At 43.6% G+C, this 63,067-nt stretch overlaps 1 protein-coding gene across 2 annotated transcripts; it reads right to left on the bottom strand.

Annotated features, from left to right (window-relative positions):
• Positions 1 to 27,004: 27,004 nt before the first annotated feature.
• Positions 27,005 to 47,760, bottom strand: LOC115110572 (ral guanine nucleotide dissociation stimulator-like 1). Of its 2 annotated transcripts, none has more exons than XM_029636340.2 (17): positions 47,359 to 47,760; positions 41,853 to 42,142; positions 41,137 to 41,181; positions 40,884 to 41,050; positions 40,626 to 40,783; positions 40,280 to 40,516; positions 40,026 to 40,129; positions 39,556 to 39,640; positions 35,947 to 36,018; positions 34,420 to 34,506; positions 34,226 to 34,258; positions 33,778 to 33,899; positions 33,284 to 33,373; positions 31,320 to 31,446; positions 30,604 to 30,885; positions 30,096 to 30,210; positions 27,005 to 29,843 (listed from the first exon to the last, which is right to left on the bottom strand). In XM_029636340.2, the coding sequence occupies exons 1-17, from the start codon at positions 47,380 to 47,382 to the stop codon at positions 29,704 to 29,706; spliced, it is 2,178 nt and encodes a 725-aa protein (XP_029492200.2). In that variant the 5' UTR covers positions 47,383 to 47,760; the 3' UTR covers positions 27,005 to 29,703. The 2 variants fall into 2 exon arrangements, with proteins under 2 accessions (XP_029492200.2, XP_029492201.2); XM_029636341.2 differs by having other exon boundaries at positions 30,625 to 30,885; positions 47,359 to 47,759.
• Between the last annotated feature and the right edge of the window lie 15,307 nt (positions 47,761 to 63,067).

Below are 63,067 nucleotides of genomic sequence, written 5' to 3' on the forward strand. Positions count from 1 at the left end.
GTGCAAGGAGGAGCAGGAGGAGCACTGCCAGAGCCCTGCAAAATGACCTCCAGCAGGCCACAAAACGGTCAGAAACAGACTCCATGAGGGTGGTGTGAGGGCCCGACGTCCACAGGTGGGGGTTGTGCTTACAGCCCAACACCGTGCAGGACGTTTGGCATTTGCCAGAGAACACCAAGATTGGCAAATTCGCCACTGGCGCCCTGTGCTCTTCACAGATGAAAGCAGGTTCACACTGAGCACATGTGACAGACGTGACAGAGTCTGGAGACGCCGTGGAGAACGTTCTGCTGCCTGCAACATCCTCCAGCATGACCGGTTTGGCAGTGGGTCAGTCATGGTGTGGGGTGGCATTTCTTTGGGGGGCCGCACAGCCCTCCATGTGCTCGCCAGAGGTAGCCTGACTGCCATTAGATACCGAGATGAGATCCTCAGACCCCTTGTGAGACCATATGCTGGTGCGGTTGGCCCTGGGTTCCTCCTAATGCAAGACAATGCTAGACCTCATGTGGCTGGAGTGTGTCAGCAGTTCCTGCAAGAGGAAGGCATTGATGCTATGGACTGGCCCGCCCGTTCCCCAGACCTGAATCCAATTGAGCACATCTGGGACATCATGTCTCGCTCCATCTGCACCACAGACTGTCCAGGAGTTGGCGAATGCTTTAGTCCAGGTCTGGGAGGAGATCCCTCAGGAGACCATCCGCCACCTCATCAGGAGCATGCCCAGGCGTTGTAGGGAGGTCATACAGGCACGTGGAGGCCACACACACCACTGAGCCTCATTTAGACTTGTTTTAAGGACATTACATCAAAGTTGGATCAGCCTGTAGTGTGGTTTTCCACTTTAATTTTGAGTGTGACTCCAAATCCAGACCTCCATGGGTTGATACATTTGATTTCCGTTGATCATTTTTGTGTAATTTTGTTGTCAGCACATTCAACTATGTAAAGAAAAAAGTATTTAATAAGAATATTTCATTCATTCAGATCTAGGATGTGTTATTTTAGTGTTCCCTTTATTTTTTTGAGCAGTGTATATAATTTTTTTATGTGAGGAAAATACAGGTATTGAACTTGAGACCAAACCACTACTTAACCCCTGCTCAGCTGTGGTAAGTGACAACTTCAACCCGGATTCAAAACCACCCACTGCCATCAGATCCTACCATGCACACACACAGCACAAAAATGGCATGCATAGTCAAGCCTCTCCGCTGTTGACAAGACCACATTTTTCCACAAAGCATGATCTAAAGGGGCAATTCCTTGCGGTTCCTTATTTGAAAAAAGACTCTAGCGTGGCTGTTATCATTCACATTGCTGACAGTGATGGAATAAACATAACTATTAAATTAACATATGAGTATACAAATCTCTGTTTTGAAAACAGTACTCAAAAAGGTTACATGGCTCATGCTTCAATATCCTGGTATTGTTTGCCTCTATGCATCAAATCAAAATAGCATTGGAATTGAATGGAAAGACTCAAAACATTCCTAGCAATAGACATACATTTAACTGTGCAAAAAACGTGAGTAGGTGGAAGGCAGGGGGAGGGAATGAGGGGCTGTGTGTCCCAACTATGTTACATAATGGTTACGCAATATAACAGCACTCAAACTGGTCCAGAGCGGCTCAGTGAATAGACCTGGGGAGTGACCCATCTCAAGGTCTACTTCTAACCCCTCCATCCCTGCATTCAGACCAATTCCTCTCCAGTCACAACCCAACCTCCAATCACAAGCTTCACTTACATAGGTGTGTCTATTGACGTGATATAAGGAGGAGTGTCGTAATGTAAATAAGATAAACGATATGGTTTATACACCGAGTATACAAAGCATTAAGATCTGTTCTTTCCAAGATGTAGGCTGACCAGGTGAATCCAGGTGAAAGCATTGGTGTCAACATGGGCCAGCATCCCTGTGGAATGCTTTCGACACCTTGTGTAGATGCCCCACGAATTGAGGCTGTTCTGGGGGCAAAAGTATTTCATTTAATTTCACTTTAGTTGACTGCCAGAGTCCTGGAATTGAATGGTAGGCAGGTGAGGGCTGGAGATTTTACAAAGGAATAAGAGCTCACACTCACACTCATAATTTCTCACTAAGGACTTACGTGCTCCCAAATCTGTAGCCTCAGGCACTATGGTGCTGGGAGTCTTCTAGTGCCAGCACCCCCTCTGTGAGACAGAACACACAGCAGAGCTGGACTGAATCAGGGTATCAACTGCAGAGACAGTCGTGCTCTTATGTAACTAGATAATGTAGCTCTTATTAGAAAGTAGGTCAGAATATATAACAGAGAGAGGGGAACATGTGGAAGACTGAGGCCTACATGGGGAATTAGGGGATGAGAGAGAGCAAGAGAGAGAGAGAGAGAGAGAGAGAGAGAGAGAGAGGGAGAGAGAGAGGGAGAGAGAGAGAGAGTGAGAGAGCGAGAGAGAGCGAGAGAGAGAGAGAGAGAGAGGGGGAGAGAGAGAGAGAGAGAGAGAGAGCGAGAGAGAGCGAGAGAGAGAGAGCGAGAGAGAGAGAGAGAGAGAGAGAGAGAGAGAGAGAGAGAGAGAGAGAGAGAGAGAGAGAGAGCGAGAGAGAGAGAGAGAGAGAGAGAGAGAGAGAGAGCGAGAGAGAGAGAGAGAGAGAGGGGAGAGAGAGAGAGAGAGCGAGAGAGAGAGAGGAGAGAGAGAGAGAGAGAGCGAGAGAGAGCGAGAGAGAGAGAGGGAGAGAGAGAGAGCGAGAGAGAGAGAGAGAGAGAGAGATCAATGTGGAAAGGAGGGTCAGTAATGGAGCGGAGCATAAGTCTGAGTAATAAAGAGCTGGCTGTGTTGTCTTCCAGTTGGAACCTAGGAGAGCTTCATGAGCTCAGAGCCCATGCGTCACCTAACAGGTGGTGGTGCCCCACCCAAACAACCCTCCCTCTCAGCCAGGTGATCTCTGCTGTTTGGGTTGCCCACAGCAGGGGGACAATGGAGAGATTGTGGGCCTCGTGACTTCTCTCCTCCATGGCCTCATTTTATACTGGGAAGGAAGTCCCCTACAGAGGAGATGTGCTTATCAGTGCAAACAAACACTTTCAATGTGATAAAATCACAGATTAAAATGATAGCTAGCTCTGTAACACTTGGCTACATAAACTAGTATAGCATTGTCAATATGACACAACTTGTTATGCACAACAAAAACAAATGTGATGTTGAATACCTTCAAAAGTTATCTTGAAAAGCACTAATAGATACAATTAGTACATTAGTAGACATTTCCGAGACAATATTAAAACTGTCACAATCACGTTCTAGTCTAAAGTCGCAATTGTAAATGAGAACTTGTTCTCAACTTGCCTACCTGGTTAAATAAAGGTGAAATAAATAAAAATAAAATAAAGTGTGATCATTTGCAACTGACAAAAACAAAAGCAGGCAAGCAGCACTATAAAAGTAGTCAAAGTCATAAACAGGACAATCTCATTCAAACATATACTTTATGGTCATCATAATAGTTTATAATACACATTAAAATGTCAGGAATAACCGGTAATGTAGAATGGTTTATTATGCAACCAGACACAACAACAACCGACAATCAACCAGATATGAAGTCACTGAGATCAGGGCATACGCCAGACCTGGTTTCGGTGGGGCCTTGGCAATCCTCCAAAAATGTGTGCAATATGGCCTGTGAACAGGCAATTTATGAAGGGATTACTGATCTGGTGTAGAAAACATTACGGGAGTATTAAACAACCTGCTACTGTGTGTTGAGTAACACAAGGCCCTGTGTTTCAGTGTGAAGTGTTACGTAGTGTTGTTTTCCATTCATATGGCTCAGTTTGGGAGCCCAGAACAAAGTTCCTCAGCCTGTTGATGGTTGTGTGCATGTGCATGTGTGCAGCGTGTGTGTGCATGTGTGCATAGGGGTCATGCCCATAGGGGGCCCAGGGGCACGTGCTCCATTAAGATTTGTCACATTTGGCTTTTTTCTCTCTGTAATACTAGGCTACTAGCCACTTAGCAATTTTAGGAAGTTTAGCTAGCCCAGATAGCTTCCCAATTTCCAACCTCATAACTAGCTACCAGGAAACAATTTCCGGCTATCAATCAAGTTACAGTAGCTAGCTTGTCTAATTATCTTAGCTAGCATGCTTGCTGGCAAGGTTGGTAGATTTTAGAACATGGGTATTCAACTGGAGGTCCGGTTATATTAGGAACACCTTCCTAATATTGAGTTGCCCTCAGAACAGCCTCAATTTGTCTGATCTGGTAGAAAGAGTTCCTTAGGGATGCTGGACCATGTAGATTCCAACACAGTTGTGTCAAGTTGACTGGATGTCCTTTGGGTGGTGGACCATTCTTGATACACACAGAACACTGTTGTGTGAAAAACTCAGCAGCACTTAAATATGTTGTCTTGCCCATTTACCTGCTGAATGGCACACATACACAATCCATGTCTCAATTGTCTCAAGGCTTAAAAATCCTTCTTTAACCTGTCTTCTCCCCTTCATCTACACTGATTGAAGTGGATTTAACAGGTGACATCAATAAGCTTTCACCTGGATTCACCTGGTCAGTCTATGCCATGGAAAGAGTCCCTAATGTTTTGTACACACAGAGTGTGGGTGTGTTTGTGTACACACACACAGTCTTGTAGAGTTAACCTTGTGGGTACACACAATTCAGTCCCATTCAAAATCCTATTTTCCCTAACTCCTAACCCTAACCCGAAACCTAACCCGTACTCTTACCCTAACCTTAACCCAAAAACCTAACCTTAACCCTAAACCTAACCCTAACCTGTACTCTTACTCTTACTCTTACTCTTACCCTAACCTTAACCTAAAAACCTAACCTTAACCCTAAACCTAACCCTAAAACTAAACCTAGCTCCTAACCCTTAACGTAATTCTAACCCTAACACTAATTCCAACCCCCATAGAAATAGCATTTGACCAACTGGGGACCATCGAAAATGTCCCCAGTTGGTCAGATTTTTGTTTGTTTACTATTCTTTTGGGGACTTCTGGTCCTGGCCGGACCCGAGGAAGAGTAGCTGATGCCTTGGCAGCAGCTAATGGAGATCCATAATAAATACAAATATAACAGACTAGTAGAAAATAAGTGCAAAACTTCTAATATTGAGCAAATTACACTAATTGGAGATAATTACACTTGCTGTAACAGCGAGTAACCTGGCTGATGACCTGGACATTAACATTTGTCAAATAATTTTTTTTGTCACGTGCTGAATACAACAGGTATACAACCTTACAGTGAAATGCTTACGTAACTGCACTTCTAAGGGCTTCTAAGAAAAATACCTTTAAAAATAAGAAATAAAAGTAACAAATCATTAAAGAATAGCAGTAAAATAACAATAGCGAGGCTATATACATGGGGTACCGGTACAGAGTCAATGTGCGGGACCGGTTAGTCGAGGTAATTAAGTTAATATGTACATGTAGGTTGAGTTATTAAAGTAACTACTCATAGATAATAACAGATAGTAGCAGCAGCTTAAAAGGGGGGCAATGCAAATAGTCTGGGTAGCCATTTGATTAGATGTTCATGAGTCTTATGGCTTGGGGGTAGAAGCTGTTTAGAACCCTCTTGGACCTAGACTTGGCACTCCGGTACCGCTTGCAGTGTGGTAGCAGAGAGAACAGTTTATAATAGGGTGGCTGGAGTCTTTGACTATTTTTAGGGCATTCCTCTGACACCACCTGGTATAGAGGTCCTGGATGGCAGGAAGCTTGGCCCCAGTGATGTACTGGGCCGTACGTACTACCCTCTGTAGTGACTTGCGTTCGGAGGTCGAGCAGTTGCCATAACAGGCAGTGATGCAACACGTCAGGATGATCTCGATGGTGCAGCTGTAGAACCTTTTGAGGATCTGAGAACCCATGCCAAATCTTTTCAGTCTCCTGAGGGGGAATAGGTTTTGTCGTACCCACTTCACGACTGTGTTGGTGTGCATGGACCACGTTAGTTTGTTGGTGATGTGGACGCCAAGGAACTTGAAGCTCTCAACCTGCTCCACTATAGCCCCGTTGATGAGAATGGGGAGTGCTCGGTCCTCCTTTTCCTGTAGTCCACAATCATCTCCTTTGTCTTGATCACATTGAGGGAGAGGTTATTGTCCTGGCATCACATGGCCAGGTCTCAAATCAAATCAAATTTATTTATATCGCCCTTCGTACATCAGCTGATATCTCAAAGTGCTGTACAGAAACCCAGCCTAAAACCCCACACAGCAAGCAATGCAGGTGTAGAAGCACGGTAGCTAGGAAAAACTCCCTAGAAAGGCCAAAACCTAGGAAGAAACCTAGAGGAACCAGGCTATGAGGGGTGGCCAGTCCTCTAGTAGTGTTGATGTGAGCCATGATCAGCCTTTCAAAGCACTTCATGGCTACAGACATGAGTGCTACGGGTTGGTAGTCATTTAGGCAGGTTACCTTAGTGTTCTTGGGCACAGGGACTATGGTGGTCTGCTTGAAACATCTAGGTATTACAGAGTCGGACAGGGAGAGGTTGAAAATGTCAGTGAAGACACTTGCCAGTTAGTCAACGCATGCTCGGAGTACACGTCCTGCTAATCTGTCTGGCCCTGCGGCCTTGTGAATGTTGACCTGTTTAAAGTTCTTACTCACATCGGCTGTGGAAAGCATGATCACACAGTCTTCTGGAACAGCTGGTGGTCTCATGCATGTTTCAGTGTTATTTACCTCGAAGTGAGCATAGAAGTAGTTTAGCTCATCTGGTAGGCTTGTGTCACTGGGCAGCTCTCGGCTGTGCTTCCCTTTGTAGTCTGTAATAGTTTGCAAGCCCTGCCACATCCGACAAGCGTCAGAGCCGGTGTAGTATGATTCGATCGTAATCCTGTATTGACGCTTTGCCTGTTTGATGGTTCATCGGAGGGCATAGCGGGATTTCTTAGTCCCGCTCCTTGAAAGCGTCAGCTCTGCCCTTTAGCTCAGTAAGGATGTTGCCTGTACTCCATGGCTTCTGGTTGGGGTATGTACGTATAGTCACTGTGGGGACAACGTCATCGATGCACTTATTGATGAAGCCAGTGACTGATGTGGTGTACTCCTCAAAGCCATTGGAGGAAGCCCAGAACATATTCCAGTCTGTGCTAGCAAAACAGTCCGGTAGCTTAGCATCTGCGTCATCTGACCACGTTTTTTTTACCGAGTCACTGGTGCTTCCTGCTTTCATTTTTGCTTTTAAGCAGGAATCAGGAGGATAGAATTATGATCAGATTTGCCAAATGGAGGGCGAGGGGAGCTTTGTACGAGTCTTTGTGTGTGGAATAAAGGTGATCTAGAGTTTACAGTCCCCGGCCACTAGGAGAGCCACCTCTGGATGAACGTTTTCCTGTTTGCTTATGGCCGTATACAGCTCATTGAGTGCGGTCTTAGTGCCAGCATCGATTTGTGGTGGTAAATAGACTATAGATGAAAACTCCCTAGGTAGATAGTGCGGTCTACAACTTATCATATGATACTCTACCTCAGGCATGCAAAAACTTGAGACTTCCTTAAATATCGTGGACCAGCTGTTGTTTAGAAATATTAGTAGACGCCCACCCCTTGTCTTACCAGAGGTTGCTGTTCTCTCCTACCGATACAGTGTATAACCCGCCAGCTGTATGTTATTCATGTCATCGTTCAGCCACAACTTGGTGAAACATAGGATATTACAGTTTTTAATGTCCAGTTGGTAGGATATTCATGCTTTTAGTTTGTCCACTTTATTAGCCAACGATTGTACATTGGCCAATAGTATCGATTGCAAAGGCAGATTAGCCACTCATTGCCGGATCCTCACAAGGCACCCTGATCTCCTTCTGCAATACCTCAATCTCCTTCTGCAGATGATGGGGATGAGGGCCTGTTCAGGTGTTTGGAGTAAATCCCTCTCGTATTGCTGTTCTGATGTCCAGAAGCTCTTTTCGGTATAAGAGATGGTAGCAGCAACATTATGTACAAAATAAGTTACAAACAATGCGGAAAAAAACGAGCCCATAAAACGGCAGCCATCCCCTCCGTCGCAAATCTTTCCACAACACATTGCTAAACTTTGTTTAACCAGTAAAACAGCAGCTATTAGCAAACGGCAAGATTATCATATATATCATATACAGGGGTGTCACTAAAGCTGTATTGTATGCATTAGGTATGTTGTAGCTACAATAAAAGTTTGAAGACCCCTGCTTTAGAAAAGCAAGCAATAACTACATGTGCTGAATACGACTCAAATTCCTTTGTCTTTTACCCAGACTGTAGCTGAGATGTAGAGAAGCATATTTCATTTATAATTTTAAAAAAACACCAGTCAAGAGGCTACAGACAGCTCAAGAGGTATGCTTAGATACGCAGAAAACTTTACAGCGTTTTTTACGTAGAATTAAGCATAATGATTATGACTACAGGAATTAGGAATTGCAGGAAAAAAGCTGTTTCATGTGTTTGAAAAATGCTACATTCCTGGGGGGCCTGCCCCCGTTGGGGCCATCCCACATCCATCCTCACATGCTTTGTGCCCCCTAATATTTTTCGGGGTGCATGATGCCTCTTGCATGTGTGAAAGGGGGGGGGTGTAAAGCAAATTATCCTCCCTTCCCTTTGTTTTCATTTCCTCATCTGTGGTACAAAAATTGTGTCAGCCGTCACATGTAATGTGTATATGAGAGAGAGAGAGAGAGAGAGAGAGAGAGAGAGAGAGAGAGAGAGAGAGAGAGAGAGAGAGAGAGAGAGAGAGAGAGAGAGACCCAAACCCCACTCTTACACTAGCCCAAGCCAATGGCATGTACCAGATGCTCAGCAGGCTCTGCTCACACTTACTGGCCTGAAGCCAAACCACATGACCAACAACATTGGACACTTTATGGAACACAAAGCCCTCACTATATCATCCTGGAATATCCAAGGCCTGAGATCATCTGCCTTTGGCCTAAAGAGCAGGAACTCGGACTTCACCAAAGAAATCGGTAATACAGACATTGTCATCCTGCAAGAAACCTGGTATAGAGGAGACGGACCCACTGGTTGCCCTCTAGGTCACAGAGCTGGTAGTCCCATCCACCAAACTACCAGGTGTGAAACAGGGAAGGGACTCAGGGGGTATGCTAATTTGGTATAGAGCAGACCTAACTCACTCCATTAAATTAATCAAAACAGGAACATTTTACATTTGGCTAGAAATTCAAAAGGAAATTATCTTAACAGAGAAAAATGTCCTCCTGTGTGCTACCTACAGTGAGGCAACAAAGTATTTAGTCAGCCACCAATTGTGCAAGTTCTCCCACTTAAAAAGATGAGAGGCCTGTAATTTTAATCATAGATACACTTCAACTATGACAGACAAAATGAGGAAATGAAATCCAGAAAATCACATTGTAGGATTTTTAATGAATTTATTTGCAAATTATGGTGGAAATAAGTATTTGGTCAATAACAAAAGTTTATCTCAACACATTGTTATATACCCTTTGTTAGCAATGACAGAGGTCAAACGTTTTCTGTAAGTCTTCACAAGGTTTTCACACACTGTTGCTGGTATTTTGGCCCATTCCTCCATGCAGATCTCCTCTAGAGCAGTGATGTTTTGGGGCTGTATGAGGCGTGGTAAGTGTCCATGGTTCTTTTAATACGAGAAATGTACACATGAACAAACCGTAAAAACCCAAACAGCCCTATATTGTGCAACAAACACAGAGACAGGAAAAAACACCCACAAACACACAGTGAAACCCAGGCTACCTAAGTATGATTCTCAATCAGAGACAACTAATGACACCTGCCTCTGATTGAGAACCACACTAGGCCGAAACATAGAAATACCCAAATCATAGAAAAACAAACATAGACTGCCCACCCCAACTCACACCCTGACCATACTAAATAATGACAAAACAAAGGAAATAAAGGTTGCAAGTAATTTGTGGTTTATTTTGATACATTGATCTTTATGGTATTCTGTATTTTGTCATTGTATTTTGTCATTTTTGCCCATCCCTGGCTCTGACAGTGTTGACATTTACATTTACATTTAAGTCATTTAGCAGACGCTCTTATCCAGAGCGACTTACTGGACACAGACGTCAAGTCCACATCTATTCCACGTTGGTTCAAACAACATTGATTCAACCAGTTTGCCCAGTGGGGACTTTGGAAATGGCCCAGCCATCTGCCCTTTCACTGTGGCAACAGGTGTTATGTGTCCGCATTGAATATAGCCCTGATGAGTGTATTTAGTGGGTGGAACAGGGAGAGACAGTGAGCCTTTTTGAGGGACACAGAGACAAGTTCAACAACTTAACATTCAATACTAAAGAGATTTTTATCGTCCCTCAGACCAGCTGTTATTTTAGAGGTTCCAGGGTGTGTGGAATGACTGGGAATGTGTGTGTGTTGGAGTTCCAGTGAGTCCTGGCTGTTCTTCAGTCTGAGAGACTTTCAGTTAAGGGGAACCCTGTTCTTTCTGTGGTTTTCCTGAGGATCTGCTACAGTACAGTGCTGCTGCAGGCCCAGGCAGAATGTAGGTCAGCTCCACCCTCCCTGTCTATGGCCACGCCTCTCATACCACCACAAAACAAGTTTTCACCAGCAGAACCTTGAGTGAACCCGCTCCATGGCAACGCAGCTGTGGCCTGTCTGGCTGGGGGTAAAAAGGGGGGTTCCCGGCAAAATAGGCCATGGCAGACACTACTCACAATCCCTTCACCCCCTCCAATTTGTCTTCTTCACTTCTGAGGAACTGGTCTCTGGTCTCCCTTATCCAGGAATCCTGTCCATATACAGCTCCTGGATTACAGGCTTAACGATATTGTCACGTTCTGACCTTAGTTCCTTTGTGATGTCTTTGTTTTAGTATGGTCAGGGCGTGAGTTGGGTGGGCAGTCTATGTTCTTTTTTTCTATGATTTGGTATTTCTGTGTTTGGCCTGGTATGGTTCTCAATCAGAGGCAGCTGTCAATCGTTGTCCCTGATTGAGAACCATACTTAGGCAGCCTGTTTTCACCCTTGAGTTGTGGGTGATTATACTTTCTGTTTAGTGTGTGGTGCACCTGACGGAGCTGTTTCGGTTGGGCTTTTTGTTTCTTTGTTAGATGTTGTTCAGTTTTAAATAAATAACATGAACAAGTACCACGCTGCGCTTTGGTCCTCACCTTCTTCCACCGACGACCGTTACAGATATGCATGTTCTGTTCTGTGTACTAGAAGAATGTGTTGTTGTGGCCCCTCTCAGGCGAGGCACCCATTATCTCTCAACTGTGTTTTATTTTTCCGTCGTGTTGATACTGTGCCATAACTGTTTGTCTTTTGGGAAATGCGAAAGTGGTAAAACAAGGCAACCTTTTAAGGAGATAAAAACAAAGGGGGCGTTTGAGTCTGGTTTATTGAAGGGGAGGGGTGAGTCAGAAGAGGAGAAAATCAAACTCCCTCACCAAGGGTGGAATGTGAGCAGGCCACTTGGGTTGTCAGGGAGTAGGTGAATGACTTCCACTATGAGGCCAGGTCAAACAGTTTCATATTCAGACACAGACCATCATAGGTTCTGGGAAAACACACCATCATATAAATGGCAGGCTGCAAGAAATGCTGTATGACATCACACTGGTCAACGGTTGTCTTTGTCTTACTGATAAAATACACAAACACACACACACAGTCTTGTACATCTAACCTTGTGGGGACACACAATTCAGTCCCATTCCAAATCCTATTTTCCCTAACCTACTCTTACCCTAACCCAAAAACGTAACATTAGCCCTAACACTAGCTCCCAATCCTAACCCTAAAACCTATCCTAGCTCCTAAACCTAATTCTAACCTTAACCCTAAACCCCCTAGAAATAGATTTCTGACCTTGTGGGGACCAACAAAATATCTCCAGTTGGTCAAATTTTTGGTCCCCACAAGAATAGCTAAAATTGTCCACACACACACACGAAATCAGGAAAGCAACACATTGCTGATCGTATGCTTCACCAGATATTATTTAAATATTTACAGTTGAGGAAGTGTGCAAAATGACTTGTGCGTCACGAGTGTGATTCTAAAAATCTAAATAATTCTTGCAATTCAAGAATGACAAGGATAAAGCAAAGGCAGAGGCATAGGAGATACAAAACAACAGAAGGGTGCAACAAAAGGTCGATTTGATGATTCAGTCACGTGTGGGTGATTTAGGACCCGTCTTTGCGAACCTGCAGTAGTTCCCACTTGTTGGGTAACAAGGCCAAGCTGGTACCCGAGCTCATCGATGTACTGCTCCCACTGTTCATCAACACTCATAACAAAGTGTCTAATTTCAGCCCGGAACTTGAGCCAAATGGCAATAAAAACAAGCATTAATCATATTGAAGTGATGACAGAAGTGCCATACAAAGCAGCAGACACCAGCACAGCCGTGGTTTACAGATGGAATACGATACCCTGGGAGGAAGGAGGATCTCAAGATAGGCCTACCTCAATGGAGAATATAATCCCATAGTGAGATACCAGTATGAAACTCGAGAGGCTTGACTGAAAGTCAATCTCATGTTATGTAATATATATATATATATATATATTTTTTTTTAAATGTTTTGGGTGTGAAAGAGGAAGCCTACACTGATCCAGCAGATGGTCTTTAAAGTAGAGCTTGGTGCTGTATCACCACCAAATCAACCAGGCATTGTACATCTAGTTAGTGTGATCAGTCCACTACTTCTGCTGGTGGAGAGACCGGTTATAACTAGTACAACTTGTACATCTCTAAATGAATAGCAAAGGGTTCTCCGTAATGCCGCTGTGCATGCACATTTATAAATGCCTGCAGGTGAATGAGACCTGAGAAAAAAATTGAGAAATTCCAGAGCACTCAACCTTGTGTTAGTCTGATTACAGGGGTCAGATGTCAGGACAAACCCACACAGACCTTTTCCATTTCCTCTAAAGGATAGAGGTCACTGCACCTTCAAATATCTCTGTCCGAAGCAGAGCAGCTCCTCCACCGGACCACTGTCTATTCTCCTCCCTAACAGTCACACAACACTGACTAGAGTTTGCTTCCCTGTGCACATACAAGATTTGACAAGTTATAGCTAGCCTGATTCACAGAGAGACCCTTCACTGTGCTGTATAGTGAAATATCAGTTCCTCTCAACAGATTACAGCCCAAACCACCTGTGAGTGCAGGTGCAACGAACATCATGCTGATTGACATCTTGCAGGATATCTCATCCAGGATATCTTATCTCATCCAGAGGCTGGCTCTCTGACCAACACAAAGGCCTGGGCTGGGGGCCTGAATTCCTGGGGAGCCTCCATGTGGATCTGTGCTATTGTGCCACTGGCAGGCAGTCTCTGGGTCTCACACAAAGCTGTCTCTGTGTGAGACAGTGTCCCTAGTCTCTCTCCTTCTCGCTGACCTACATTCCCTCTCACCAGCCACACAGTCATGTTATCTGCATTAGCTCTCCTCACAGCTTTCAGCCTGTGGTTATATGAAAGGAAAAACATTGAAGAAACCCGCTCTGGAAATTAGAGGAGTTAATTACATAATTAGCTTTTCTTTCAGTCTTCTTTGTCTTTAATGTGGTTGCCGGGAGCCATGCGTGGTAGCAGTGGAGGAAATGTAACTTGTTAAAGTTAACTATTTTTATTTCTCAATCTAGCCTACAGTCACAGACTACACACAGCAGACTGAATCTAACCTTTGGACGAGACCCTCGATTCTAAAAAATAAAACATCTAAATTATTTCTTTATGCTTGCGTAATGGGCATTATTGTATCAATCAGTCTCTTCATCTTATACCATAAATATTTATGATAACTTAAATGCTGTGTACTACTGTGGCTAATGAGGCATACTACTCAGTCTGTAATTGTTTGCAAGCAGCATTAGTTCAGCCATGCCGGTCTGTCCCTGTGCTGCCCAGTGGGCAGGGTGTAGTGTGAGTAGAGCGGCTGGATGTGCACATGCCCATGTGGGTCAGGGAGGGAGTCCCCACAGGCCTCCAGAGTGTCAGCAGCACTAGGCCCACCTGCCAGGGGCACTCAAGAGACAATCCACTGACCTTTACCACTGAGCTCCTGCTCTTACCACCAATACTGCACTGGCTCCTCTATTACATACCCGCTCACACAACAGGGTAGGTAGGCTTGTAGTAGCTTCCAACCTCTGAATCATTAATGAGTAGCCCAGAACTTTATCTTTGTTTGACAACAAAGTGGCGTGGTGAAATCAGTGCTCTTCTCATAAAGCCATACATAGAGTAGCTTCTGGCATTAGAGCACGGAAGGTTTCACACTGAGTGTGTGTTTCAATATGGGCCATGCCACGTGAATTAAGTCGGACAGACAGTTAGGAGTGACGCCACAAAGTCACTGACTCCATTACCTCATACAGTAGATTAGTGTCAACAGGTCCATTCATCTGTTTACAGACACAGATCAAATGACTGAGACGAGATCACTGTTCTCCTGGACATCCTCCACAGAGTAAGACACACACAGAGTCGGGGTGGATTACATGATATTACTGGTTGTAGAATGAGACTGAACAGCCCCAGGACAAAGGGAGCTCTTTCTGTTTGGTTAGCTTACATAGAATGTCAAAGGGTGGAATGACACTAAGACATACGTGAGGTGCCTGTTGATCTGTTGACAGATCGTCAGTAGGACTCGGCAGCTGTCTCACCTTGCATTAAGAGAGACAGCAGCCCCAAGTGCAAACAGCCACTCTCATCGCTGGACAGAGGAGAAAAAGTGATGACAGTAGCATTAACAAAAACAGACCAATAAAGTGTGAGGACCTTTGAGTAGTGAGGGAGCAGGGGCCTATAAAATGGACAAACGGACAGGAGAAGAGCCAGTTTACAGGCCAGCCCTCCTCCCTTTTCACTATTATTCTCTTACCTTACTCCACTAATCCAAACACCTGGAGGGCAGGGAGAAGGGTGAAGGGTGAAGACATGGCCCATGTGACTGGGAGCTCACATGCAGCGTTACGCAACGTGTTACTGTAACACCTTGACTGGAGCCAGGGAGGTTAAGTAAAGCAGGGCCTGCTCGGCACAATCTGCCAAGGGCACGGGAGGGGGCGGCGAGCCAGCTGGTGGGTTGACATCAAGTCAAAGAAGTCATGCATCAGCTGGTGTGTGCCACCATATGGGTTGTAAGAATCAAACTAATTGCTTTGTGTTCTCAAAAATAGAAGTACTGTACATTAGCTGAACTTTGTAATAATTTTGTTAGTGACATTGCTGACAGATCACCATCATAAGTTGCATCAATCATTAACTTGTAATATTCACAAATCATATTTATACAAATGAAATGCAAGACTAGGAAAATGTTACATTACTTAGGGGGATTCCATGGTAACAGAGTGATTGATGGTGAGTCTCAAATGTTCACTTTAAAAAACAGTCATTGTAAACTTTTTCTGTGGAAATTGTTAAAAGTAGTCCTTGTGCATAGAGTTGTATGGTTTGTTTAACTTTGTATCATTGTTTTTTGTTCGGCATACATTTTAAAGTGAAAAAGAATCAGTCTCAGCATGTCACATCTGCTCCTGCTACACCCCCTAGTGGACATCCGGTGTCTCCTTGACCTGTAGCCATTCCCCCAGTTCTCTCTCTCTCCCTCTTCTCTCTCTCTGTGTGTGTGTGATTGTGTGGTTGGAGACAGGTGTGCTGGAGTCAGAGCAGTTCCCCACCAGCTGCAATCTGTTCCATAATCAAGACCTCTACAAATACTCAGTCCTGCCACTTCCACTCTACCAGATCGGAATCTCAGTTCAGTCAGTCATGCTGCTAGCTATTTGTTGTGATTTAAGATCCTGTATCCTGCTGTGCCTATTTCCTTGCCTGACGCTGTTCCTCCTCTCACTGCAGTTTTGCTGCTCTGACTCTGGTTCCTGTCTCCTGTTCCACATCTCACCACCCTGCTCCCTTGAATTCCCCTCCGGACCTATTCACCCTGTCCCAACCAAGCTCACTCCAACCTTAACCTCCACATCTGGCTTCCTACAACTCATCCAAGCTTCCCTGGATCTGCACTTCATCTCTCCCTGTGTTGCAATAAATATCTTGGTTCATTCATCCCTGTTTCCTGGTCTGAGTCTGCTCTTGGGTTCCCCTGTGCTGCTCCGCATAACACAGCATCACTCTGTTACTGTGGAATTGTCTGTAGGTAGGTAAGAGTCCAAGGTAACTATAAAGGAATAACTTATGTAACATTCCTAAACAATGTTGTTTGGCAAGAAAATACTATGGTTTAAGCTTAAGTAGGAAGTACTGCATGACTGCCAGTCTTTACTATATTTCACTGGTTGTTACTGTGGTACAACATAAGGCCAAGATATTGTGCGACTTTACAAGCCAATAAACAACCATAACAGATAAGGCAAAATAAGACCTTTGAAACCATTCAACTTCACCGGTCTCCAGAGTGTGAACATTTCTATTTTTAGAAAAGACTGTCCTCTAGCTCCAGTGGCATGGGTTCAGTGGTGTGTGTGTGTGTGTGGGGGGGGGGGGCTGGATAAAGTTCAAAGTTGCACAGAAGGGCAGACATTCAACAGTACAAGGGAAACACACAACAAGTTTCTGGGGGGCATTTCACAAGTCAGGGAGAGGGGTGAAGCAGGAGTTAAGGCAGAGAGTAATGAGGTCCACTAAACCTGTAAACCCAGGTGCTCCAGATGATAATCTAAACACCAAGTAAACAAAACTAGAGATTATCTTGTGAAAGCTTGGGAGCGTATCAGGCCCAACTCTGTGGCGAGAGGATGTGTCCTCACCATTAGAGTGAAAGAGGAAAGAGAGCATGGCTTCTGAGGTTCAGGTTGACATCTTGGCTTTAACATGGTCTGTAGTAAACAGATCTGTGTTATGTAGCTGTGCTTCCGAGTTGCTATTGGATTGAGTTGAGTACACTCACTGCACTGTAGATGTATTTTAGCCTCCAAGCCCGTCCTCATACTCATTCATTTCCAACAATAACTTGATATTCATCTTTCCACTAATAGGCCTATCTCATCTGGTTTATTCCTCTGGGACGAAGTTAATGCATCCTAATCCACACCATCATACTATCTTTTTAGTTCCATTATATTATCTTTACTGTTTCATTCAAATTGATTTCATCTTTGATATCTAAGCATTTTTACTGAAAATCTTGATGCAAAAAAAGTAAGGAATTCCAAGGGAAAGTATCTCAACCACAACGCAAACTATAAAACATTTTCCTCTGTACTGTAAATACTTCCAATGTTTATATGTGAGAGAGATACACAATATGTGACAGAAAGAAGACAGAAGGGAACTTTAAAGTAATCCTGCTCTTTGTTCACTGTTTCAGCAAATATGGGTTATGAACTAATAACTTCCAGGAAAAAAATACTGCTATTGTCCTTAAACCAACCGAGAGAAAGAAAAGGGGACATATGGGTGGGTTGCTAAGGAGAAAATAAAGAGAGAAAGAAAGAGCTAGAGAGAGAAAGTGAGTGAGAAGGAGAGAAGGCCAGCACATGAAGTCAGATTGTGTGTTGTCTGGGAGCCATCTGCTTAGGCCAAGCCTTTAAGTAAGTGAAGCTGTGAACATCAGAGTAAAAGTCATACTGGAGGAGCCACAGCACCTCCATTCACACACACACAGTTAGAGGAGTCAGAGAATGGAAAACATTAACACACCGGGCCAAATGACAGAATCATGATAGGAAACATTTCCATGTAACTCTTCAATGACAAAAACTGAGGAACGGGAACATGCTCTATACTGGACTAGAGTAGAGGAATAGCCTGACTTGAAACATTGTCATGGCAACAGTGAGACCACCTTTAGGCCACTGGGGTCAAATTCACAACAGTGCACAGAAGGGCAAAATGTAGCATCGGGGGTTGTAGAACCAGTGGCAGCAGCAGAGGCTTGAATGGCAAAAGCTGCATTGGCTGAGAAAGGAACAGTGGGTGAGTTAACAGTCTGCAGTTACACCGTGGTAAAGGAGGCACATGTAAATATGGATGACAACTGAGTGCCTCTCTTTATCTTACCTTCTTCGCACCACTGAGGTGTAAAAGTTCATGTAAAAGGTACAGGTAACTGCCAAAATAAAGGAAACACTTGAGTAAATGAAAGATAAAGTGTATTGAAAGCAGATGGTTCCAAACAGGTGTGGTTCCTGAGTTAATTAAGCAATTAACATCCCATCATGCTTAGGGTCATGTTTAAAAATGCCCAGATGCCCATTATTTTGGATGCTATGGCTAGAAGAAGAGAACTGTGACTTTGAAAGAGGCGTGTCAAAGGAGCATAGGGGGTTTAAAGTGTGTGTGTGCACCAATGAGGGGATTCTATTCATGCCTAGGGTTAGCGTTAATTGCATTCAATTTGGAATCGGGCGTGAGCCAAGTGCCCCGTTCTGGCCGACGGCGAAGTCAGCTCAAAACAAAAGGTAGGTTAGTCAGTTGGAATAATGAGTAGGATTATGTGTTGTTTTTCTTTTGTGTGTGTGTGTGTGTGTCTCAGTCACCAGATCTCAAATTAATTGAACACTTATGGGAGATTCTGAAGCAGCACCTGAGAGAGCATTTTCCACACCCAGCAACAAATCACCAAATGATCGAATTTCTCATGGAAGAATGGCGTCGCTCCAATAGAGTTCCAGACACTTGTATAATCTTTGCCAAGGTTTATTGAAGCTGTTCTGGCTCGTGGTGCCCAACGCCCTATTAAGACACTTTATGTGGGTGGTGTTTCCTTTATTCTGCCAGTTATCTGTCTGTACACGACAAAAGGGTGAGGTTTTATGGAATTTACATTTACTGATGTGTGTGCAGTGCCAATATTGACAGTTCCCCTGTGTCTTCTCAGATGTGGCTCTTCCATCAAAGCCCCCATACCTGCACTACAGAACTATTTATAATCTCCTCACTACTGTCAGTCTGAGCTCCATCACTGCCCCTACACCGGAGAGGCAGAGATAGAAAAGGAGAAGCTCAATGGAGAAACATCATCATCATCATCACTCACCTGGTAGTGAAGAAACAAGGAATAACTTAGTTGAGAGTGTGGAAGGCTGAACATATGGCTAGTGTGTAACTATGTACACTATATGAATAGTATGTATTAATGTACATATGGATTCTAAATGTATCCATATGCAAAGCTTTATATGAGGGTTGCCAGAAGATACCGACCCTACCGTTATGTAGTCGGAACACAATCATGGTTGCATTAAGACACCGTGGAGCCGGCGCGAGATATGGCTCGGAAAACATACCTCAATGCAGGGATAGAATATGCCAATGTACTCCAAATTTGACCTTTATCCACACTGCTCCATCGAGAAGATTAAAATACTGCTTTAGTTTTCCCAGAAAAGCAGTAGCCATCACAGACATTTTGGAATAGCACTTCATGTTGAACAACAAAGGAGCTGATTGGCTGACACTGCCATTCCAAAATGGCTGCGGTGGCTACTAATAGCTAGCATGAGGACGAAAAGGGCAGTTTTCCAGGAAAACTAGCAATATTTAAATCTTTGATGGAACAGTGTTTTAATGTAACCATGATTGCGTTCCGACCTCAGTGCAGCTCAGTGTGAACAAGCATAACAGTAGGGGTGTATCTCAAAGTGGGGTTGCATGCACTGCATATTAGAAAATAGGAACATATTTTTGATTCCATGTAGAACCCTTTTGGGTTCCATGTAGAACCCTCTGTGGAAAGGATTCTACATGGAAACCAAAAAGGTTCTCCCTGGAACCTAAATGGGTTCTTCCAAGGGTTCTCCTATGTAGACAGCCGAAGAACCCTTTTAGGGTCTAGATAACGTATTTATTTCTAAGAGTGTAGGCTTATGTAGGCATGCTTGCATGTGTGCATGCTTGGGTCAGTGCATGTCTGGTTATTCTCTAAAATCCCAAGCTTCCTCTTCTCAGAATAGGGAACCAGCCTCTGTTAATCGGAAGCATACAGAGCAGGCACAAATACAGCTCTGGACTGGCTTTACTACAGGTTGCAAGGGGACATCTATTTATGAAAACAGTGACCCCAACACACACACAGACTGTCCAGTGTGGAAGGTAGCCTAGCAGTTAAGAGCGTTGGGCCAGTAACTAAAAGATTGCTGTTTCAAATCCCAGAACCGGCAAGGTGGAAAGATCTGCTCCTGGGTGACGTGAATGTCGATTGAGGCAGCACCCCCACCTCTCTGATTCAGTGGAGTTGGGTTAAATGCAGAAGACACATTTCAGTTGAATGTGTGCAACTGACTAGGTATCCCCCTTTCCTTTCCCAGTCTCCACACACTCCTCTGGTTCTATGCAGTAAACATTCTCTTCCATATAGAGAACCAGCCACACTATTCTGAGAAGAGAAAGCTTGGGGTTTTAGAGAATAGCCAGACAAACACTGACCCAGGCATGCATACATAAGCCTAACAGTTGGCCGTAAACAAGTCAATGCTATGTAAATCACAAAGGAGGGTTTTTTTCAGGGGCCAAGAGAAAAGTATTGGCACACTGCCGCCCTCTCTGACAACTTCATTTCATGCTTGATTCTTGAAACGTAATTGTCCATGATTGTTTTGGATTGATTTTGAGTTGGGTGTGTCTAATTTGGACTAAAGTTGGCTGCCTATCAAATAATCAGACGTCTGTGGCTCCTCAAAAACCCAGGTAAGGCCCATGACTTAACCTCTTAAGTCTACAGTGCCTGATTTTGGGCACAACAATTACTGACAATATATTTACATTACTTATGTTATTAATTTTATTAATTTCACACCGTTTTATAAGTCAGACCACAAAAAAACTAGACAGTTCTAGGACACTCAGCATTCTCTCTCGAACGAATGTGTCTCTGGCTCCATCCAGTGGTCGGCTAAATCATTACAATGCAATGCATTTGGTCAGATATTTTTCACGTCACGTCAAAGGGGCGGACCTGAGAAAAGCTGCTCTCCTGGTCGACACGCTCACAAACTCTTGGCTGGTCATCACTCGCGTACATAGTACATGAAAGTGTATGAGCTGCATCGTGTTTCTCCTCCAGATCTGCTGACCTGAGCAGTTCATTTAACCGTTGCTTCCTTCCTCTGCTCAACACCCCATAGTATAAAGTAGAGCATTGAAGCACTGTTACGCCTTAACAAATTAATCTACACAATATCACTCTGCTGAGTTTGGGCGAGCACTAGATAACCATGGATTTTCCTTTTTTTTGTTTCATTCAAGAGAAATAAGAGAGTAAGAGTAAACGAGTAAAATAAAGAAGTGAGTAGCCTCACTCTGGCTCAAAACACAAGTGATGTAGGTTCAGCACGTGAGTAATGAGTAGGATTCTGTTTTCACGTGCAAAAATTATTGTTTTTTATATATCGCTTTAGATGTTTCATTTATTACAATATGACTGAGCGGCGCAGATGACTATTTGATTTGAGCAGGGAACGCCTCCCTCATCGGCTTTGCCCGGTCAGGTGATGGGCCAACATTTTTTTGCTGTCGATATGGTTGTCTTTGTTCGATAGAGCCATTGGCCAGGTCTTTCAGCCATGTTCCTATAAACGGATTAATTGCTAAATATACAAGCTGACATTTGTTCCACTTTGAAAGACAACTCATTTGGGGCGATGCTTCGTGCCCTGGCCCCGTCCCTCCCCTAAGGCAGACTTATTTGAAAGGGATGCGGACACTAACAAACATAACAATTATTTAGGCAAAACTGAAAGAACTGACTCGAAGTAATTCCTTTCATCAACTTGAATTTGAAGATGTAGCAATGTGTTTGCTACATGGTGACATTCAACCATACGTTTCAACCGGAATATAGCAAAGAGTTAGCTAAACAACTACAGGTAGCCATATCTATGAGTAAAAGTAGACGATCAGAGATCTGTTGTCTCGATTGCAAAATATCTTCTCTTTTCAGTTGTAGATATGGCTACTAAACAGCAAGCTTTAACGTTACAACCAGCCACCTAAAGCTAGGTTTTACCAGCCAACGTTAGGATGACTGGAGTTGGTTAGCTAGTTAGCCTGGCACCGGCTAACTTGTCACTATGCACCAGGCCTCCCGTTTGTAACTTTTTAGCAAATGTGTAACATCAGCAACTGTACATAGTTTTACGAGCTATCTATGTAACATAATTGACAAGGGTTGACATTGGTTATGATAAATGTCAAAATCATAGTTTTTTAAAAGTTTTTTTATTAAAAATATTTCACCTTTATTTTAACCAGGTAGGCCAGTTGAGAACAAGTTCTTATTTACAACTGCGACCCGGCCAAGATAAAGCAAAGCAGTGTGAAAATAAACAACACAGAGTTACACATAAACAAACATATAGTCAATAACACAAGAGAAAAGCAATGCACAGTGTGTGCAAATGTAGAAGAGCAGGGAGGTAGGCAATAAAAAGGCCATAGAGGCAAAATAATTATAATTTAGCATTAACACTGGAGTAATAGATGTGCAGATGATGATGTGCAAGTAGAGATACTGGGGTGCAAGAGGGTAAGTAATAATAATATGGGGATGAGGTAGTTGGGTATGCTATTTACAGATTTGCTGTGTACAGGTACAGTGATCGGTAAGCTGCTCTGACAGCTGATGCCTAAAGTTAAGAGAGGGAGATAGAAGACTCCAGCTTCTGTGGTTTTTGCAATTCGTTCCAGTCATTGGCAGCAGAGAACTGGAAGGAAAGGCGGCCAAAGGAAGTGTTGGCTTTGGGGATGACCAGTGAAATATACCTGCTGGAGTGCGTGCTACAGTGAGCTGAGATAAGGTGGGGCTTTACCTAGCAAAGACTTATAGATGACCTGGAGCCAGTGGGTTTGGCGACGAATATATAGTGAGGGCCAGCCAACGAGAGCATACAGGTTGCAGTGGTGGGTAGTATATGGGGCTTTGGTGACAAAACGGATGGCACTGTGATATACTACATCCCATTTGCTGAGTAGAGTGTTGGAGGCTATTTTGTAAATGACATTGCAAAAGTCAAGGATCAGTAGGATAGTCAGTTTTATGAGGGTATGTTTGGCAGAATGAGAGTGAAGGATGCTTTGTTGCGAAATAGGAAGCAGATTCTAGATTTAATTTTGGATTGGAGATGCTTAATGTGAGTCTGGACGGAGAGTTTACAGTCTAACCAGACACCTAGGTATTTGTAGTTGTCCACATATTCTAGGTCAGAACTATCCGGAGTAGAGATGCTAGTCGGGCGGGAGGGTTCGGGCAGCAATCGGTTGAAGAGCATGCACTTAGTTTTACTAGCATTTAATAGCAGTTGGAGGCCACGGAAAGAGAGTTGTAATGACACTGAAGCTCCTTTGGAGGTTTGTTAGCACAGTGTCCAAAGAAGGGCCAGATGTATACAGAATCATGTCGTCTGTGTAGAGGTGGATCAGAGAATCACCAGCAGCAAGAGCGACATCATTGATATACAGTTGAAGTCGGACGTTTACATACACCTTAGCCAAATACATTTAAACGCAGTGTTTCACAATTCCTGACATTTAATCATAGTAAAAATGCCCTGTATTAGCTCAGTTAGGATCACCACTATTTTAAGAATGTGAAATGTCAGAATAACAGTAGAGAGAATGATTCATTTGAGCTGTTATTTCTTTCATCACATTCCCAGTGGGTCAGAAGTTTACATACACTCAATTAGTATTTGGTAGCATTGCCTTTAAATGGTTTAACTTGGGTCAAACGTTTCAGGTAGCATTCCACAATAAGTTGGGTGAATTTTGGCCCATTCCTCCTGACAGAGCTGGTGTAAGGTCAGGTTTGTAGGCATCCTTGCTCGCACACGCTTTTTCCGTTCTGCCCACACATTTTCTATAGGATTGAGATCAGGGCTTTGTGATGGCCTCTCCAATATCTTGACTTTGTTGTCCTTAAGCCATTTCACCACAACTTTGGAAGTATGCTTGGGGTCATTGTCCATTTGGAAGACCCATTTGCAACCAAGCTTTAACTGATGTCTTGAGATGTTGCTTCAATATATCCACGTAATTTTCCATCCTCATGATGCCATACATTTTGTGAAGTGCACCAGTCCCTCCTGCAGCTAAGCACCCCCACAACATGATGTTGCCACTCCCATGCTTCACGGTTGGGATGGTGTTCTTCGGCTTGCAAAACTCCCCCTTTTTCTTTTTCCTCCAAACATAACAATGGTCATTATGGCCAAACAGTTCTATATTTGTTTCATCAGACCAGAGGACATTTCTCCAAAAGGGACGATCTTTGTCCCCATGCGCTGTTACAAACCGTAGTCTGGCTTTTTTATGGCGGTTTTGGAGCAGTGGCTTCTTCCTTGCTGAGCGGCCTTTCAGGTCATGTCGATATAGGACTCGTTTTACTGTGGATATAGTTACTTTTGTACCTGTTTCTGAATGCACCAATTTGTAAGTCGCTCTGGATAAGAGCGTCAGCTAAATGACTTAAATGTAATGTTAAATGTACCAGCATCTTCACAAGGTCCTTTGCTGTTGTTCTGGGATTGATTTGCACTTTTCGCACCAAAGTACGTTCATCTCTAGGAGACAGAATGAGTCTCCTTCCTGAGCGGTATGATGGCTGCATGGTCCCATGGTGTTTATACTTGCGTGCTATTGTTTGTACAGATGAACGTGGTACCTTCAGGTGTTTGGAAATTGCTCCCAAGGATGAACCAGACTTGGGAGGCCTACAATTGTTTTTCTGAGGTCTTGGCTGATTTCGTTTGACTTTCCCAGGATGTCAAGCAGAGAGCCACTGAGATTGAAGGTAGGCCTTGAAATACATCCACAGGTACACCTCCAATTGACTCAAATGATGTCAATTAGCCTATCAGAAGCTTCTAAAGCCATGACATAATTTTCTGGAATTTTCCAAGCTGTTTAAAGGCACAGTCAACTCTGTGTATGTAAACTTCTGACCCACTGGAATTGGGATACAGTAAATTATAAGTGAAATAATCTTTCTGTAAACAATTGTTGAAAAAATGATTTGTGTCATGCACAAAGTAGATGTCCTGACCGGCTTGTCAAGTCTATAGTTTGTTAACAAGAAATGTGTGGAGTGGTTGAAACAAGTTTTAGTGACTTCAAACTAAGTGTATGTAATCTTCTGACTTCAACTGTAAAAGGCATTTTAATCGTCTGGTAGGCTCCCGTCACTGGTCAGCTTGCGTCTGGGTTTCCCTTTGTAGTCTGTAATAGTTTTCAAGCCCTGCCACATCTGACGAGCGTCAGAGCCGTTGTAGTAGGATTCAATCTGAATCCTGTATTGATGCTTTGCTTGTTTATGGTTCGTCTGAGGGCATAGCATAGCAGCAGCTCTAGCCTTTAGCTTGATGAGGATGTTTCCTGTAATCCATGGCTTCTGGTTGAGATATGTGCGTACAATCACTGTGGGGACGACATCATCGATGTACTTATTGATGAAGCCGATGACTGAGGTAGTGTATTCCTCAATACCTTTGGATGAATCCTGGAACATATTCCAGTCTGCGCTAGCAAAACAGTCCTGTAGCGTAGCATCCGCGTCGTCTGACCACCTCCGTATTGAACGAGTCACTGGTACTTCCTGCTTTAGTTTTTGCTTGTCAGCAGGAATAAGGAGGATAGAATTATGGTCAGATTTGCCAGAAAGAGGGCGGGGGAGAGCTTTGTATGCATCTCTGTGTGTGGAGTAAAGGTGGTCTAGGATTGTTTTTCCCTGGTTCCATGCGGGTAAAGATTTGGTGAAACTGATTTAAGTTAGCCTGCATTAAAGTCCCCGGTCACTAGGAGCGCCGCTTCTGGGTGAGCATTTTCTTCTTTGCTTATGGCCTTATAGAGTTGGTTGAGAGCAGTCTTAGTGCCAGCTTCGTTTTGTGGTGGTAAATAGACGGCTATGAATAATACAGATGAGAACTCTCTTGGTAGATAGTGTGGTCTACAGCTTATAAGGTACTCTACCACAAGCAAGCAATACCTCGAGACTTCTTTAATATTAGACATCGCTCACCAGCTGTTATTGACAAAAAGACACCCCCCCCCTCACCCCTCGTCCTATCAGAGGTAGCGTCTCTGTTCTGCCGGTGCATGGAAAATCCTGCTAGCTCTATATTGTCCATATCTTCGTTCAGCCACGTCTCGGTGAAACATAGGTACCTTAACATAAGTTTCCATTTTTAATATCCTGTTGTTAGGACAGTCATTTGTCAGTGATACAGTTGTTAACGTGTATTATTATTATTATCCATATTTTGTCTCATTCACTTATTTTTTTACCTGCACTCTTGGATCCCGGAGCATAACATTTCCGCTGTACCCTGCAATTACATCTGCTTCCCTGTACTTGTGACTAAACACAATGTAATCTAATCAAGAAGCTTCGTTTCCCTATCACTATGGAAAAACCCAGCAGCGTTGCAGTACTTGACACACTCAAACCGGTGCTCCTGGCACCTACCCCGTTCAAAGGCACTTCAATATTTTGTCTTGCCCATTTGCCATCTGAATGGCACACATTCAGGATCCATGTCTCAAGGCTTAAAAATCATTCTTTAACCCATCTCCTCCCCTTCATCTGCACTAACAGGTGACATTAATAAGGAGTCATAGCTTTCACCTGGATTTACCTGGTCAGTCTATGTAATGGAAAGAGCAGGTGTTCCTAATGTTTTGTACAATCATTGTATATCACTCTAATATGGGTGGGAATACTTTAGAACAGATTTCCAAAATTAAAATCACTTGGACCTGATTTGCTGGTGTTTTTAGTCTTTTATGTCCAACAACTAAAACAAATAAAAGTTTATTCTTTTTTTTTGTTCAGAAACTTGGGGGGCAAAATAAAATCACCCGCGGGCCAAATTCATGCCACCAGTTTGGGAACCCTGAATTACATCATGAATATAAGTGCCAGTCTTACAGAATGGTGTGATTTAGCCTATATATTCAGATATATGGAAACCAATCATCTTAGAATCATACAGTGAAATACAGTATAATAAATGTTGACCTAAACACAGAAAAAGGTGTTGAGAAACTTTATTTGGAGCAGAGAGACAATGAAAATGGACAGCTCAGTAAAAGTGAGATGTCCTGTTGCTTGAATCATTCAGTTTTTTCATGTTTGCAGTATTTTCACATAGCACTGTACAAGCCATATATTTAACACTTCCTCTTTAGTTTACAATTACTTTTAACGCTATTCATCTCAAAGAGACAACTAAGCAACCTCTGGGAATTCAGTTTTGGCAGATTTGTAATATACATTAGATTTAAATCTGGGTTCAAATGACCCATCTTCAAGCCCTGGATGAAAGGGGTACGTCAATGCTCTGGCAGATGAAAGCACCTGAGTTATTTATAGCACCTAAGTGTTTGAATTTCTTTACACCTTTTCTCAGAATGTTGCATAACCAATTTGGTTCAATCATAGTGGAAAGCTTTAATATATTAAACACTTATTTGCATGATAGTCCTTCTAAACATTTAAATTAAGCTACTCCTAGTGTCATACACTGATTTTTAAAGAGCATTTTGGAAATGCCTATCAATCGGTGATTCATCTGGCATGGTTTAGAATGTACACTAAACAAAAATATAAATGCAACATGTGAAGTGTTGGTCCCATGATTTCATGAGCTGAAATAAAAGATCGCAGACAATGTTCCATACGCTCAAAAAGCTTATTTCGCTCAAACTTTGTGCACAAATTTGTTTACATCCCCGTTAGTGAGCATTTTTTCCTTTGCCAAGATAATCCATCCACCTGACAGGTGTGGCATATCAAGGAGCTGATTAAACAGCTTGATCATTACACAGGTGCAGCTTGTGTTGCAGACAATAAAAGGCCACTCTAAAATGTGCAGTTGTCACACAACACAATGCCACAGATGTTTTGAAGGAATGGGCAATTGGCATGCTGACCTCGGGAATGTCCACCAGAGCTGTTGCCAGAGAACTGCATGTTAATTTCTCTACCATAAGTCGTCTCCGATGTTGTTTTAGAGAATTTGACAGACGTCCAACCAGCCTCAGAACCACGTGTAACCACGCCAGTCCAGGACCTACACATCCGGCTTCTTCACCTGTGGGATCGTCTGATACCAGCCACCTGGACAGCTGATGAAACTGAGGAGTATTTGTCTGTAATAAAACCCTTTTGTGGGGAAAAACTCATTCTGATTGGCTGGGCCTTGCTCCCCAGTGTGTGTGCCACTCTGGGTGGGCCTATGCCCTCCCAGGCCCACCGACAGCAGCACCCCTGCCCAGTCATGTGAAATCCATAGATTAGGGCCTAATGAACTTATTTACTTTGACTGATTTCCTTATATGAACTGTAACTCAGTAAAATTAGTTTAAATTGTTGCCTTTATATTTTTTTCAGAATATTTGTATATTCAATTGACAAGTGCACACAGCCTTGCCTGACGACTCAAACTGAATTCTTCCGCTGCTCTATCGTTGGTAACAGACTTCAGTCTGAGAGTGCGATCATTGAAGTCGTTTGTGGCGACGTCATAATGAGGGGTGTTGTACAAAACAAGGCATCAGCGGTTGATCATATCTAACCCATCAGCATATCAAAGCCAATGACGAATGTTCAAAACGCCGATTTACCCACGTGTTCTGGCTCTGGCCCAACCCATCGGTTTCTGGGACCAATCAGACGGTCTAGAATGGATTTCCATTCTAGAAATCATTGGGGAGGCACTCAGATCCAGACTCATTGCAGAGGAGAAACTAACGTCCGTGGGCGTGGCGTTTGGGTAGCTAGGCAACACAGCCATGGAGGCCCACTTAATCATCAAGAGCATTATAGGAGACAAATAGAAAACAATGTAAAAAGAACAGGAAAAAAACTAAGTATTAACACTGAAATGCAACCCAGAACCCTTTACAACACACACATCATTATCACCATCATTTAAACTTTGACAGCCTGAGTCCATAAATGTTTGTCAGTGTCCCCTCTACAGCAACTGACTGTAGTGTATGTGGAATGCTATCCAGCCAGTCAGGCCAGCCCCTCCTTTCGCACGCACAGCCCCAATCAGTATCACCATGACGGCGGGCTGATACCCTGGTGAACATAGTGATCCGGGTGAGAACATTCCCATCCACTTCTCAGGTGGCAGTGGCAGGCCGTTTCCTGTGACCTACTTTCCTTTTAAGGCTCATGGATTGTTTCTCTCTGTTGGGAAACGTCAGTCATCTCTCTCATTAAAACAAGTAGGTGACTGGTTTTGCTCAGAGGAGAGGAGACAATAGGAAACAACTATAAGTGTCTGTATATTGGTGTGTGACTGAGGGAGAGAGTCACTGCTGATGCTGTTCCAATGTGACTCCTTTCCACAAAGTAAAGCACCTCAGGGAAGTCTGTGAGGAATGTTGAGTGTTGAATGGTGGAATTCATGTAGAGTCGCTCCACCAATAAATAAAGGACATTCTGTTCAATGGGTTCCAAATCTGTTGTCTTCAGACGTATATACACCACACGTGTATTTTCCATGACGTGCCATCATACGATCATCTTCCACCTGTTCCTCTCATGGCACCCACTTGACAACAAACCAAGCAGGGGTCTGTCCATCATGGAACATTTAAACATGATTTTTGTCATAAAATAAAGTTATTAAAAACAACTACAAAACAGCAAAATGTCTGTACAAAATCCTTTGAAGTCCTGGTTTGCAGTTACTCATCATTGCCATAGAACGGTGTCTACTTTGAATAACGTCCAAGGCTGGAAGTAGTGCACAGAGGTTTCCTTTGACCCAGTGGACACTGGTGCAGAACAAAGTCAAAGTTCGCCGACGTGCACATGGCGTAGAAGACGTTAGCTTTGTCCGGAATGAGCAACTCTGAAAAACAGAAGATGTGGCGGTTGGTATGAGAATGGAGAATATTATATACAGTATACGTACACTATTAAAACGTCCTCTTCAATCATTCCAGGACAACAATATCTTCAGTAATATTTATACTATAGGTAAGTGTAGGTAATGCCAAACTATAACAACTATCTTTGCTTGACCAACACTGATCTGCACAGTGATGTGGCATCCTTGAGTGAGCATATATACTGTGTAAGAGCATTGATTGTTTTAGCTCACCTCTTTCCTGGGAGATCAACTGTGTGAGGGTGAAGTCTTGACAGGTCAGGTGCTCCAGGTTGTGTTTTTCCAGGGCCCTCTGGATCACCTGGGCAGTTTTGTCCTGACTAGTCAGCTGAGAAGGACACAAGTCAAACAAGCAGTTAATATTCTGTAATGAGGAAGTGAAGGGTTGGCTGCAAAATCTCCCTTCAACCAACCAGAGTATCTTAAATGACACAACCCCCCCGACTTTGCTGATAACTTCTTTATTAAGGAAAAATGTACTTACTACGACTGTGATATGTGGTTGTCTCATCTAGCTATCTTAAGATGAACGCAATAACTAAGTCGCTCTGGATTAGAGCATCTGCCAAATAACTCAAATGTAACCAACGCAGCAGTTCTTATCTTAGTTTTCATCATAACCAAATGTACAGAGCTAGAGTACTACACACATGATCCCTTTTACATTTCCATAACAGGACCCCAAGATAATCCCTACCTCCAGATCCCAGCCCAAGCTCACCAGATCCCAGCCCAAGCTCACCAGGATGCTCTTGTACATGTTTCCGTTGCCAGCCTCCACACTGACCCTCACTATACAGGAGTCAGCCACCTGTCTATTGTAGAGGGGGAGGGAGGTCATGGACACAGAGCGCTTGTGATGAGAGGCCAGCATGGGTTTAGGGTGGCCAGCCACTGGAGCAGAGAGGTCAGGCTGAGAACTGGAGGAACAACTGGAGGGAGTGGAGCCATCCGGGGAGGAGGGTAAGGCCTCCGCCACATTTTGACAGGAGCTGGACAGAGACTGGGACAGGGTAGAGAGACAGAACATGCATGAGTGCCATTGGAAATAATGAATTAGTCTTTCAGTTTGTCTGTCTGAGATATTGACCTCAGCACATTTGTGGACAACTGAAGTATTGAGCCATGCTTCACCAGCGAGGCATGTGCTAAGCAAACACCACTCCTGCTTGGCTTCAAGGACCTGGTCAATTGACATTCCAGTTCTCAAGGACATCACTTTCAATGAGATGTCAATGGGGATCACTGTTATGAATGGGAGGTTGAATTGCTTCATGGTGTACCTACTGGTATTTGTAAAGTGTAACTACAGGATGTTTTGTAGTACAGTGTGTTCTATTAAAACATTTGAAACCACTTTAACCAGGGTGTGCAATGACTGACAGAAAGAGAGAGACAGTCAGAGGCATGAATAAAGGGGATAGGAGAGAGCTGTACCTGCAGTCGGAGTGTGGAGGGAGGGGTGGAGAGATCCTCCATCTCAGAGCCACTGGACCCTGAAGACGACACACTGATCTCGTCTGCATGGGTTTTCCTGCTGGATCCCTCACTCACTTTCAGGAGTCTGCAAATACACACAGTTAGAACTTTCCACTAAATTAACAAATGTGGTCAACGTACACTAGTAAAACCTTAAATACTGCATTTTGTCATTGTTCTTTTACAGTTCTTGATTATTTACAACAATTTTACAATAGTTGTATACAGTCGGAAGTTTACATACACTTAGGTTATTTTTCAACCACTCCACAAATGTTTTGTTAACAAACTATAGTTTTGGCAAGTCGGTTAGAACATCTACCTTGTGCATGACACAAGTCCTTCTTCCAACAATTGTTTAAAGACAGATTATTTTACTTATAATTCACTGTATCACAATTCCAGTGGGTCAGAAGTTTACATATACTAAGTTGACTGTGCCTTTAAACAGCTTGAAAAATTCCAGAAAATGATGTCATGGCTTTAGAAGCTTCTGATAGGCTAATTGACATCATTTGAGTCAATTGGAGGTGTACCTGTGGATGTATTTCAAGGCCTACCCTCAAACTCAGTGGCTCTTTGCTTGAAATCATGGGAAAATCAAAAGAAATCAGCCAAGAACTCAGAAACACAATTGTAGACCTCCACAAGTCTGGTTCATCCGTGGGAGCAATTTCCAAACACCTGAAGGTACCACATTCATCTGTACAAACAATAGTACGCAAGTATAAACACCATGGGACCACGCAACCGTCATACCCCTCAGGAAGGAGACGAGTTCTATCTCCTAGCGATGAACGTACTTTGATGCGAAAAGTGCAAATCAATCCCAGAACAACAGCAAAAGACCTTGTGAAGATCCTGCAGGAAAACAGGTACAAAAGTATCTATATCCACAGCAAAACGAGTCCTATATCGACATAACCTGAAAGGCCGCTCATGAAGGAAGAAGCCACTGCTCCAAAACCAACATAAAAAAGCCACACTACGGTTTGCAACTACACATGGGGACAAATATCGTACTTTTTGGAGAAATGTCCTCTGGTCTGATGAAACAAAAATATAACTGTTTGGCCATAATGACCATCATTATGATTGGAGGAAAAGGGGGGAGGCTTGCAAGCCAAAGAACACCATCCCAAACATGAAGCACAGGGGTGGCAGCATCATGTTGTGGGGATGCTTTGCTGAAGGAGGGGCTGGTGCACTTCAAAAAATAGATGGCCTCATGAGGAAAGAAATTTATGTGGATTTATTGAAACATCTCAAGACATCAGTGAGGAAGTTATAGCTTGGTCGCAAATGGGTCATCCAAATGGACAATGACCCCAAGCATACTTCCAAAGTTATGGCAAAATGGCTTAAGGACAACGAAGTCAATGTATTGGAGTGGCCATCACAAAGCCCTGATCTTAATCCCATAGAACATTTGTGGGCAGAACTGAAAAAGTGTGTGCGAGCAAGGAGGCCTAGAAACCTGACTCAGTTACACCAGCTCTGTCAGGAGGAATGGGCCAAAATTCACTCGTTATTGTGGTAAGCTTATGAAAGGTTACCTGAAACATTTGACCCAAGTTAAACAATTTAAAGGCAATGCTACCAAATACTAATTGAGTGTATGTAAACTTCTGACCCACTAGGGATGTGATGAAATAAATAAAAGCTGTAATAAATCACTCTCTCTACTATTATTCTGACATTTCACATTCTTAAAATAAAGTGGTAATCTAACTGACCTAAAACAGGGATTTTTATTCGGATTAAATGTCAGGAATTGTGAAAAACTGAGTTTAAATGTATTTGGCTATGGTGTATGTAAACCTCCGACTTCCAACTGTATATTAGAGATGGGGTGAATACTATTGTCTTGATTACAATTAACAAGATGGCAACTGCTGTTAAGCGAAGTGTTCAGTACTCACGAGGACAGTTTCTTGCTGAGCAAACGGTGGCTCCGGGCACTTGGGGAGCAGAGGTCTATTGGAGGCTCCAGGTTTCTGGACAGTTCATAGCTGTGGCAGAACACATAGAAAACACTTATGAGGCCTGAAGTCAGGGTGGACTTGTCTAAATGTATACAGCCTTTTTTCCAGCACTGCACTAGCACATCTGATTCTAAAAGCCTAAACACACTGCAACCCTGTGTCAACCCCAGCTCTAGATGGGTTTTCTATAAATTTCCTTAACAGGCAAAACCAGGGTAGGGATTATGGGAATTGTGTTTTACATGTCATTTGAGTAGTACATTTGGGTATACAGTATATTAGAAAGAGACAATTCAGGTTGTATAAAGGGTTTATTGGCCTATAAGGGGCATCATTTTAAGACATGATTATGCCCCCTTAACCCTTACAAAGCTCACCAGCTCTATCTCCTCATTGATCTACCATAAAATCAGTGGGGGACAGGTTCTCACCTCTCCTGGTCAGTGAGCAGCTTCTGGCCCTGCAACCAGGCAGTGATCCTGGTGTGATGGGGCAGGTTGTACTGAGAGCAGGAGGCTTGGAGCTGCCGGATCTGAGAGAGAATCTCAAACTCCTGCAGAGAGAGAGGGAGATCATGAGCCCACGTCAGCTGTGTGGTTGTTATGTAACTTGTCCTGAACTAGTAACACCTGACAACACTTTTAACAGTCATGGGACTCCAATAAAGGCTAGGAGTCATTTAGAGCAGTAAGCAAACATCCTTAAGCATAAAGGTGTGCACTTTTCCCTTCGGCATGTGAAAGTACCACTACAATGTGGTGGTGAGTGTGCCACCAAATTCAATGCATGTCAAGTCCTATAACAAGAGTGAAATATTTAGACACGTTTGTACTGCATCTTTCGTTTTCTTTACGTAAAATCCCAACAGCAACAACTTACCCTCCTCCTCTTTTCAAAGTTTATGAGGTCCCCCTGTCAAAAATAACACAACATGCTATTATACTTGACAATATGGAAGATTTATTATCAATATTAAACATTAAGATAGTAATCCACTAGAAGAAGGCAAATATAGAATTAACTTAAAGTAGCTGCCATAACTGAGCAGTCTGTTTCAATGGCTGTTTGCTTACCTCCACAGTATCTGGTAGAGCAGTGTCCAGCATTGTGAGGATAGTCAGGTACGTGCCCAGGTAAGGAACCACCCCACCGGAGGTGCTCTGAGGAGACGACAGTACAGAGACAGCATGTCAGCAGAGGATTCTAGTAATACAGCTTTAGAGAATGTGCATATGAAGCTAGAAAAGGTATTGGTCTATGATTACTGTCCTTTCATAGCCTAGTAATCTGTGGCCATTTGAAACATCAGTGGCTAAGGATAGGATGGCTTCCTTTTGCCACACATGACTCTCTCAGTCTTTGAATAGATTTTTCCTCCAGGGGAATCACTGTACCCTCTTGTGGGTTAAGAGCTTATGGGGTTAGGGGGCTACATGTGACTTCAAGAAGCAGAAACTGCCCCCGCAAAATACTGAGTAGTATACTAGGATTACTCCCCCCCCCCCCCCGATAGCAGCTTATAATAAACTTTTTTTTAACTTTCAGATACACAGAATTCTGCTATCATTTCTATTTTATACCCCCCTTTTTCTTGATATCCAATTGCAATCTTGTCTCATCGCTGCAACTCCCCAATGGGCTCGGGAGAGGCGAAGGTCGACTCATTCGTCCTCCGAAACATGACCCCCCCCCCCCCCAAGCCGCGCTTCTTCTTCTTTTTTCTCCGCAATTTCGTGGTATCCAATTGGTAGTAGTTACAGTCTTGTCTCATCGCTGCAACTCCTGTACGGACTTAGTAGAGGCGAAGGTCGAGAGCCATGCGTCCTCTGAAACAACCCAACCAAGCCGCGCTGCTTCTTGACACAACGCACATCCAACCCAGAAGCCAGCCGCACCAATGTGACGGAGGAAACACCATACACCTGGCGACCTGGTCAGCGTGCACTGCGCCCGGCCCGCCACAGGAGGTGCTAGTGCACGATGAGACAAGGATATCCCTGCCGGCCAAACCCTCCCTAACCTGGACGACGCTGGGCCAATTGTGCATCGCCCCCATGGACCTCCTGGTCGCAGCCGCCTGAAACAGAGCCTGGGCTCGAACCCAGAATCTCTGGCGGCACAGCTAGCACTGCGATGCAGTACCTTAGACCACTGCGCCATCCGAGAGGGAAGCTGTGCTTCTTAACACCCGCTCAACCCGGAAGCCAGCTGCACCAATGTGTCGGAGGAAGCACCGTTCAACTGACGACCAAAGTCAGTTTGCAGTTGCCCAGCCTACCACAACGTGTCTCTAGAGTGCAATGAGCCAAGTAAAGCCTCCTCCAGCCAAACCCTCCCCTAATCGGATGACGCTGGGCCAATTGTGCGCCGCCCTATGGGACTCCCGGTCACGGCCGGGTGTGACACAGCCTGGGATAAAACCCCAGGCTGTACGCCACTCAGGAGGCCTCTGCTATCATTTCTGTCCATTTAATGTTGCATGGAAAGAAGAGAAAGCTAAACTCAAACTTAATGACCCCCACTATATATAGATATTTCTCATGTCTACATATCATGTCTGCAATGTCTCTTACTCAATCTCTCTCCGAAGTATCGCTTACCATCTGTCTGGCAATAGGACATCGCTTGGATATCTTGGGAGAAATGTTATCCATGGCTGTTTGGCTTCCATCCTGAAAAGGGGTCAGATAGAAGCTAAATTCAGTCTGTATTTATGCCCTTCCATTGTCAACCTGTCCACTCATCTGCAATGACCTACAGCATATGCAAAGAGTCAGTCAAATCTGGTCTAGGTCAGAATTTCCTTTACCAGCTTATGGGGTCAACACCACATTGGTTGTTCTTAGACACACACACACACACACACACACACACACACACACACACACACACACACACACACACACTCATTATGTAAACAATATATTGAGCTTTTAAAATCCATGCAAACGTGAACAAAAGCAGTTTTGTGCTAAGGAACATTTTGATAAGAACATCTGTCAAAAGCACAATTTCTGTGAGCCTGTTAATACAGACACAGGGAGCACATTAAACTACACTGCTCAAAAAAATAAAGGGAACAATAAAATAACACATCCTAGATCTGAATGAATGAAATATTCTTATTAAATACTTTTTCTTTACATAGTTGAATGTGCTGACAACGAAATCACACAAAAATTATCAATGGAAATCAAATTTATCAACCCATGGAGGTCAGGATTTGGAGTCACACTCAAAATTAAAGTGGAAAACCACACTACAGGCTGATCCAACTTTGATGTAATGTCCTTAAAACAAGTCAAAATGAGGCTCAGTAGTGTGTGTGGCCTCCACGTGCTTGGATGACCTCCCTACAACGCCTGAGCATGCTCCTGATGAGGTGGCGGATGGTCTCCTGAGGGATCTCCTCCCAGACCTGGACTAAAGCATCCGCCAACTCCTGGACAGTCTGTGGTGCAACGTGGCGTTGGTGGATGGAGCGAGACATGATGTCCCAGATGTGCCTGGGGAACAGGCGGGCCAGTCCATAGCATCAATGCCTTCCTCTTGCAGGAACTGCTGACACACTCCAGCCACATGAGGTCTAGCATTGTCTTGCATTATGAGGAACCCAGGGCCAACCGCACCAGCATAAGGTCTCACAAGGGGTCTGAGGATCTCATCTCGGTACCTAATGGCAGTCAGGCTACCTCTGGCGAGCACATGGAGGGCTGTGCGGCCCCCCAAAGAAATGCCACCCCACACCATGACTGACCCACCGCCAAACCCGTCATGCTGGAGGATGTTGCAGGCAGCAGAACGTTCTCCACGGCGTCTCCAGACTGTCATGTCTGTCACATGTGCTCAGTGTGAACCTGCTTTCATCTGTGAAGAGCACAGGGCGCCAGTGGCAAATTTGCCAATCTTGGTGTTCTCCGGCAAATGCCAAACGTCCTGCACGGTGTTGGGCTGTAAGCACCACCCCCACCTGTGGACGTCGGGCCCTCATACCACCCTCATGGAGTCTATTTCTGACCGTTTGAGCAGACACATGCACATTTGTGGCCTTCTGGGGGTCATTTTGCAGGGCTCTGGCAGTGCTCCTCCTGCTCCTCCTTGCACAAAGGCGGAGGTAGCGGTCCTGCTGCTGGGTTGTTGCCCTCCTACGGCCTCCTCCACATCTCCTGATGTACTGGCCTGTCTCCTGGTAGCGCCTCCATGCTCTGGACACTACGCTGACAGACACAGCAAACCTTCTTGCCACAGCTCACATTGATGTGCCATCCTGGATGAGCTGCACTACCTGAGCCACTTGTGTGGGTTGTAGACTCCGTCTCATGCTACCACTAGAGTGAAAGCACCGCCAGTATTCAAAAGTGACCAAAACATCAGCCAGGAAGCATAGGAACTGAGAAGTGGTCTGTGGTCACCACCTGCAGAACCACTCCTTTATTGGGGGTGTCTTGCTAATTGCCTATAATTTCCACTTGTTGTCTATTCCATTTGCACAACAGCATGTGAAATTTATTGTCAATCAGTGTTGCTTCCTAAGTGGACAGTTTGGTTTCACAGAAGTGTGATTGACTTGGAGTTACATTGTGTTGTTTAAAACCTGTTAGGGATGATGCGAATTTCCGCAGCTTTTTGTAAAAAATCACGCAACATTTCAAAGTCCTGCTACTCATGCCAGAAATATAGTATATGCATATGATAAGTATGTGTGTATAGAAAACACTCTGAAGTCTCTAAAACTGGTTAAATCGTGTCTGTGGCTATAACAGAACTAGTTTAGGAGTAAAAATCCATGGGAAAACTGTTCACCAAAAACAAAAAAGAAATATTCATCCGCCAGTCAATGTATTGTTTAAGGCGATAGAAAATAGATGAGGATCCGATTAGAATCCCTACAGCTTCCACACGATGTCGCCTTTCATGGCTGGTTTATCCTTGGTGAGATGACGTATAGGCACTTCCTGTCTTGGGGCGCACCGGAGGATGTTATGAAAGTGAAAACATGGACGATGATTTGAAGACTTGCTGCTATCGAATACAGATCGCCCCGTGATCAATTTGATAGATTATTAACGTTTATTAATACCTAAAGTTGGTTTACAAAAGTAGTTTGAAGTGAATTGTAAAAGTTTATAGGCAACTTTTGTCATTTTAAAAAGTGACGTTGCGTCTTGTAAAGGTGAATTTTCCTGGATCAGACCGGCCTTCATAAAATGACATTTTGGCTATACAATGACGGATTTAAATCAGGAAAAAGACCCAATTGTGATGTTTATGGGACATATAGGAGTGCCAACAAAGAAGCTCGTCAAAGGTAATGAATGTTTTATATTTTATTTCTGCGTTTTGTGTAGCGCCGGCTACCGCAAAATCTTTTGTTTAGGTCTCGTTCAGGTATTTTGGGGGGTGCATGCTATCAGATAATAGCTTCTCATGCTTTCGCCGAAAAGCATTTTACAAATCTGACATGTTGGCTAGATTCACAACGAGTGTAGCTTTAATTGAGTACCTTGCATGTGTGTTTTAATGAAAGTTTGAGTTTTATCGAAAACTATAGGTGGCGCTCTGAAATTTCCGCTGATTTATGTTCCTGCACAGGAACTCAATTCCGCATCATCCCTAAGTTAAGTGTTCCCTTTATTTTTTTGAGCAGTGTATTTTTCTGGAACAGTCCAGTTGAACAAGGGGTGGAGCAATACAGTAAAATTAAATAAAGATGTGAGGCAAATGAAGGTGTTTCTCAAGGAACTACTGGTGAAATTGTCATTAGTGTAGTGTTTGTTGACAATGATGTTATATCAGCTTATTTGGAAATTCTGAGCAATGTGTAGAATATTACTTTTGAGCCCGCTCACTGTAACCAGACCTAGTGAAGATTTGACACAAACACCCAGAGCCGACAGAAAAATAGAACACCCTCTCTTTTGCTTTGGGACAATGGCTTACTATTAACACACTGTTACGCAATTTCACTAAACATTAACTTGACAGAAAAATGGGTTTTAATAAGTCGTAAAAGTAGAATATCAAGGTGCTTGAAGATGTAAGTAAAGGTCAACTGCTCTCAAAACAATAAAACACTCCATATTGAAAGTAGTTCAACAGTGTCATATCGTCTGCATTATCGTTGTAAAAAGAAAGCATACATTTGTGCAGAGACGCAAGTTTTTAAAAAATGAAGTGAAATAATTTTCCTTAATGTACTTGATTCTTACCTCCACACTGATCTCTCTGTTGCTCAACACACAGTTCTCATCAGGGAAGGTTTCACAGAGGTTATCAAAGATGGACATGCTGTCCCTGAAGAAGAACAAACCAATTAAATCAATCCAAAAATAACACTCAGACAAGAGAGCAACTTTATTACAAAAGATATCCTTGAAGCTTCAAAGGGATTTAGAGTTGGTAAGGCATGGCATGTTGACCTAAAATTATTGTTCAACTATTCTTGACTGACACAATAAATAAAAATGGTTTATTACATAGTTATGGCATGAAGTACAAACTAAGGTTAGTTGAACAATGTAGGTCAATTACTAGTAAATAATTTCCTTACTAAGCCTTACATTCTCAGAGGATAAGGACACCCTTGTTCATTTTTTTTGTTGCCATATTCAATCAATGTTATTGGCCCTCTAGCTTCATGACTCAGCTAACCCTTGCAGTGTGACCCGACAGTCCGTACCTACACACAGCAGCCCACGTCTTCCTCAGCCTGTAGACAGCATTGGACTGTAGGGCAGACAGGATGGCCCTCAAAGAGGAGAAATTCTTCAGCTGCCGACACTCCTGTTTCAGAAAACAGTCACAAGTTAGAGACTGACTAGGGACTTACAACTGAATGCACTGAGAACCAGGATACAGGTTAAAGTTTAGATGTGTAAGAAGGCTGCACTTGGACCATCCCTCAAATGGTCCAAGTTACTAGACGTGTCTGACCTGTCCTACTCTGATCCACTTCTCAATGACGCAGGCCCTCTGAGCTGGGCTGGAGGCCCTGTGGACGGAAGTGGGGCTGGAGGTGGGCCGGCAGAGCAGGGAGGTGATAACTCGGTTGGTGACTTCATTAAACTGGGCAATGGTGGCGCTGACGGTAGCAGACAGGTTCTCCTTCTTGTCTCTCTGGGACCACACACAGCCCAGACACTGGTAGGGAACCACCTTCCCAAACAGCCCCTGAGAGACGCACAGATAAGGAAGGTAAAAATGGAAAAAGAGTGTTAGCAATCCACTCCTGAGGACGCATATTAAGAGCCAGAAATGATCTGCCATGATTGACACTTACAGCATCCAGTCGGGTGAGCTGTTCTGCGATGCCTGTGACTGAGAAGTCCATGATGTCACCCTGATCCAGCGGGCTGTCCCATTCTAGGACTTCTTCCCCTGAGCCCTCATCTTCCTGATTAACCTCAGCCTGGGAAGAATGGCCACCAGTATCCATTTCTATTAAAGGGAGAGAGGAATGACAGAAGGGGATCAACAATGGTATCAAAATCAAAGGCAATTCAAAGAAAAGGTTAGGAAAAACAAGTGGATCCTGTACCTTCTCTATGGAACTTCTTAAGCAGAGTTTCAGAGCGCTGGGCCAGTGAACAGAAGGAGGACAGGTGCAGGTGGTCGATCAGCAGCCTTAGGGAGGGGTGCTGAGGAGGATCCCGGAAGTCCTCACTGTTCTCCTCCAACCAAGTCTGGATCAGGGGCAACAGACGCCTGAGGAGACAACGTGATGAAACAATGTCTTCCCTGTTTCAGAGTCAAGGAAATAAATGTGATCAAGGGAAAAGCAGCCAGCTCACCTCCTGTGACATTCACTGTTGTACACGTCTGAAGCCCCATTGTCCCTGTGAGAACAATTAGGAAGAGTGTCAGACTCATCTAAACTGTGATTGTGACCAACAGGACAGTGGTCCATTCTTCTTCAGACTGTTTTTCTTTGGTCTGTCTCTATGCTCTGTTGTTATCCTGACCTCACTCCAAACTCAGCAAATAATTGTTGTTGTTGTAAAACCTGTAATGGCTAACTACCTGCTGGGTGCTTATTATCATTACATCAAAGATGCTGAGATAGTAATTTTGTGAGGGAGGCAAGAAAGAAAAAAATGTGACGAAACTAAGTGACTTTGCATACACAGCGAGAGGTGTTGTTCAAAAAAGACCACTCTCGACATACCCTCTCATCTGTATCCAACATAACATTCAATTTAGCTAATCTTATTTGTTACTGTGATAACTCGGAATGTGTCAAAAGAGTTGTGTTTGCAGAAAGGTGGGTGAAGACAGACATTTTTTGGCCATTTCACCCAAAATGTATTGTATAGAAGATGGGTTTTAATAAGCAGTAAAACTAGAACGTCAAAGTGTTTTCAAACTATAGAGGTCAAACAACCTGCTCACCTAATTTCATACTGTATCATTTTAACAGTGAAATAGCTTCTGCATTATGGTCTGAGACAATGGTCAGGTGAAACATAACAGCAGTTATGAGTACTGTAAACTTAATGACATGGCCCACCTCTGGAAGAGCAGCTCAATGAGTGCACTGGTAGTGGTGAAGGTCTGGTAGGTGGACAGAAAGATCCGTCTGTAGTCGGGCTCCTGGCAACAGGGGTCCAGGAGGTGGCTCACCAGCCGGTTCAGGGTGGCTGCCTTCAGCCTGCGCACCTTGCAGGTTCGGTACTGGATGAAGGCAACGCATGGCCGGGCCTCGGTGGGGCTGGCTGGTATCTGGACGGGCTCCCGACGCAGGGTGATCCCATACAACGCCCCCTCCTCAAACTCCTCCCCCCACTCCTGCACTGGGTTCTGGGTGGGAAGGAGGAACTCACACGGTGAGACGGGGAGACTGGCGCTCCTTTCAATTCCTTCAATCTTCTATTACTCTTGTATTGACGCATACTGGACTAGACACCTCATTTTAGTTTTTGGAAACACAGAGGTCAAAAGGTGGATCATTAGCAGGTAATAATAGCCATAGTTGACCACTAACAAACAAGCAGAGGTGACCCGCTGACATGCAAACCACCTAAACCCCCCTGATCCACAGTGATGAGGCGGCTATGAGGCTCACACAACAACAAACTGGACCTCACATGCAACACAGACATTTCAGCTCATGTGTATAATAGCTGTCTATGGGCAGTAGACCACTGACAGGACAGAGCCTACAGACCATAATGACCAGCTTTAAGACCAGATTGATGTTTATGGTCCATCACAGTAAGCCTATTCAGAGGCATGCCCTCCGTGTGAGCAAAATGTAGACACTTCACCTGGGAGGTCTGTGATACAGGGAGCGCTTTGGGTTTATCAGTTATTCACCTGGGAGGTCTGTGATACAGGGAGCGCTTTGGGTTTATCAGTTATTCACCTGGGAGGTCTGTGATACAGGGAGCGCTTTGGGTTTATCAGTTATTCACCTGGGAGGTCTGTGATACAGGGAGAGCTTTGGGTTTATCAGTTATTCAGCTGGGAGGTCTGTGATACAGGGAGCGCTTTGGGTTTATCAGTTATTCAGCTGGGAGGTCTGTGATACAGGGAGTGATACAGGGAGCGCTTTGGGTTTATCAGTTATTCAGCTGGGAGGTCTGTGATACAGGGAGTGATACAGGGAGCGCTTTGGGTTCATCAGTTATTCAGCTGGGAGGTCTGTGATACAGGGAGCGCTTTGGGTTTATCAGTTATTCAGCTGGGAGGTCTGTGATACAGGGAGCGCTTTGGGTTTATCAGTTATTCAGCTGGGAGGTCTGTGATACAGGGAGTGATACAGGGAGCGCTTTGGGTTTATCAGTTATTCAGCTGGGAGGTCTGTGATACAGGGAGCGCTTTGGGTTCATCAGTTATTCAGCTGGGAGGTCTGTGATACAGGGAGCGCTTTGGGTTTATCAGTTATTCAGCTGGGAGGTCTGTGATACAGGGAGCGCTTTGGGTTTAGCAGTTATTCAGCTGGGAGGTCTGTGATACAGGGAGCGCTTTGGGTTTATCAGTTATTCAGCTGGGAGGTCTGTGATACAGGGAGCGCTTTGGGTTTATCAGTTATTCAGCTGGGAGGTCTGTGATACAGGGAGTGATACAGGGAGGGCTTTGGGTTTATCAGTTATTCAGCTGGGAGGTCTGTGATTACAGGGAGCGCTTTGGGTTTATCAGTTATTCAGCTGGGAGGTCTGTGATACAGGGAGAGCTTTGGGTTTATCAGTTATTCAGCAGACAGGTGAAAAGAGAAACTCATGTTTACATCTGTACACACACACCATCACAGATTTGTCTCAGGGTATTCACACGTTGGTTTAGCAAAGATAGAAATCTCATCCAAATCTTCGCTTTAAAGGTTTAATTCAAATCTCTTAGAAACACTGTACTGTTTACGTTAGAGAAAACACTGAGCAGAAATTGAGATATTCAATCACTTTGACAGCATCCCTTTTTCCCCCCATACATGTTTGATGATGGAAGAAGTGCTCAGAAAATGACTTGTTGGACATGAATGGCAAAACATTCAGGAGATAGAGGTGCTCAAAGTTTCCCCATTTTGCATACCCCACCACACCATCAGACATCCATTTCTTAATCATTGGAAAAGATACATGGTTAAACAGGGTTTGTCAAACTCATTTATTTAATACAAATTATGTTTTTTATTTTATTTTTTTAACCTCTAACGTAAATGATTACCCAGCCTGTATTCAAGAGCATGTTGTGTCTCAACTGATGGCAGGCCTCAGATTATGTCAAATAGGGTCTAAACTACAACATGTGCCAATTTGAACAAATATATAATTTATGTTTAAGGTTAAAAATATATATATTTTCCAGTGATGAAGGCATGGATGTCTCATGGTACGGTATGCAAAATAGGTCAACTTTAAGCACCTTTCTCTGTTTTGACATTCAGATCCAAAAAGTCACTTTCTGAGCACTTCTACAATGGGCAAATATGTATGGAAGGTTTTCTTCAAATCAAAAGGGGTGCTGTCAAAAAGTGACTGAATTCAAATGGATTTACCCAATTACAACATTTCATACAATAGTCTACATATTTAGCAGGACAAGGAACTTGACTCTAATGTATTCCAAAGAACATTGGTACAGAACAACATGAAAGGGTACACAGCTTTCCTATTGAGGACAAGAGCAATGTGGTACAAAGAGACGGCACCTGGGTCAAATAATTCAAACAACATGATCAAAGAAATATTAAATAAATCAGCATAATCCCCTTCAAAATATGTAACCTATTAAATTGACAGTGGCAAGAATAAGTATGTGAACACTTTGGAATTACCTGGATGACCTAAATTGGTTAACCAGACTGTTTGTCTATTGTTGTGACATAGATGAAGATCAGATCAAATTGTATGACCAATTTATGCAGAAATCCAGTTATTTCCAAATAGTTCACATACTTTGTCTTGCCCCTGTATCCCTCCACCCACGCAGTCCTACATACAAGTATGTCACTAGCCCCCAATCAATCTCTCTGTTCTAATACACGCCCCTCATATCTGTCCACCGCTTTCTGATATAATTTAGGCTTTCCTCCCTATGTCCCTGTCAGAAGTAAAACAGTCTGGTTTTAACGTTGGCACTGATATTATCCATGTATGCTCAAAGAAAATCAGAACATTTTAAGTCATATGCCATCTGACAGACGTGCAGATGCGTATGGTGGGCAGAGCACTCAAGGCACATTATAATCATTACCCAGCTCCTAAATTACAGAGGGTTACTGAGGTACAAGGCAGGCAGACGTGCGTCACAACCTAATTATACACACCTGACAAAAGACCAGGCCAAGAAAGAGAGACACTATTATCGGTGTCGCGAGGGGACCAATATCACACCATTGTCCTTTATGGAATACTGCATTACATTATCTGTAGGCCTACATGAGGCCAAGGCACAGATTTTTTACATTTTACATTTAAGTCATTTAGCAGACGCTCTTATCCAGAGCGACTTACAAATTGGTGCGTTCACCTTATGACATCCAGTGGAACAGCCACTTTACAATAGTGCATCTAGGTCTTTTAAGGGGGGGGGGGGGGGGGGGGAGAAGGATTACTTTATCCTATCCTAGGTATTCCTTAAAGAGGTGGGGTTTCAGGTGTCTCCGGAAGGTGGTGATTGACTCCGCTGCAGATATCCTAATTCTATGGGCAAGGATACAATACAGTAACATATTTATCTTAGTCTTAGGTGCACCAAACTAAATTCAAAACAGACAAGAATTGTCCAATATTGAGACTAAACATAATGATACAAATTATATCAGGATAGCTCTCGAAAACCCTTCTTCCCCGAACTACAATTTCGATGCTTTATTTTAATGTTTAGAAACATAAATCATAGCTTTCAAACCGGTTTTCTAAACACATTCCGATATGCACCTTATCTTTCATATCAACGAAAATAATGTTCAAGTAAGATAACTTACTGTTGTAGCTTTGCACAGATCCACAAACTGTGTGTGCCTCCAGTGACGAACTACACTTCCTCCCAGGTATGCTTACACACAGGTTAACGGAGAACGTTAGACAGCAATTTAGCCTATGTCTTCCGTAAACAAACGATGTAACATGGAGATGTGGCCGTGTAGGAACACTAACCCTAAAAGGTCGGTAGTAAAATGTAATTGTCGCCGATATGAAACACGATCCTTGTTTGCAATACCATGCCGCAAGTGATGCGTTGTAACGTGTAGAACGAGTGTCTGGGGTCCTAACAAAACTGCCCCGATCAGAAAATACTATTGTCAAATAGTTGCTAAAGCGTTTAGCGTCTATTAATCTGTTAGCATTATGATATCACCATGTATTGTTGAAAACCAGTTATAGGTCTAATACTCGTTTTTCCATTAAGGCAGTTTTATCTAATAAATAGACCATGAGACTAAAAGAGGCACCATCGGTCGTCACAGGACAATGATGCAAATAATAGTCTCACTGATTTATATGCATTCACAGGATATACTGTACATCCATGCAAGATGCATGCATTGGCAATATGTTGCAGTGTTGCTGCCTTATTCATTAGCTGCACATTAGCCCATTCATAGACGCCTTCTGGCCAGGGGAGTTTTGTTAAGAAATTAGACGTTTGCTCTAAGTGTTAACACGAAGGAAACATAAGGACAGGTGGGGGCTAATAAGAAGAGCTATACGAGGACAGGCTCATTGTAATGGATGGAATGGAGTAATGTAACGGATTCAATCTTATGGTTTCCATATGTTTGATACAATTCAATGAACTCCATTCCAGCCTTTACAATGAGCCAGTCCTCTTAATTGCTCCAGCCTCCTCTGACGAGGACCGTTGTCTTCTCAGGTATCTGTTTCATATCAGCAAGAAATAATAATATATTTTTTATTTTAAATATTACACTACTACCCACCTTTATAGAGTTAGGGTTCACACACAGCCATATTTCCATGTTACAGCGCTTGTTTACAGAAAACAGACCACAGAAAAGAGTCCACTGCCTATGCTAATTAACCGCTTCTCCAAAAACCTGTGTGTAAACAGAAGACTGACGCCACAAAGTGTTGTCACTGAAAAATACTGTCTGCTGCAACTGTGTTAAACCGTGTACAGTAAGTGTATATTAAGCCTATATTTTGATGTGACATGAAAGTAGAGGGCTTTATGTTCCTAAAAATCATACCGCAATTGTGAATCGATTCACGTTTAGATGGTGTATTTGGCTGCCATAACCAATTCACCTCGAAACAGAACATCCAAGGTCCTTAGAAAATACGGAGTAACGTTAGGCTCATTTAGTCCATTATTGGGCTATAGCTACACATGTCTATAACGCTCTGACAAAGACAGCACTGTCTGATTTATGCCCAACAGGTGTAAGAAGAGAAATTAGGCTATTAACCGCATATGACTCTGTTCAAACAGTGCATAACCTATGATTCAAATAGCCTACATTACATTATAGTTCTTAAAATACAGTAAAACTAATAAGATAACGCATGTCATACAACCACAAAATTCTTATGCACATCATTGGAAATTACCATTGATATCTCCCATTTTCCCATCTCGTCAGTCACCGCAGAACGTTTACGGTGTGATAACTTCCATCTTGTTCAAACTAAGTGTTGAAGCTGAAAATACACATCCACTTCGAAGGAGTTGAAGTTTACGGCTGCATGGTGATATGAATAAATATTTTACAGAAACGTCTCTTTAAACTACATATTTAAAAAATATATATATAATGTATTGTTTTTATCTGCGTACTATTCGTCACATTTTGCGGCCGCATACAAGTTACACGCTATCAGTTGTCAAGAGCTTCCCATAACTAATCAATAAGCTACACTAGCTCCGCACCTAATGCCAGTATCGTTAAATTCTTCAAGGCGAAGCTTGGCGTTCTTGCCTGTAACTTCCAGCTTTTATGCAGTGGGTGACGGCTATGGGAAGAACAGGCTACTCATTTGAGTGCGGTCTTGATGAAAGGGGTGTGCTCTCTGGTCTACTCTTTTGTATGGGTTTGCATATTTCCTACAAAAAACTACATAGGGGATAATCATCTGATCGAAACTCGAGCTCATTGCTTCTGCAAGTTCATCTTCTGGTGAGTTTTTTGTGATGATAAAGAAAAAACCTGGATGAAAGTAAAATCTGTTGTTGGCGTGTTGGCAGCTCCACAACCTATATATCCTATGTAAAATAAGGGTGGCAGAATGAGCACAATGATAATTAGGGGTGAGTGGGGTAAGTTGAGCCTCCCTTGTTTCTAGGAGACCATACACACAATTGATAATTTGACCAAATGTTTAGGAAGAGGTAATTTCATTGAGTCTGTGAAGGAAGAAACCACATGGAAAAAGTGGTAAGCAAGTTAGGTCCAAAAGATTTTCAGCAAGTCAAATGCATTTGTGTTAGAGGTTTCATGACGCTTGTATCTAAACCGAAGTAGATCATTTTAAGTGTTCTATACATCAGTTGGGGTCTCTATAATCTTCATTATGAGGTCCTAAACCTGGCATGAATGTGCATCCCTGTAGCTGTATGGGCTAATATAGTCAACATGTTTGCCTTGGGGTAAGTGAACCAATGGCAAGTTGAGCAAATGTAAGTGCCCTCTTCCCAGGCGTTATGCAAGGCATTGTTGTTGGGAAATGAGTTAAGAACGGGGCCTAGCTTACGATAAAGGTGTTTTTTTAAAGTACACCTATGTTAAAGGATGCTTAAAATGATTATAATCCAAAAGTGATTGTGTTAAATTGTGTTTGGGAAATAGATAGATATGGTTTTAAAAAGGTAGTGTATTTCATTCAGTACATACAGTGGGGAGAACAAGTATTTGATACACTGCCAATTTTGCAGGTTTTCCTACTTACAATTTTTTTATCATAGGTACACTTCAACTGTGAGAGATGAAATCTAAAAGGTTTGAGTCTGTTTGATTGAGTGTGTGACAGGTGTCTTTTATACAGTTAACGAGTTCAAACAGGTGCAGTTAATACAGGTAATGAGTGGAGAACAGGAGTGCTTCTTAAAGAAAAACTAACAGGTCTGTGAGAGGAATTCTTACTGGTTGGTAGGTGATCAAATACTTATGTCAATGCAATAAAATGCTAATTAATTACTTAAAAATCATACAATGTGATTTTCTGGATTTTTGTTTTAGATTCTGTCTCTCACAGTTGAAGTGTACCTATGATTTAAAAACAATTACAGACCTCTACATGCTTTGTAAGTAGGAAAACCTGCAAAATCAGCAGTGTATCAAATACTTGTTCTCCCGACTGTACATTTGTAGGTGGCTTAACTTACCCATACCCAGGGTAAATTGTGCCAAGAGATAATTTTTTTGGGACAAGCTGTGTTTTCAAAACAAATGTTTACATGAATTCTGATTATTTCCAGGGATACACATCATCCTGAAATATATGTAGATATAATTATTAGAAAGAATACTATATTTCCCTTGACGGAATGACCCTGAATGTAAAAAATGGCTAAACTTACCCCACTATCCCCTATTGCAAATAAGGACAGAACATAAAAATGTTTTATTTCTCTCCCCAAACACACCCACACTGGTCCAGAGTCTGCTTCCTCCATTGGATAGCGCTTGTCTGTTGCCCCTTTTTCATTCTTCACAGTGAGTTGACAGTCTGGAAGACAGGTGGACAGACAGAGAGCATTGATTTGGTTGATTTGACAAAGCATGTGTGGGAAACAAATCCTGTGCATTCAAATTGCCATTGATAAAATGTAACTGTGTTCGTTGTCCGTAGCTTACACCTTCCCATACCATAACAACACCGCCACTATGGGGCACTCTGTTCACAACGTTGACATCAGCAAAGCGCTCTCCCCGACCCAACGCCATACACGTGGTCTGCGGTTGTGAGGTCGGTTGGACGTACTGCCAAATTCTCTAAAACAGTGTTGAGGAGGCTTATGGTAGAGAAATTAACTAATTCTCTTTTAACAGCTCTAGTGGACATTCCTGCAGTCAGCATGCCAATTGCACACTCCCTCAAAACTTGAGACATCTGTGGCATTGTGTTGTGTAACGAAACTGCACATTTTAGAGTGGCCTTTTATTGTCACCAGAACAAGGTTCACCTGTGTAAGGATCATACTGTTTAATCAACGTCTTGATATGCCACACCTGTCAGGTGGATGGATTATCGTAGCTAGCTACACAGCTAGCTACATAGCCGTCTTTGTATCAAAGATAATTGTGTAGTCTAGAGCGATTTCCTAGGTTAGCTAGCCAGCTATTGTCGTTCTTTTAACGCAACGTAACGTAATCAACACTGCTAGCTAGCCTGCTAGCCCCGAATAGCAGCACAGTAGAAACTATTACACTCAACGGAACGACTTGATTAGTGTAGTGTCAACAACGCAGCCACTGCCAGCTAGCCTACATAGTCAACATCGCAGCCTCTGCCAGCTAGCCTACTTCAGCAGTACTGTATCATTTTAATCATTTTAGTCAATAAGATTCTTGCTACGTAAGCTTAACTTTCTGAACACTCGAGACGTGTAGTCCACTTGTCATTCCAATCTCCTTTGCATTAGCGTAGCCTCTTGTGTAGCCTGTCAACTATGTGTCTGTCTATCCCTGTTCTCTCCTCTCTGCACAGACCATACAAACGCTCCACACCGCGTGGCCGCGGCCACCCTAATCTGGTGGTCCCAGCGAGCACGACCCACGTGGAGTTCCAGGTCTCCGGTAGCCTCTGGAACTGCCGATCTGCGGCCAACAAGGCAGAGTTCATCTCAGCCTATGCCTCCCTCCAGTCCCTCGACTTCTTGGCACTGACGGAAACATGGATCACCACAGACAACACTGCTACTCCTACTGCTCTCTCTTCGTCTGCCCACGTGTTCTCGCACACCCCGAGAGCTTCTGGTCAACGGGGTGGTGGCACCGGGATCCTCATCTCTCCCAAGTGGTCATTCTCTCTTTCTCCCCTTACCCATCTGTCTATCGCCTCCTTTGAATTCCATGCTGTCACAGTTACCAGCCCTTTCAAGCTTAACATCCTTATCATTTATCGCCCTCCAGGTTCCCTCGGAGAGTTCATCAATGAGCTTGATGCCTTGATAAGCTCCTTTCCTGAGGACGGCTCACCTCTCACAGTTCTGGGCGACTTTAACCTCCCCACGTCTACCTTTGACTCATTCCTCTCTGCCTCCTTCTTTCCACTCCTCTCCTCTTTTGACCTCACCCTCTCACCTTCCCCCTACTCACAAGGCAGGAAATACGCTCGACCTCATCTTTACTAGATGCTGTTCTTCCACTAACCTCATTGCAACTCCCTCCAAGTCTCCGACCACTACCTTGTATCCTTTTCCCTCTCGCTCTCATCCAACACTTCCCACACTGCCCCTACTCGGATGGTATCGCGCCGTCCCAACCTTCGCTCTCTCTCCCCCGCTACTCTCTCCTCTTCCATCCTATCATCTCTTCCCTTTGCTCAAACCTTCTCCAACCTATCTCCTGATTCTGCCTCCTCAACCCTCCTCTCCTCCCTTTCTGCATCCTTTGACTCTCTATGTCCCCTATCCTCCAGGCCGGCTCGGTCCTCCCCTCCCGCTCCGTGGCTCGACGACTCATTACGAGCTCACAGAACAGGGCTCCGGGCAGCCGAGCGGAAATGGAGGAAAACTCGCCTCCCTGCGGACCTGACATCCTTTCACTCCCTCCTCTCTACATTTTCCTCTTCTCTCTCTGCTGCTAAAGCCACTTTCTACCACTCTAAATTCCAAGCATCTGCCTCTAACCCTAGGAAGCTCTTTGCAACCTTCTCCTCCCTCCTGAATCCTCCTCCCCCTCCCCCTCCTCCCTCTCTGCAGATGACTTCGTCAACCATTTTGAAAAGAAGGTCGACGACATCCGATCCTTGTTTGCTAAGTCAAACGACACCGCTGGTTCTGCTCACACTGCCCTACCCTGTGCTCTGACCTCTTTCTCCCCTCTCTCTCCAGATGAAATCTCGCGTCTTGTGACGGCCGGCCGCCCAACAACCTGCCCGCTTGACCCTATCCCCTCCTCTCTTCTCCAGACCATTTCCGGAGACCTTCTCCCTTACCTCACCTCGCTCATCAACTCATCCCTGACCGCTGGCTACGTCCCTTCCGTCTTCAAGAGAGCGAGAGTTGCACCCCTTCTGAAAAAACCTACACTCGATCCCTCCGATGTCAACAACTACAGACCAGTATCCCTTCTTTCTTTTCTCTCCAAAACTCTTGAACGTGCCGTCCTTGGCCAGCTCTCCCGCTATCTCTCTCAGAATGACCTTCTTGATCCAAATCAGTCAGGTTTCAAGACTAGTCATTCAACTGAGACTGCTCTTCTCTGTATCACGGAGGCGCTCCGCACTGCTAAAGCTAACTCTCTCTCCTCTGCTCTCATCCTTCTAGACCTATCGGCTGCCTTCGATACTGTGAACCATCAGATCCTCCTCTCCACCCTCTCCGAGTTGGGCATCTCCGGCGCGGCCCACGCTTGGATTGCGTCCTACCTGACAGGTCGCTCCTACCAGGTGGCGTGGCGAGAATCCGTCTCCACACCACGTGCTCTCACCACTGGTGTCCCCAGGGCTCTGTTCTAGGCCCTCTCCTATTCTCGCTATACACCAAGTCACTTGGCTCTGTCATAACCTCACATGGTCTCTCCTATCATTGCTATGCAGACGACACACAATTAATCTTCTCCTTTCCCCCTTCTGATGACCAGGTGGCGAATCGCATCTCTGCATGTCTGGCAGACATATCAGTGTGGATGACGGATCACCACCTCAAGCTGAACCTCGGCAAGACGGAGCTGCTCTTCCTCCCGGGGAAGGACTGCCCGTTCCATGATCTCGCCATCACGGTTGACAACTCCATTGTGTCCTCCTCCCAGAGCGCTAAGAACCTTGGCGTGATCCTGGACAACACCCTGTCGTTCTCAACTAACATCAAGGCGGTGGCCCGTTCCTGTAGGTTCATGCTCTACAACATCCGCAGAGTACGACCCTGCCTCACACAGGAAGCGGCGCAGGTCCTAATCCAGGCACTTGTCATCTCCCGTCTGGATTACTGCAACTCGCTGTTGGCTGGGCTCCCTGCCTGTGCCATTAAACCCCTACAACTCATCCAGAACGCCGCAGCCCGTCTGGTGTTCAACCTTCCCAAGTTCTCTCACGTCACCCCGCTCCTCCGCTCTCTCCACTGGCTTCCAGTTGAAGCTCGCATCCGCTACAAGACCATGGTGCTTGCCTACGGAGCTGTGAGGGAACGGCACCTCAGTACCTCCAGGCTCTGATCAGGCCCTACACCCAAACAAGGGCACTGCGTTCATCCACCTCTGGCCTGCTCGCCTCCCTACCACTGAGGAAGTACAGTTCCCGCTCAGCCCAGTCAAAACTGTTCGCTGCTCTGGCCCCCCAATGGTGGAACAAACTCCCTCACGACGCCAGGACAGCGGAGTCAATCACCACCTTCCGGAGACACCTGAAACCCCACCTCTTTAAGGAATACCTAGGATAGGATAAAGTAATCCCTCTCATCCCCCCCCCCCATTAAAAGATTTAGATGCACTACTGTTCCACTGGATGTCATAAGGTGAATGCACCAATTTGTAAGTCGCTCTGGATAAGAGTGTCTGCTAAATGACTTAAATGTAAATGTAATGTAAATGTAACACAGTAAAATCTTCCAAATTGTCGCATGTTGCATTCATATTTTTGTTCAGTATAGTAACTGTTTGTGTAGCCAATCTGGGCCATTTGGCAAAATTATGACCTAAATTTAACAACATCTTTGTTAAAAGTCCTGTGCAGTCAAAATGTATTTTCCTGTGTTTTATATATATATTTCCACACTATGAGGTTGGAATAAAATTGTGGTATTGTGAAAATTATGATAATGCCCTTTTAGTGTAAGAGCTGTTTGAAATGACCGCCTGAAATTTCAACCTGTTTTTGTAGAGTGGGTTTTTGGCCTATCTGGTGACGTCACTATGTGGTAAATTAGTTAATAGACCAATAAGAAAGCGCGCTCCAAACCTCGCTGCCAAACAGCTAGTTTTCTGTTTTTCCATCCCCACTCAGACCACTCCCAGACAATCCTAGCAAAATTCTTGCTTGAGAAATTGCTTTTTTTGTCTTTTTTTTTAACCATTTTAATTGCAAAAATCATGGTACGGTAGTTGTTATCCACTCATTGTGGATTTATTCCTCGTATTATTATTATTATTTTCTCTCTGCAATGTTAGGAATGGCTCGTAAGTAGGCATTTCACTGTTGGGCTACATCTTTTGTTTACTAAGCATGTGACAAATACCATTTTATATGAAATAGTTATTTTGCGATTTCTTCCTCTGTCTGGGTGATATCAGTTCAGTACTTTATCCGAATGTTTTCTTTACAGTGTGCTTTTGTTATTTTGAGAAGGTTACAGAGACTACCTTGTATTGTTGTTTATCTCCCTAATACAACTTTATTTGACCTCGTCTGTGTCATTTGAACTGTATTTCCACCAGGGTAGTCCATCCGTCTTTCTGGATATGTACCCTCCTGTAGGTCTGCTAATTTGTTGTGAAATCCGTCAGTGCATAGATACCCAGGAAAAGAGAACAGTTTAGTAAATCATTCTAAAACCATTTCAAAATTACAATAATGATGACTATATGCTAGATTGCACAAATGTTGTTTCTCACACAAGTTTTTTGCCAACACAGACTTTCCTTATTTCCATATGATTTATGTTTGGTTGTACTCCAGCCTCTTTCAACAACATTTCTGAGTACTCTGTAGGTTTTCACACTTTCCCGGGAACCACCAAGTCTGACATAAGGGAAAGCTCCTTCTCCGCTCAAAGGTGTGCTAACTGCATCCTGTGTTGCGTGGTGACATCTCCTCAAAGTTGTAGCAGCTCAGCCGTTGTTGGTGGTGGCACTTCAGGGAGTCTTGGTTCATCTGATCTCAGGATCGTTAAGAACAAATTCTTATTTACAATGACGGCTGACCCTGGCCAAACGCTAACCCGGACGACGCTGGGCCAATTGTGCACCGCCTTATGGAACTCCCAATCACGGCCGGTTCTTATACAGCCTGGAATCTAACCAGGTTCTGTAGTGATGCATTTAGCACTGAGATGCAGTGCCTTAGACCTCTGCGCCACTCGGGAGCCCAAGACTGTACATTCAGTTTAGGATGAAGGGAGTTCGTTTTTTTTCTATAATTGTAGGAGACTATTAGAAAGAAAGAATGCTTCCAGTCATTCAATATAATGTCATGTTACAATCTTATATTCAGTACATGTGTAGCTTTTGGGATGGGACTGTTTACATCTCAGCCAGACAGCTCAAATGGGGAATAACAATAACACAGTAATATACTGAGTGTACAAAACATCATGAACAACTATTCTTTCCATGACATAGACTGACCAAGTGAATCCAGGTGAAAGATATGTGTCACGATTCCCACCGAAGGTGGCTCCCCTGCCTGTTCGGGTGGCGCTCGGTGGTCGTTGTCACCGGTCTACTAGCTGCCACCGATCCCCTTTTCCTTTTCTGTTTGTTATGTCTTATTGGTTGCACCTGTCTCTTGTTTTAGTTTTGATTCAGGACTATTTTAGCCTGTTAGGCCCGCTTGTTTTTGTGCAGGCTTCTTTTCTGTGAGTCGAGGTTGTTGCGTGTAGTGTTCCTGTCTGTTTGTGCCCTGTGTTGGGTTGGACATTTTTTGACATTGGCCTGTTGTTTTGGGCGTTAGCGTTGGATGCCGCAATAAAGTGCGGTTTCCCTCATTACCCTCTGCTCTCTGCGCTTGACTCCGCACCCACCACTCCAGGCTTTGTGACACTATGATCCCTTGTTGATGTCACCTGTTAAATCCACTTCAGTTAGTGTAGGTGAATGGGAGGAGACGGGTTCAATTATTTTTTTAACCCTTGAGACAATTGAGACATAGATTGTGTATGTGTGCCATTCAGAGAGCGAATGGGAAAGACAAAAGATTTAAGTGCCTTTGAACGGGGTATGGTTGTAGGTGCCAGGCACACCGGTTTGATTGTGTCAAGAACTGCAACGCTGCTGGGTTTTTCATGCTCAACAGTTTCCCGTGTGTATCAAGACTGGAGCACCACCCAAGGAACATCCAGCCAACTTGACCCAACTGTGGGAAGCATTGGAGTCAACATGGGCCAGCATCCCTGTGGAACGCTTTCAACACCTTGTAGAGTCCATGCCCCGACGAATTGAGGCTGTTCTGAGGGAAAAAAGGGGGTGCAACTCAATATTAGAAAGGTGTTCCTAATGTTTTATGCACTCTGTGAATAACAGCAAAAACAGGTTCAGCGGACAACATTTCTTCTCCACTAAATGTTCAAGTAAATCTGTTGGGTCTCTTTTACCAAGGCTGTCGTGTATGTGAAGACCAGAAGAGGCTGGTGGGAAGAGCAATGGGAGGACGGGCTCATTGTAATGGCTGGAATGGAACCAATGGAATGATACCAAACACATCAAACACATGGAAACAATGTCACTCATATATCTTTATGTACATATTCTTATCCCCTCACACTTGTGTCTATAAGGTAGTAGTTTTGGAATTGTTAGCTAGATTACTTGTTGGTTATTACTGCATTGTCGGAACTAGAAGCACAAGCATTTCGCTACACTCGCATTAACATCTGCTAACTAGGATAGGATAAAGTAATCCTTCTCACCCCCCCCCCCCCTTAAAAGATTTAGATGCACTATTGTAAAGTGGCTGTTCCACTGGATGTCTTAAGGTGAACGCACCAATTTGTAAGTCGCTCTGGATAAGAGCGTCTGCTAAATGACTTAAATGTAATGTAAATGTTTGACTCCATTCCAGCGATTCCTTTCACACACAAGATCAGACACTCATCTCAGGATTGAAAAATGAATTAGATTGACCCAACTAGCTCCTAAAACAGGTCTTTTAAGTCTCCCTCCATGGATAGAATTGCGATTACACTGCATAGACATGGCACATCAAATTGACACGTTTTCTTTCAATGCCCAAAAACCTGGTCACCCACTTAATCCATGTCTGCCAAATAGTGCTTTAAAATCATTGACTTTTGTTGGAGGGGTATTACATCCATACTGTATCTGATGAACTATTTAATATGTCACCATATATCAGCCTAGGGCTCTAAACCTGTACCTGTTGTCGTCAGGACCTTCCATTTATCTGTTATTAATGTGTCATCTACAAATTAGGTTATGACAAATTTAAAGAAATTACAACATTGTTCTTGGTAGGTATGGTTCTGTAACCTATCAAATAACGGTTCTTTCCACAATAGGCATCTAATAGTTTGTTTTGAAATAGAATTAAGACATTATTCTGATTAATACACAGTAATAATTATAGTTATTAGACAGCAATTATTACTGATAGCATGTTATTTATACAGTAAATTATTATTATTACTGATTGTATGTTATTACACAGTAATTGTCATTACTGGTTGTATAGGTCATTACACAGTATGATACTTTTGATTTTGAAGGTTGTGCTACTAATGTTGATCATCAGTAAAAGGTTCCCCATCCAACCATACAGCACTTTCTCTCCACAGGTAGGAATGTGTTTACTGTAAACTCCACCTAACCCTCAGCCACATTCCACTTAACAACTTTAAACATCAAAGTTATGTCTAGCCCTCTACAAACACCATCCTAAAGTCAGCATTGTTTATATTTTTGGCTGTCAGCCCATGACTGATGAACTCACATTGTATGTACTACCTCTGGGACAAATAAAGTGGAACCTTGAACTTTCTCCTATTAATATACAAGTGCTGTAATCAGCAAATTAACTTTTGGATTTCATTTTACTAGGCAAGTCAGTTAAGAACAAATTCTTATTTTTAATGATGGCCTAGAAACAGATTTGTACCTTGTCAGCTCAGAGATTTGAACTTGCAACCTTTTGGTTATTAGTCCAATGCTCTAACCACTAGGCTATGCTGCCAGCCCAAACTATTACACAAACTGATTACTTTGATTACTTACTTTTGGATGACTTTCCCTTTAAAGGTCAACTTCTCCTTACAACCAACTTCTCTGGTTTTAAATGGCCTATGTGGCATCGATATGAGTCAGAAACAGTCATTCTAGTGTCAAAATTGACTGTAAAGTGTAAATAGGATACTTTTGGTCATAAAGTTAGTCTTGTTCAAAACTGAGTTTGGTAAGTGACTGTGTCATGACTTACTTGAGGTTTTGGTTTGGATTACAATAAAGTCAACAATTCATGCTCCCTTTTGCCTATTAACACGTGGTGGCACTATGTTCTCTGGGAAAAGAATGGAGGAGTTCACTTGCATGACCCGGTGCCCCGGGCTGTAGGAGACCTCTCCTAAGGAGGACCAATGGAATGTTCAAAAATGACTAAACCCCAACAACCCGGGGCGCCGGGTCACACAAAATGAACTCGCCAGACAAGACGTGTGGTTAATACTGGAACCTCTTCCCCAGACAAGACGTGTGGTTAATACTGGAACCTCTTCCCCAGACAAGACGTGTGGTTAATACTGGAACCTCTTCCCCAGACAAGACGTGTGGTTAGTACTGGAACCTCTTCCCCAGACAAGACATGTGGTTAATACTGGAACCTCTTCCCCAGACAAGACGTGTGGTTAGTACTGGAACCTCTTCCCCAGACAAGACGTGTGGTTAATACTGTAACCTCTTCCCCAGACAAGACGTGTGGTTAATACTGGAACCTCTTCCCCAGACAAGACGTGTGGTTAATACTGGAACCTCTTCCCCAGACAAGACGTGTGGTTAATGCTGGAACCTCTTCCCCAGACAAGACGTGTGGTTAATGCTGGAACAACTTCCCCAGACAAGACGTGTGGTTAATGCTGGAACCTCTTCCCCAGACAAGACGTGTGGTTAATACTGGAACCTCTTCCCCAGACAAGACGTGTGGTTAATACTGGAACCTCTTCCCCAGACAAGACGTGTGGTTAATACTGGAACCTCTTCCCCAGACAAGATGTGTGGTTAGCACTGGAACCTCTTCCCCAGACAAGACGTGTGGTTAGTACTGGAACCTCTTCCCCAGACAAGACGTGTGGTTAGTACTGGAACTTCTTCCCCAGACAAGACGTGTGGTTAGTACTGGAACCTCTTCCCCAGACAAGACGTGTGGTTAATACTGGAACCTCTTCCCCAGACAAGACGTGTGGTTAATACTGGAACCTCTTCCCCAGACAAGACATGTGGTTACTACTTGCCCTTGCTTGAGAAATAGCTACTCTAGTTAAAATTTGCTTCCATAAAGTTGATCATGTATTTCATGATCATGCACTGCATTTTTTTCTGCCAATATCCTTTCTGAATTTAAAAGTAATCCAAAAAGTAATTATCTAGTTATTCGAAAGTATCTGTAATCTGATTACAATATTTTTGCTGGTAAGTGATTACAGGTAGTTGTTTTTGAAACCAGATTACATGTACCTGATGTAATCAGATTATATGTAACTGATGTAATCACACAAACCTGTGTGTAAAATACTTCAGCTCTCAGATTGTTTTCAATCGTCTCTATTCTGCTGTTGAAATTACGATTAGGGGTTGTACTATTCACAGTGATGCACGCAAAGATTAAGCAGGGGCGGAGCATTGATTACATTAGCCACTCCTACATCAAATCAAATTTTATTTGCCACATGCACCAAATACAACAGGTGTTACCATGAAATGCTTACTTCCAAGCCCTTTACCAACAATGCGGTTCAAGAATTAGAGCTAAGAAAATATTTACTAAATACAATTAAATTAAAATAAAAAGTAACATAATAAAATAACAAGGCTATATACAGGGGGTACCGGTACCGAGTCAATGTGCGGGGTACAGGTTAGTGGAGATCATTTGCACGTGTAGGTATGGGTAAAGTGACTATGCATAGATAATAAACAGCGAGTAGCAGCAGTGTAAAAACAAAGGGAGGTCAATGTAAATAGTCCGGGTGGCCATTTGATTAATTAGCAGGCTTATGTCCAGGTCGCAGTTGCAAATGAGAACTTGTTCTCAACTAGCCTACCTGGTTAAATAAAGGTGAAATAAAATGTCAAAATAAAAATGGCTTGGGGGTAGAATCTGTTAAGGAGCCTTTTGGACCTAGACTTGGCGCTCTGGTACCGCTTGCCACAGTTTGACTTGGGTGACTGGAATCTGACAATTATTTGGGCCTTTCTCTGACACCGCCTAGTATAGAGGTCCTGGATGGCAGGAAGCTTGGCCCTAGCGATGTACTGGGCAGTACGCACTACCCTCTGTAGCGCCTTACGGTCAGGGATGCCGAGCAGTTGCCATACCAGGTGGTGACACAACCGGTCAGGATGTTCTTGTTGGTGCAGCTGTAGAACTTTTTGAGGATCTGGGGACCCATGCCAAATATTATCAGTCTCCTGAGGGGGAAAAGGTGTTGTTGTGCCCTCTTCACGACTGTCTTGGCTCCATTACAATGTCTTCCTCTAAGCCTTATCTGCAGTTTTAGCAGTCAGATGTTCGATGGGCATCTGACATCAGATGACGTCAATGCATTTTCTTAGAATGTAGGGTGGTGTTTGTAGAGGGCTAGACATAACTTTGATGTTTAAAGTTGTTAAGTGGAATGTGGCTGAGCGTTAGGTGGAGTTTACAGTAAACACATTCCTACCTATGGAGAGAAAGTGCTGTACGGTTGGATGGGGAACCTTTTACTTACATCATGTAACAATCCAAAACAGTACAATTAGTAAAAAGAGGAATTTTAAGAAAGTTTGCTCTCACTAAAATCAAGAGGTTTCAGATCTCTAAAGTGGTCTAATGTAGAGATGAGTCCTTAACCCTTGGTGCAGATGAAGCTCGACACGTGACACTGACAGCAAATTGAGCGTGTCTTAGATAAATTACTGCTGAATCAACTTTTTTTTGCATGTAAACAGTGGCATGCCTGCTGGAGTCACACTGCGTGCTGAATACCGGTCTGAGCGTTCCTCATGATTACTCTTCTCCCTGTTGGCATTCAGTGGCATGCCTGCTGGAGTCACACTGCATGCTGAATACCGGTCTGAACGTTCCTCATGATTACTCTTCTCCCTGTTGGCATTCAGTGGCATGCCTGCTGGAGTCACACTGCATGCTGAATACCGGTCTGAACGTTCCTCATGATTACTCTTCTCCCTGTTGGCATTCAGTGGCATGCCTGCTGGAGTCACACTGCATGCTGAATACCGGTCTGAACGTTCCTCATGATTACTCTTCTCCCTGTTGGCATTCAGTGGCATGCCTGCTGGAGTCACACTGCATGCTGAATACCGGTCTGAGCGTTCCTCATGATTACTCTTCTCTCTGTTGGCATTCAGTGGCATGCCTGCTGGAGTCACACTGCGTGCTGAATACCGGTCTGAGCGTTCCTCATGATTACTCTTCTCCCTGTTGGCATTCAGTGGCATGCCTGCTGGAGTCACACTGCATGCTGAATACCGGTCTGAACGTTCCTCATGATTACTCTTCTCCCTGTTGGCATTCAGTGGCATGCCTGCTGGAGTCACACTGCATGCTGAATACCGGTCTGAGCGTTCCTCATGATTACTCTTCTCCCTGTTGGCATTCAGTGGCATGCCTGCTGGAGTCACACTGCGTGCTGAATACCGGTCTGAGCGTTCCTCATGATTACTCTTCTCCCTGTTGGCATTCAGTGGCATGCCTGCTGGAGTCACACTGCATGCTGAATACCGGTCTGAACGTTCCTCATGATTACTCTTCTCCCTGTTGGCATTCAGTGGCATGCCTGCTGGAGTCACACTGCGTGCTGAATACCGGTCTGAACGTTCCTCATGATTACTCTTCTCCCTGTTGGCATTCTGTGGCATGCCTGATATAGCCTGGTGGTTGATCACATCAGCATGGTTAGCAGTCTGATTGTTGAAAGTGAAGCTTGTAATGTTAGCTATGACAAGCTAAACTAAATACTACTCCTAGTTTACACATCACTAAGATCACTTCATACTGCATGCCATGAGATACAATCTCTTAGCATTTTGTTTAAGGAAGTGCTAGATGTTTGCATGTAATAATCCTTCATTTATAATCCTAAATAGCATCATCAGGTACTTGACATTTCTGAAGCAGCCAGACCATGATGCCACCACATTCAGTGCATGCCAGACTGTCTCAAGGCCTGTACCTCTAATGATAATGACTTCGTAGCCCTCTAGGTCCACTGGGACAAGAATGAGAGGAATCCATAATAGCGTGATTGACTCAGACCTCTGCAATGCTGACGCACACCGCCACCGAGCCACCAGCATCCCTTCGCCATTTATACGCTGTTTGATTCCAAACAAGATACACACTTAGTTGTTACATAAAAGCCACTGTGATATGATCATGTGCTCCACTTAGCCAATATAAACTGGACCACTTGATTACATTTTCGCTAAAGGGTTTGAGAAAAAGAATAGCACCACTTGTTTTACAATGGAGTTTTGTCCCTATTAAGCTGAGTTGCCTCTGGGGGAAGTGTCCTCCTCTTACGCACTAAACCCCCCATTATTGTGCTGTAGGACTGGCGTGACGTACCAGAGCACCAGAGGAAACAAAGTCTTGTGATTGTCACTTGAGACATACTCTATTGAAAAGGCTTTGTTTCCATGGTAAAAGAGCACAATGCATTTTGTTGAACTGATATGCTTTTATTGGCCTTTGTGTATGTAAAGACTCAATGTGGGACTAAAGGGACTGAAAAGGGATGACCTTTCATAGTAGGTTACAAAATATTGTTACACAAAGACCTTTCATGAAAAGACTTCAATAGACGGCACAATAAATGGCTGACCTATTAGATTCAGTTTGGCATTGTTCAGGCATTTATGAATGCATATTTTAGGCTACAGCTTTGAAGAAAAGGTGCTATCCAGAACCTAAAAGGTTCTAGGTATAACCATTTTGGGTTCCATGTAGAACCCTTACTACAGGTGGTTCTACCTGGAACCAAAAAGGTTTCTCCTATGAAGACAGCAGAAGAACCCTTTTGGAACCCTTTTTTCTTGAGTGGATAGGATCAAGTTATTTCCTGAATTGAGTGCGCTGAGAAGGTGCATTGGCTCTGTCAGCACCTCACAGAAATGTATTTGACCCAGGATACATCCACAGTTCAATCATAGAGTCCCATGGAGAAACCACAGACGTCCATAGGTTATGACCTAAATAATCACAAGCCTAAGTGAGGTCA

Source organism: Oncorhynchus nerka, linkage group LG21, assembly GCF_034236695.1.
Source record: "Oncorhynchus nerka isolate Pitt River linkage group LG21, Oner_Uvic_2.0, whole genome shotgun sequence".
NCBI lineage: Eukaryota > Metazoa > Chordata > Actinopteri > Salmoniformes > Salmonidae > Oncorhynchus > Oncorhynchus nerka.

Bases quoted from the DNA above. Each gene is read 5' to 3' on its own strand.
- LOC115110572 (XM_029636340.2), bottom strand. From the start codon at position 47,382: ATGGGAAAATGGGAGATATCAATG. The intron at 31,447-33,283 runs GTGAGTACTGAA...GTGTATTTGCAG, and splicing joins CTCAGCAAGAAACTGTCCTC to ACTCCTGAAAGTGAGTGAGG. The intron at 29,844-30,095 runs GTGAGCTAAAAC...TCTGTTTTTCAG, and splicing joins GTTGATCTCCCAGGAAAGAG to AGTTGCTCATTCCGGACAAA.